This window comes from Lytechinus variegatus, chromosome 1 (assembly GCF_018143015.1).
Source record: "Lytechinus variegatus isolate NC3 chromosome 1, Lvar_3.0, whole genome shotgun sequence".
NCBI lineage: Eukaryota > Metazoa > Echinodermata > Echinoidea > Temnopleuroida > Toxopneustidae > Lytechinus > Lytechinus variegatus.
The window spans coordinates 44,784,268-44,856,356 of NC_054740.1; the positions used below are offsets into that span (position 1 = coordinate 44,784,268).

The following is a 72,089-nucleotide window of genomic DNA, read 5'->3' on the forward strand; positions in this document are numbered from 1 at the left end:
AAAACATTTTTATGTTTAAATATATGATAACCATGCATATTTTATAAAGGAGATGGACTGAACATCCAGAAAACGGGGGGGGGGGGGGGGGAATAGGTTGCTGTACGTGTATTATATGATGTAGATCAGGCTTGGTCTGAAGTTTCCCCTCCTTTCAGTTAATTTTGAGGAAATCAAAGTAGAAATCATATGGTGAATCACTGATAATCCCATTAAATATAATATTGGAGACTATGCGACGCGTTACAGCTACATTTAACACCACGGGTGTTAAATCTAGCAGCCCAATCAAGGACCACACCATCTGGTGTTGGAGTTACACTGCCACTGGTGTTAAGATTACCAACATTTAGGATGTTAAAATATATCAACACCAGTCTTGGTGTTCGATTTGAACACAAGTCGGAGAACGTTATGAAGTTGACACCATTTGGTGTTCATTTGACACACTCGAACACCTGCAGAAACGAAAGTTTAAATCATTGGTGTAAGAAAAAATACCAACACCAGCTTTGGTGTTGTTTCACGGTTCGGATTCACACCATTTGGTGTCCGATTTCAAGTTCTTCAACACCTGCAGCCTGACGGTGTAACTTAACACTAGGGTATTTTTTAAAATACCCCAACAACAGACAGTGTTGAGTTACTCCAGTGAAGTGTAACTTCAATAATTTTTGTTAAAATATTTCTATCCAACACCTGTCACGGTGTTGTTTCAACACTTCTGAGTATTTGGTGTTTATTTTACACTCTAAGTGTTGTTTCAACACAGTATATTGCTTGAACACTGCCGGAGTGTCAAATGAGCACCAAGTTGTTTCAACACTTCTGAGTATTTGGTGTTTATTTTACACTCTAAGTGTTATTTCAATACAGTATATTGCTTGAACACTGAGTGTCAAATGAGCACCAAATCAAGAGAACATATGAACACTCTAAAGTGTTAAGTTGACCTTATCTGACACCCTTGTCACGGTATATGCTATATGATGGCTTGAATAACTACTACTCAGTCGACCTCAATCGTCGCCTTTTCCCCCCGTTTTCTGGATATTCAGTCCATCTCCTTTATAAAATATGCATGGTTATCATATATTTTAACATAAAAATGTTTTGCCTTGTGATTTTAACGTTGCACGCAGCATTAAATTGAAAATATAATGTAAAAAAGTGAAATATGTGATATTCTCCCATAGAGCCGTGTGTTATAAATCCGCGCTCTTGCCCTCTTTAAGATGGCGGCTGCGCAATACATGGAATCACAGCCGCATTACGCGCGCGTCAATGCGAGCGATTACTCTAGTGTCAATATACATCTCTATGATGGAATCACAGCCGCATTACGCGCGCGTCAATGCGAGCGATTACTCTAGTGTCAATATACATCTCTATGGGGAAACTCCCCCTCCCTGCACCCACCCCCTAGGGAGAACGCTTCGCGCGCTCTCTAAGTGTTGGCACCAAACGCTTCGCGTGCATTTACCGCCCCCTCCAAAATGAAATCCTGGCTACGCGGTTGTCTTGAGCATGGCGGAGGAGAATCCCCCGACGTCCGCCGCCGGCGACACGCCGACAAAACTATCAAAATCAGAAAGAAAACTTGCGAGAAAGCAGGCAAAAGCATGCCATATGTTACTGAAGCATGATGGAATCCTTACAGTTACTAATCCAACTCCCGTAAGTTCTTAGATTTCATTCTATTTTAAATCAAATTTGGTTTGGGGTTCTCGTTTTGTATTTGTACCCACGTACTCATTTTCACGTCATGTTCTTAGAAAGAAAAAAAAAGAGAAGAGATTTGGCTTTTGGGTGTTTCCCACTCCTACATGTAGTACCAATGAGGTCCAAACATTACATGTATGGACCTCATAGGCGACATCAGTGCTATTTTTGGGTTAATTTTTTTGTGGACTTAAATTTATTGTAATTTTCACAAAAGTACTACTGTCTAGGTAGTGCTGTTGTCGGGAACAAAAATCCATGTCGACATGTCGCTTAAAAATTAATCCCGACATCGACAATGTCGACATGAAAAAGGGACCGTAATTTAGCCTAAGCTCCCTAACAAAAAAAATAATTCGATCATGGAACATAACACTCTCAATCAAACGTATTCACCTTGACACGAAGAATATCCCCACACTCAGTAGAGGCGCACGGCCAATATTGGAGACTGTCTCCAATGTGGGAGATTATCTCCTATATCAGAGACTTTTGTGAAGAATTTGGGTATCCAATTTCAGAGACAGTCTCCAGTTTTGGAGACCAATTTCCTTTGTTTACATTTGCGGCAAAAGGATTACCTTGGCGGCAAATAAAAATGTGATAAGCAGATTCCTCATGAAAAATTACCCCTTTTCACCGTCTACTTTAGAAATTCACCGTCTACTTTTGTTTTGATAAGGATTTTTGTTGTCAATCACACACAGAACAAATGGGCTTCTGCCCTCAGTGAGACAAAATTTTGGGTGGAAAAAATCATGCTTTTGTTGGTGTTTCTTTTGTCCTTTTGCAAAGCAAGTCTCCAATGTGGGAGATTGTCTCCCCTATTGGAGAGAGTCTCCCATATTGGCCGTGCGCCTCTACTGACACTAGATCTATATCTATATAATACAGGCTCAGTTCGGGAAAACATATTTTCACTAAGCTAGAGTGAATTCACTTTCAAAATCACCGATTTAATCCACATCTTTTTCTGGAGAATCAAGTTTTATACCACTCATTCAATGAACAAGGTTATAATATAACCTTGTTCTCAGTTATATCTCCATGTGTGACAAAATAAGGGTGGCAATGTTTGGCTTATTTTCTCTTTTTCTTTGGGGCAAATGCTTGATTTTTTACACAGACAATTTCCATTAGACCTTTTAATTCATACCACTTGGCTCTTATTTAAATTTGATTCCTTATATGGGCTATTCCACGGTTACTCACGTTACATTTGGAGACACCTTGACTCATACTTGGAGCTGTAACTCCATTATTATTGATAGGAACTAAACATCTCCTTATCACAACAAAGTACACAGTCTGACTATCCTTTGTATAAAAACAAAACTTTGGAAATTTTATTATGCTCCTGGCAAATCTTTGGAATGTGTCGGTTACTCACGTTACATGATTTGGACATGCATAAAATGAAAAGTCGACATAGGTGAAAAGTCTCCTCATACAAGGCTTTTATGAAAGTTGATTATATCCTTTTCAAAGAAGTATATTAGGGAGACAAACTTTGTATATAATTAAAAAATTAAAGAACACATGGTTTTTACTTGGGGTGCAGATAATATGGTTACTCACGTTACAGTTACTCACGTTACATTTTGTCCATGTATGGTTAACAACACACATGTCATTAAAAATTCAATAATGTGTGTAAAATTCATTGCTAGGAACATCAAAAAGAGATTTTATACCAAAAATTGGAACAATTGGAGCTTTATTAGGGATTAAGAGGGAAAAGTATGATTTCGCTTACTAATTATGCATAAATTAGCATAATCGCTGAATACCAATTTGCATGAAATAAATTACTGTATAGTATTGTAGATTATGTCCAAGACAACCTGCGCGCAAATTTTTGGCGTGATCGTGCGGCCAATGGCCTCGATCTCAAGGGGGGCCTGGGAGCCCCCCCCTCTCCCCCACCCCCCGGGCCATATCAACTCCCAAAATACCCCGGCCTAGATAGGGTTACAAGTGTAAAGGACATTCAATGTGTTGTTCGAACACTCTTTAAAGTTTGGCTTATCGAAACCAAGTCTTACTAATGCACTCTCGCATTGTGAATACTTCTACTAATATTCAATTTTTTTTGTGATTGTATGACCACTGATATTTTGATGAATAAAGAGTCACATCAAAGAGGTGTACCCTCATTTTGCTATTAATTAATCAAAAATAACTTCACAACTCACCATGAGACTTAAAACTTGACATCCCACAGAAAATGTTACCTAACTAAATAATTTTTACTGGTTACTCACATCACATGATGGTTACTCACGTTACAAAGTTACTCACGTTACAGTTTTTCTTCATCATTTTTATTAAAAATTTGTACTTTTTAATGATTTTGATAGTCATCACTGTGTCAAAGATTGTTTGAAGGAAGAGAATTTAAAATCCCACCAATTAACTGTGAAGATTTTTTTTCTCAGAAAACAAAGTCAGTTTTTTCGGTTACTCACGTTACATCACCTGAGCAGGTTGCAATATTAAATTTTGAATGAGTTCTACAAATTTACTTGAAAAGCTGTTGTGTATTTTAAGTAATTTGACTCTTCTAAAGTTCAGAAATATATAAATTGGTATGTTGTTGCAATAACAAAATGGTAATCAGGCATATTTCATTTTTCACCATTTTTCTTGTATTTTGGTACAGAATGGAAGACACAACTTTTGACCATTTTTTTCCAAAGTATACATATGAAAATAAACTTTTTATTTCTTGTTCCTGAAACTATCATGTATGAAGGACTTAAAGTATTAAAAAATTCAAGAAAATATTGAATTTGAATTTTTAAGCTCATGTCCACCAACCTGTGGAATTGCCCATATAATTTTTTTTTAATTAAAAATAGAGATCAAAAATGAAAATTTTCTTGCCATATTACTTTCCACCAATAGAGGGCGTACACAAAAATATGCCCAAAATTCAAGTTTTTGAGCGCTCTGGTGAATACAAAAATTATTACCACATTACTAATGATAAATAAATTAAAACTATATGGAAATTAGTAATTTTGGTCACAAAAGTGATATTTTAATGATTTTTTAAAGTGTGTGCTCTATACAGCATTGGCATACCATAGTCCTACCTGTAGATTCTCCACAGGCCAGATGGTAGCAGTGAACAAGTGTTTTATACCACGATCCGGTCTCAAAAGCATTGCGCAATAACACTCGGAGCCAATTTGAGAATCACCAATTATAATAGTGATCATTGCGTATTATACGCTGGTACACATGTGCTGCAAATGCAAGCTCCTCAAATTGACAGTAAAAAATAATGAAAATCGACCGATAATTTCAGTATCACTTCCGCGGCGATCCGTGCAACGATCTCCAAACGAAGGAAGGGAAGTTTTCTGTGACTTCGTGATTTGAATTAAGCGCTCAATTGCGGCGGTCACAACTTTGACAAAAACGTTTATGTGAAAAGTAATGCATTGAGGAGCAAAGTATTATCAAGCACGGTGAATAGCGATGGGTACATATGGATGGGTATGGTGAATGCTACTACGGCTACGCTACGCTCACGATCGTCGAGGGGCGCGGCAGCTTGATCGGGCAAGCCGGCCCACACTCGAATCAGGCACTGACGTATTTCTGCTGCCACGCAGCTCGCAGGTATTCTTTTTTCATTTAATGTGCTGCTTTATAGCTGAATAAACCTTTTAATCGCGCCACTTACTGTGGATAAAAGCTTCCAACTTTTCACTAAGCTTTATACTCGTGACTTTAGGCTAGACCCCTTTTTATTTTATGTTTGCATGTCGATGTGGGTGCGTGCATGTCGACATGTCGGAAACATTGAAAATCCTTCGTATGTCGACATCAATGTCGATATGAGGCCTACTAGGTCTAGCTAAATTTGAGTCTTGAATCTTGATTAAATTTTGATTTAATATTAGGTGATCTGTCAATCGACAGATCAACTATTAATTTCGTAAGAATTTTCTTTTTTATTCATTTATTTCTTAATTTTTATTGTTGTTTTATTTTTCCACCCTTTTCTTGTTGCCATAAAATCTCCAAATCTACATTATCAATTATCTTCAAAATATCACATATGGGGACTTACCATGTCATGTGAACGAAACAAGGTCAAAAGGTCATCATGACGTCATCTAGACGCCATTTTGTAAAATCACATTATCAATCGTATCTTCATTATCAATTATAAAAAATTAACCATATTTACATCACATTAACTTCAGGTCAAGGGTCAACTGTCCATGTCATCAAAGGTCATGTAAAGGTCACGGCGTGCGCGTACGTGCGCGTCAAAATTTTTAAATGCTCAAAATCGCTTTTTGACCAAAGTAGAGTATGTTTCAGGTGATTTTAAGCATTTCAAAAATTTGCGCGCGTGCACGGTTGCGCGCGTTCCTGCACTTAACGGCACTATAAAATATAGGATCGCCATTTTTTTCATATCAATGCACCGATAATATAATTCTGAACAATTTGATACCTTGATCAACCTTCTACGACAAGTAATAAAGGAATTAGCCTCCATCAAAGTTTACAGCCCGCGCGCGCACTAACCATAGACAATATCGTCGGCCTTATGCCAAAAGGGCCTTAACCCGATTTTAGGGGTTCTGAATATTTTATAATAAATTTAACACATTTCATGTAAAACTTAATAACTTAACACGTTTATCGAAATAGGCTTCAAAAGCAAAAAAACGACCACAAACTTTTGATTATTAGAGAGGCCAAAACCTTTAAACGCCATTATCTCGGAATGGCCAAAAGCAGTTAAGGCCCTTTTGGCATAAGGCCGACGATATATGTGCAAAAACATGCCTATACAAAATTCATTATAGCTCTTAAGGTAGTCCGTTGACCCCCTTTTTTTTCATATTTGAATAGAGTATGGATAGGAGATGTGATTTCATGTCCCATTTGACCTGAAATTTTATCATGACATCATCAAAATGGCGTCGGAACTAAAAATTCCCATTTTGCTACCTAAGACGTCATCATAATTATGCAAATTTGACTCTGTGTAAATATTTTCTAATTTTCGCTCAGCTTTCAATATGTTTTGCTTATGTGTTAAGTCTATGGGAAGCGTGTAGCTCAATGGGTAAGGCATCAGACTTGTGTCCTTAGGGTCCCTGGTTAGAACCCAAAAGTGGACACAAATTTTTTTCTTTTCAACATTTCGCAAATGTTCCTTAATCACCATTACAAGGTATATAAGTTCAGATATCGCACAATTAAGGAGATTAAAATCGTTTTTAATAAGCCTATAACATGTACAATGTGTATCACCTACACCTACATGTATTTCACATTTTCTCATTTCCCTCTTTTTCAAGAGTATTCAACATATTCTTTATAAATAAAGTTGCATGAATATTGAAATTACCAAAAATAGTAGGGGGACATTTCATAATGTGCCCCCTACTATTTTGGGTGAGGGGGACATGTCCCCCGGGCCTGGGATTTGCGCCCATGTGGGTGGGGGTGTTGCACCTCCTTATCGGGTCATATCACAGCGAGTATACACTCTTCCATATGGAAGAGTGTTTACTCGCTGTGATTTCGATCTCACACATATAAAAAAATAGAACATCTACGCCTTGAACATATGCCAAAATGCCTAACGATTTCTCCGCGGCATTAACAACTCTCGTAAGGGGCGCTCCATTTATAAATAAAGTTGCATGAACAGCTGTCTATGGCGACAAAATTTAACGCAGAATTGTAGCCATAAGCGTGGGAAATTGGCAGAAAATTCAAGAAAAGAACCGGTGAGTACCGATTTAAGAGTAATTATGTATTTAGTAACATTTATTGAATCATAGGAATATAGATTTTTTATGGAAAGAAAGCTTAGTTCCAGCCAGTGTTGTTATCTAGAAAAAAAATCCCGGTCCGAAACCGTCCCGGCAACTTCAAAATTTCCTTATCGGGATCCCGGCTCGTCCCGAATCCCGAAACGTATCTCCACGCACAAATGCAATCCAAAACTGTGTACCTACATTTCCAGCCTTAAATACCACACTGCGCACTGGCGGTGCACCAGACAGTCAAAGTGTGCATGCCACCACCGCATATTGTAAACATTCACTCAAAACGTGGGGAAAATAATGATGAGACAGTCAAAGCGTGCCACCACCGCAAACTGTAAACATTGATGACCACTGACATGACCCGAATTATGTTTGAGTCGATCCAGCTGCTGATCTGACAGTCCAATAACACACGTGTCGGTGCCACTGATCTGTGCGGCCGTGATCTGGCAAAACTATGTATCTCCTTTTTTGCCATTCCGAGATATTCGAGCTTGAATACTTTACATTGCTTCTTTTGCTTTTCTTGGAAAAGTGGAAAATGGTATATCGATTTTTTTTGTTTTCCTTTGATCTGCGGAACTTATATAAGCTATCGGCACCAAAAACTAGTTGATTTACTCATTTAATCTTCTAATTTTCCACTTTTTTTAAAACATACACACTTTTGCCTGATAAAATCGATGACACACTCCGAGCATTTTATCAGGCAAAACTATGTATGTTCTAACTTATCAGGCAAAACTATGTATGTCACAAGGTACGCGGCTGCGTGGCAATTGTTTATCAGGCCTACCCTTGGGCCTACCGTACGTATGTCCTCCGCATGGCAAAGTTAGAGATACGTGGTTTTGCCTGATAAAACTTTGCCATGTGGAGGACATACGTAGGCCTGATAAACATTTGCCACGCGGCCGCGTACCTTGTGACATACGTAGTTTTGCCTGATAAACATTTGCCACGCGGCCGCGTACCTTGTGACATACGTAGTTTTGCCTGATAAGTTAGAACATACATAGTTTTGCTTGATCAAAAGCTCGGAGTGTGTCATCGATTTTATCAGGCAAAAGTGCGTATGTTTTAAAAAAGCGACCGGTAAAATGCAGAATTTGGGAGATACGTAGTTTTGCCTGATAAATCACCTTCTTCTTTTGCGGTTATTGTTCTGGCAAAACTACGTAAGTAGACTTACGTGGTTTTCCCTTTTAATTCTCATCAAAGCTTGAAAAACTACTTTTGTAAGTCGACTTACATAGTTCTGCCTTTTAAATTTAGTGATTTTTTAGAGAATTTTACAAAAACTGGGTTTCGAATCTCCCAAAATAATTGGAGTTAGAATTTGAAATTTTGACAGATGAAAGAGCGTATTCAATATTATAAGAAACACTAAAAAACTGAAAAACGCCAAAAAATGACTTACGTAGTTTTGCCAGATCACGGCCGTGTGTTCGGTGCGCATGTGGTTGACAGTTATAAGCAAATTGCGTAAAGTCTTGTCAGTGCGCCTGTGGCCCTAGCTAGCCCGGAATATGGATTAACTTTCAGTTTCACTCTCTCTCTCTCCCTCTCGTAACTCTGCCCTGTTATGTCATCTCCTTGATGTTAATATCCTCTCTCTTGATTGATATGTTCTTATCTCACTTTTATTTTTATGACATGGCGAGATAACGAACAGTATGATATCACTTTACTGAGAAAAGTGAATACTATCTTATCAGAGAAGCTTATTTGGAAATTTACACAAGATTAGTCCTGGCGGCCGGCACTTCGCATCAAAGCAAAAAACTCATTTTTTCTTTAATCATGAATTACTTTCGATCGAGAAAACATTATTTGAATTGATACTCAAACTATTCACAGTAAAGAAAATATTTTGAACAACTATTTAAATATTAAGAAACAGTGTTTAAGCCAGTCAATATACAACTATTTTTTAAACTATTAAACCAATAGAAATTTTTTAAAACTTTAAACAGTTTGTTTTTAAATATTTTTTTGCAATTTCCAACGATAAAACTGTTAATATCATTGGAAATTTGTTCGATGCATTTAATTTTAACAACATATTTTTACAACATATAGGGTATGATATGACTTTCAAAACAATGTTGTTTCAAAGTTTAAACAACGCTACTTTAAACATCGCCAATTCTAACAGCGTTTTGGTACAATTTTATAATTCAAGTTGAAATATATCTAGGAGAAATGATTTGACCGACTGGTTTGCAATTGTAAACATCAAGTCAACACTATCAACCATTGACGGCTGTCGATGACAGATGTTCCCCAGTCGTGAACGACCAAGCACTTCCCGTAATCCCCCCTTCTCTCTCTCTCTCTCTCCCGGCTCTAACCAGCTGAAACATGTTGCGCATTCGTCTAGTTGTTATTTGCAAACCTTTTAGCAAAAAAATACCCCTACAAATACAATAATCACAAAATTAATGTCGACTTTTCTTAAATGAAAAAATTTGCAAATACTCATAGATCATCATCGTCAATTGTTAGTAAATTATTTCATGATGAATTCACTAGTCCATACATATCGTAGCAGATTCAACTCGAAAGTATGGGGTAAATGAATGACTCGGTAAAACGAACTGAGGCGAAAGAGGTCTGCACATGAGACTATACAGTAGACGATTGTTGTCTGCGTAGATCTCTCGGAGCCGTGTGCAAAGCTAGATTGCGTGCATGCAATGTAGCTTTGCACACGGGTTCGACGAGTAGCTATGTAATTGCGTAATATTTCGAGGTGCATATGCACACACCCAGTTGAAACTAAATTGTTCTCTCGTATTTCGTAAGTACAATTACTAATTAGGGAAATATTACAACATGAATTTGGCCATTATTGATTTTATTTTCCTGCCGGGATACGGTCTAAGTTGATTGATCCCGGAACCGTCTCGGAGCCTCAGACCGCCGGGAATTCATCCCGATCCCGGACCGACTGACAACACTACTTAGTTCTAAGCTAGGGCAGCCCAAATGAGTGGAGTCCCAGTTTCTTAACACGGGTAAGTATTGCGGTGTCGCCTAGAGTGCTGTTTCCATGAGGTTGGGTAAAAAAATGTGACAGAGAAGTGCAAAATTAAATTCTTCAAAACCAATTCATTAATGATCTACACGTTTTTCCAGCACTATTGAACTAGATCTAACTGATTTCACAAAAATTATGTGTAGGTATGTTGCAAAAAAATAAATCTCAGAAATAAGGTGTTTTCTTCATGGTATCATTTAGGGCTCATCAAGACCTTTAATTTAACATCTCATTTATCTCAATAGCCCCAGAAATAAGAAAGTTATTGTAGTTTTAAGGTCATATAAATCGCCTATTCAATTCTTATGTATTCCTTTGTTTTTTAAGCCAAAAGTTGTGATCTTAACTAGGACAAAGGTGCACTAATAGAAAACGGCAATGCGCATGCATTTATCAGGGCTCCACACTAACCCATTTTTTCTACTGATCCAACCTATTCATGTCGGACCAGTAGATACCCAGTTTTTGTCTCACATGCGAAGCAGAGTGAGACTATAGGCGCCGCTTTTCCGACGGCGACGGCGGCGTCAACATCAAATCTTAACCTGAGGTTAAGTTTTTGAAATGACGTCATAACTTAGAAAGTATATGGACCTAGTTAATAAAACTTGGCCATAAGGTTATTCAAGTATTACTGAACATCCTATTAGAGTTTCATGTCACATGACCAAGGTCAAAGGTCATTTAGGGTCAATGAACTTAGACCATGTTGGAGGGATCAACATCGAAATCTTAACCTGAGGTTAAGTTTTTGAAATGTCATCATAACTTAGAAAATATATGGACCTAGTTCATGAAACTTGGACATAAGGTTAATCAAGTATAGCTGAACATCCTGCATGAGTTTCACGTCACATGTCCAAGGTCAAAGGTCATTTAGGGTCAATGAACTTTGGCCGAATTGCGGATATCTGTTGAATTCCCATCATAACTTTGAAAGTTTATGGATCTGATTCATGAAACTTGGACATAATAGTAATCAAGCATCACTGAACATTTTGTGCAAGTTTCAGGTCTCATGATTAAGGTCAAAGGTCATTTAGGGTCAATGAACTTTGGCCGAATTGGGGTATCTGTTGAATTACCATCATAACTTTGAAAGTTTATTGGTCTAGTTCATTAAACTTGGATATTATAGTAATCAAGTATCTCTGAACATCCTGTGCGCATTTCAGGTCACATGACCAAGGTCAAAGGTCAATGAACTTTGGCCGAACTGGGTGTATCTGTTGAATTACCATCATAACTTTGAAAGTTTATGGATCTGATTCATGAAACTTGTACATAAGAGTAATCAAGTATCACTGAACATCCTGTGCGAGTTTCAGGTCACATGATCAAGGTCACAGGTCATGTAAGGTCAATGAACTTTGGCCATGTTGGGGTTTTTTGTTGAATAACCATCATATCTCTGTAAGTTTATTGGTCTAGTTCATAAAAAGTGGACATAAGAGTAACCATGTATCACTGAACATCTTGTGCGAGTTAGAGTAGTATTCAAAGTCAGCACTGCTGCTATATTGAACCGCGTGGTGCAGGTGAGACGGCCAGAGGCATTCCACTTGTTCAAATTTTTACTGGTCCGAACCTAAAATCTACTGGTCCCCAGAAATAAAGAAAACATTAAAAAAAGGCGCAAGTTTATTTGTCTAGCCTTTCGTTACCCCCCCATGAAATAAAGGAATGAAGGATAAAAAGAAAGCAAGACAGAAACGAAGAAGGAAAGAAAGAAAGAAAGGAAGGAAGGAAGGAAGGAAGGAAGGAAGGAAAGAACAAGAGAAAGGAATGAAGGAAGGAAAGGGAGGAAAAGAAAGAAAGAATAAAAAAGGAAGGAAGGAAGGAAAAAAGAAAGAACTAAAGAAGGAAAGGAAGGAAGGAATAAGAAGGAACAAAAATAAGAAAGAAAGAAAGAAAGAAAGGAAAAAAGAAATGAAGGCAAGAAATGAAGCAAGCAATACAGAAAGAAAAAACAAATCCGAAAAGTAGTAAAGGAAAGAAAGAAGAAGCAATAACAAAAGAAAGGGATAAAGGAGAGATGGAAAGGACAAAAGAAAGAAAGATGAAGGAAGGATTGAAAGAAGGAAGAAATAAAGGAAAGGTAAAATGATAGATAGAAGGAAATAAATAAATAAAGGAACGAAGGGAAAGAAGGAAAGACGCAAGCAATATAAAAAAAAGGTAAAAGAATGGATGAAAGGAAAAAAAAAGAAAGACTGAGAGACAAAGAAAAGAAGAAATAAAAAAGGTAAATCAATGATTGGTGGAAGGAAGAAAGAAACAAAGTAATGAAGAATGAAGAAAAGAAAAGGGTAAAAGGAAGGAAAGAAAGGAAGAAGAGAAGAGATGAATATAGGATGGATGGACTCAAGAATTAAAGAAAGAAAGGAAGGAAGAAGGAAAGAAAGAAAGAAAGAAAAGAGAAAAAAAAGAAAAAGAGAAAAATATTTTTTAAAAGGATAGAAAGAATGAAAGAATGAATTAAAGAAAAAAAGGAAAATAAAAAAGAAAGACAGGAACAAAAAAATTAGGGAAGAAACAAAGAAAGATTGAAAAGAAAGAAGGAAAGAAAGATAGGAAGAAAACAGAGGAAGAAAGCTAAAACTATCATCATAAATAATTTATCAATTTCTTTTTGGCTCAATCAAAATAGCTACGAAAGGAAGTCAGAAACCAAGTGTATCAACACACACATAAATGCATGTGGGGCTAACTTGTATTCAGACGATATCACCCGAAACCAGATCTGATTGAACCAAACAGAAGTGAAAATTTATCCTTTTACTGCTTACAAATGACAGGGTTACTCCAATTTTTAGGAAATATGGACATTATAAGAGCCTTTCATGAGTATGAACCGCGAATTTTGACAGTTCTGTGAGAGATTTCTGCCAGAGTTTAGCCAAGCTTCGTTCGCGCAGCCAGTAAAGAGTTTACCACGTGAGTTGTGTGGCTGGCTAGCTACATATGTACACTGTACTGTATCTGCTCTAGTAGCAATTACGTGCGATTCATTCTGTGTGTATTCTGTGTGTGAATGACAAAATTTATCGGTAGGAATGGTTTGCAGTGAATTTGACCATTTCTGGAAAAGTTATTGGCCCAACAATGGTTTCTATTACTGGTCATGTCGGACCCTTAAAATCTTGCTATTTTTGGAAAAATTACTGGCCCGACAATGATATTTTTACTGGTCATGTCGGACCAGTAAATCTTCCTATTTCTGAAAATCTACCAGCCCGACAGCGATTTTTACCGGTCCGGGACCGTCGGACCGCCGCTAGTGTCGAGCCCTGCATTTACATACAGCGTTTCGGTGGTGGCCGATTTTACACGTGATATTTTGATTTTCACATGCGCTTTGATCCTGGTAAAGTCAAGTTTACTTTCATTGCCAATCCGCGAAGTTCACTATAATATTGTTCTAATCGGCGGCGCACACCAAAACCTAAAGCTGATATCGGCAAAAATATTGAAATTTTAAGTTGCTGTTTATCTAAAAATTTAGGGGTCTTTTTGTCTGGAAATGTTTTAAAGTGTTTTGAGGTGTATTGTCTTAAAATATATTTGACATACCTTTCGTTATGAACTCCCGTTCTCCGAGAAGAAATATAAATCACGCATCTATCAGGATATGTTTTAACATTGTTTTAAAGTGTTAATGATTAAAAATATATTTGATATATACCTTTCGTTACGGACTCCGAGAGGAAATATAAATCAGGCATCTATCAGGACATGTTTTAACATTGTTTTGAGGTGTTTGAGTTGAAATATATTTGATATGCCTTTCGTTACAGACTCCCGTCTCTCAAGCATTTTTCTGACAACCGCGGAAATGAAAATAAAACAAAATAGAAGTCACAAACATCTCAGATTAATGAACGATCGATTAGGAATGTTTAAAAATTGTTTTGAGGTCCTAACGAGTTAAAAAATATTTTATATACCTTTCGCTTTGAACTCTCTAAGAAATAAAAATCACACATTTATTCTGACAACAGCAGAAATGAAAGTAAAAGAACAGAAGTCACAAACATCTAAGATTAATGAACGATCTATCAGGACTTGTTTTAACATTGTTTTGAGGTGTTGATGAATTAAAGTATATTTGATATACCTTTCGTTACGGACTTCCGTTCTCCGAGAGGAAATATATATCACGCATCTATCAGGACATGTTTTAACATTGTTTTGAGGTGTTTGAGTTGAAATATATTTGATATGCCTTTCGTTACGGACTCCCGTTCTCCAAAAATAAATATAAATCACACATTTTTCTGACAACCACTGAAAAGAAAATAAAACAAAATAGAAGTCACAAACATCTCGGATTAATAAACGATCGATTGGGAATGTTTTAAAATTGTTTTCAGGTCCTAACAAGTTAAAAAATATTTTATATACCTTTCGCTTTGAACTCTCTAAGAAATAAAAATCACACGTTTATTCTGACAACAGCAGAAATGAAAGTAAAAGAACAGAAGTCACAAACATCTAATATTAATGAACGATCTATCAGGACATGTTTTAACATTGTTTTGAGGTGTTGATGATTAAAAATATATTTGATATATACCTTTCGTTACGGACTCCGAGAGGAAATATAAATCAGGCATCTATCAGGACATGTTTTAACATTGTTTTGAGGTGTTTGAGTTGAAATATATTTGATATGCCTTTCGTTACGGACTCCCGTTCTCCAAAAATGAATGTAAATCACGCATTTTTTTACAACCACGGGAAAGGAAATAAAACAAAATAGAAGCCACAAACATCTCAGATTAATGAACGATCGATTAAGAATGCTTTAAAATTGTTAATTGAGGTCCTAACGAGTTAAAATATATTTTATCAGGGACTCAGTTTTATAATTATGAGGGGAGCAATAAATAGCTCTCCTAGATCTTTTAAGGAGAGCGGTAGAGGAGCACTGCAAAAAGCTCTTCTTCAACATACAAGGGGAGCTTTTTGTCCAATTAACAAAACAGATGGAGGAAATGTATGTACTTTAAAGTTACAATCAACAACCAAAGGAAGTATTTGTAATTGTTTTACAATGTTTTGTAATTAGATTGTGTGTTATCAAAACCTGTTTGAGTTAGGTTTGACTTTGGCTTAAAGTTGAGTAACTAACAATTTTTTTTTTCAGGGGCTCCATTTTAAATTTTTTTGGCAAATTTCGGGGGCTACTTTTGCATTTCGGGGGCTCTTTTTAAATGCTACTTTTTTGTATTTTGAGGAATACCTGTTCACTTATTAATGAATTATTACTTTTTGTTCAATATTGTATGATTTTTAAAGTTATTTTTCATTCTTAGAATCTTGGATGTGGGTGTGTGTGGGTGAGTGCGTGTGTGTGACTGTGAGTTGGACTTGGATATACCTGTTCAGTTATTAATGAATTATTACTTTTTGTTCAATATTGTATGATTTTTAAAGTTATTTTTCATGCTTAGAATCTTGGATGTGGGTGTGTGTGGGTGAGTGCGTGTTTGTGTGTGACTTGGATATACCTGTTCACTTGTCAATGAATTATTAATTTTTGTTCAATATTGTATGATTTTTAAAGTTATTTTTCATGCTTAGAATCTTGGATGTGGCCATGTGGGTGGATGTGGGTGTGTGTGGGTGAGTGCGTGTGTATGTGACTGTGAGTTGGACTTGGATATAAATGAATTCAATATCTAATTTCTACTCCATCTATTCCAGTACAATACCTTGTACTCAGCCATGTACATGTAATAAAGGCCCACATCCCCTAACTTTTGCTGAAGTTCTTTGAAAATGCAGATCTCCATGAAAATTTCATTTCTCTATTGGGGAGTCTAAATTCGGTGAGAATGTATTCATTAAGAACTTAAATATACATGACAATGAAGAAATCATCAAACTTTATTGGCAGTTTTGAATAATATTCATGAAATTTGTAAACTCTGTCTGAAACAGAAAATCACCATCATTGAGGCCTTTACTGAGTGAATTGTCCCCCAGAGCTCTGGCAGAGACAGAGCTCTAACTGGCTAGCTAGTAAAAGCGCCAATGCGTGAGCCTGCTGCCAGCCTTGTAAAATAGATGGAGCTTTGTTTGATGATTAATTGTCTGATATAATACCTCATCCCCTAGAAAAGAAAATAAATGATTTTTTAGTCATAATTAATAAATAAGGTAACTTATTTTGGAAGTTAATAGGCCTAAGCCGTTTTGAAAAGTACATTGTAAAGCCGAATGACAACTCACCAATGCTAGGTTACAAGTCTCAGGGATTTATTTCCTGTGTAATTCGAATTATTTAATCACAGAATCGTGATATCTGTATGGGAAATATGTGCATTCGAAATGGCACATGGTGGTAGTCATAATGGACCCCTATACATGCAACTGTTTCCCGACCGTTGCATTGATTTTTTTTTCCGTAGTTGGTACCATGTGTATGGAAATACGTGGTACAGAAAAAATAACGCAACGTCGGCATTTGAAACTGCGCTACTCGCGCTATTTTTAAGGATTATTCATGACTTTGAGTGTTGGTTTTTGGATTATTTTTAAATGGTAAGCGGAGCTCGAGCTTATTGAGTTGTTATTCACTCGGCAATAAGCATGATTTTGGGTGATTTCGAGGGCGACTTTAGGCATTTCCGCGCAGGTCAACGATCGCGAGGCGCGCTATTAATCGCGCTACCAAAAATGGATTAAGGCGCGCATGTAGCGCGCGATCGCTCTCGCGCGCCTTAAAATCGAATCCCTGATTTTATATACCTTTCGCTTTGAACTCTCTAAGAAATAAAAATCACACATTTATTCTGACAACAGCGGAATTGAAAATAAAAGAACAGAAGTCACTAAGCCTGAGTCATATCGATTATTTTGAAAACCTGTGTTCGACAGCTTTAATTCGATCGAACATCGATGCATCGAATATTGAAGGTGGGAAAAAATTTGCTCCGCGATCCGGCCATCGAGTCGATGCGCTATGCATGCACTACGCACTGACGGTATGCGCTGACGTTAGCCGGGTGAGCGTTGCACAAACAGATGACAGAGCAAAGTTCGTTTGTATTTTCCATGACCACAAAACACACAAAAAAAAAGGCCGGGGACCAATGCAGAATTCTTCCCAAAATATCTTCAACAATGATATTTGCAGATGACAACATATAAGTTTAAAGTGAAACAATAATAAAGACATGAATCACGCAGAGTCGATCCGAATGATTTTCGGTCAACTAGCATTCGCAGTCCAGACTCGCATTCACCAGCCCCGTCCGCAGCCCCGTACATTCACTCTCCCGAAACAACAGGCGTGCTTGTCAGCGCCAGCAAACAAGTGCAACCAACGGAGAGCGCTATAACTTGCCTGAGATTGTGTAGTTGGCTCCAAAATGAGTTCCAAATAAATTTATGCGAATAAATACGTAATTTTCTCTGGATGGTCATTTGAGTTGCTATTCAATGCTGATATAACGATTTGAGGAAAGATTGTGGAATATGAGTTATGACGATGTTCGAGAATTAATCCTGATGGTGACAATCCATTTTTTTTTGTTGACACAATAATATTGAGCAAGCGATCGAAATAAATACGAATGTTTCGAATCGAGCCCTAAATTCATTTGAATTATTACGATTTAACAAGATTTTATGGTCATAAGTAATATTGACGATGTCAGCAAAGTATGTTATGTTCATATGGAAGAATTAATACTGGCATTATTTCTTTTGTTATTCCATCTCTGGACGTCTTCTCCGAGCTCCAAGAAAAGAAGCACAATGCACATGCGTGTTCGATGACGTATGACATATTTTTCATTCATGAAATCAGAGCCCAAAGTTGGGCAAAAACTAGCTTCAAATTGATGGGAAAAAAATATCAAACGCAATTTTCTCTGTTTTGTCATGTAAAATGTTATCATATGGTTATATTACGATCTTGAAAAGAGTTTTTGAATGTAGGCAATGTTCGAGAATCAATCCTGATGTGATAATTATTTTTTTTAGACAAGTGCACTCTCTCGACTCAAGTCGATCGTCATGAGAAATTGAAACGAAATACAAACGTTTCACATCAAGTTTAAATTCATATTAATGATTATCATATGCAAATTATTGTTAAATATTACGATTAAATAATGTTCTGTGGTCATGATATTAATATTGTTCATGAAAGCAACATTTATTTTACGTTGATCGCGTCAATCTCAGGCCATTTTCTGGTTTGATTAAAGAACAGTACTGCGCATGCACGATCAATGGCCATGACTTCCATTCATGAATTAATCGTGCATAAATTATCTCAGCACGAGCAGACGAGTAAGACTAGAAGTATGATCGAAATAAACTTAAAATTAATGGTGAATAGGCATCATAATTACACAATCGGTTTCATTTGGGGGGCAATAGAAATCAAGTAAGTAGTAGTCAAGTTGGACATTACTGATATGTTGATGATTGATTGTGTGATCCAAACGAATCGGCCGGCCGACGTATTTTTTTTTTTTTCGATGCACCGATTTTGCAAAATCTGCACCGGTGTTCGATGACATCGATGGAACACCAATTTTAAAATCGATTCGACTCAGGCTTAGAAGTCACAAACATCTAAGATTAATGAACGATCTATCAGGACATGTTTTAACATTGTTTTGAGGTGTTGATGAATTAAAGTATATTTGATATACCTTTCGTTACGGACTTCCGTTCTCCGAGAGGAAATATATATCACGCATCTATCAGGACATGTTTTAACATTGTTTTGAGGTGTTTGAGTTGAAATATATTTGATATGCCTTTCGTTACGGACTAGGGCCTACCGTTCTCCAAAAATAAATATAAATCACGCATTTTTCTGACAACTGCGGGAAAGAAAATAAAACAAAATAGAAGTCACAAACATCTTAGATTAATGAATGATCGATTGGAAATGTTCTGTTTTAGTTCTAAGCTAGGGCGGCCCAAATGCGCGTGAGTGGAGTCCCAGTTTCTTAACACGGGTAAGTATTGCGGTGTCGCCTAGAGTGCTGTTTCCACGAGGTTGGGTCAAAAAATGCGACAGAGAAGTGCAAAATTAAATTCTTCCAAAACAATTCATTAATGATCTACACGTTTTTCCAGCACTATTGAACTAGATCTAACTGATTTCACGAAAATTATGTGTAGGTATGTTGCAAAAAAATAAATCTCTGAAATAAGGTGTTTTCTTCATGGTATCATTTAGGGCTCATCAAGACCTTTAATTAACATCTCATTTATCTCAATAGCCCCAGAAATAAGAAAGTTATTGTAGTTTTAAGGTCATATAAATCGCCTATTCAATTCTTATGTATTCCTTTGTTTTTTAAGCCAAAAGTTGTGATCTTAACTAGGACAAAGTTGCACTAATAGAAAACGGCAATGCGCATGCATTTACATACAGCGTTTCGGTGGTGGCTGATTTTACACGTGATATTTTGATTTTCACATGCGCTTTGATCCTGGTAAAGTCAAGTTTACTTTCATTGCCAATCCGCGAAGTTCACTGTAATATTGTTCTAATCGGCGGCGCACACCAAAACCTAAAGTTGATATCGGCAAAAATATTGAAATTTTAAGTTGCTGTTTATCTAAAAATTTAGGGGTCTTTTTGTCTGGAAATGTTTTAAAGTGTTTTGAGGTGTATTGTCTTAAAATATATTTGACATACCTTTCGTTTTGAACTCCCGTTCTCCAAGAATAAATATAAATCACGCATCTATCAGGATATGTTTTAACATTGTTTTAAAGTGTTAATGATTTAAAATATATTTGATATATACCTTTTGTTACGGACTCCGAGAGGAAATATAAATCGGGCATCTATCAGGACATGTTTTAACATTGTTTTGAGGTGTTTGAGTTGAAATATATTTGATAAGCCTTTCGTTACAGACTCCCGTCTCACGCATTTTTCTGACAACCGCGGAAATGAAAATAAGACAAAATAGAAGTCACAAACATCTCAGATTAATGAACGATTGATTGGAAATGTTTTGAAATTTTTTTGAGGCCCTAACGAGTTAAAATATATTTTACATACCTTTCGCTTTGAACTCTCTAAGATATAAAAATCACACATTTATTCTGACAACAGCGGAATGAAAATAAAAGAACAGAAGTAACAAACATCTAAGATTAATGAACGATCTATCTCAGGACATGTTTTAACATTGTTTTAAGGTGTTAATGATTTAAAATATATTTGATATACCTTTGACACTTTTATTCAAATATACTTACTAATTGATGGACTCGTATGATCTCTATGTTGTATTCCTTTCCCTTCCTTGCAACTCTTTTCTTCCTGTTGTCTTTCTCTATCCATATTTCTCCCTCTCTTTTTTTTATCCATCTCTCTTCCTCTCTTTCTTTGAAATGTTGAATTGTAAATACTACTGCTTTTTTCTTAATGTATAAGAACTATACACCGGTAAATGATAATCTGGACCACTATGCCAATATGTGTTAAGGATAATATTTTACTTACGAATTCTTCTAACTTCGTTTATTCTTACGTACAGCCTTACAACTTCATGTTTTTACCTCTTTCATATTTGTACCTTCTTTTCTTCTGACTTTCTGCTCCAATTCTTCCCTTCACCCCCCCTCTCTCTATCCCTATCCATCCCCCCTCTCTCTCTATCTGCCTCTATTCCTTCCCACCTCTCTCTTACCTTTCTAAAGTTCCACAACACAAGTAGTTTTCAATACCATACTTTATCCGTATTATTTATTTTGTAATTATCTGTGTTATAGTTTGAATATTTTTTGTGTTTTTATTACCTTGTGAATACATCGCAATTCGGCCTTAAGCCACGATGATGTCTTGATTTTTTTTAATAAACCATTTATCTATCTTCACCTTTCGTTACGGACTCCCGTTCTCCGAGAAGAAATATAAAGCACGCAATTTTCTGACAACACAGGAAAGAAAATAAAACAAAATATAAGTCACAAACATCTCAGATTAATGAGCGATCTATTAGGAATGTTTTAAAATTGTTTTGAGGTCCTAACGAGTTAAAATATGTTTTATATACCTTTCGCTAAGAACTCTCTAAAAAAAAAAAAAAAATGAAGCTACAGCCAAAGCAAGTGATACCTCCTTCGTCATAAGGTACATTGCGTAATACCTTGGGTGGAGCAGCTGAGCTAGATCTGTCATCAGGACACTCGACAACAAATTTAGATATAATCTGTCAAGATTTGCTGAACCATTAAATCAGGTAAACATGAGATAAAAATCGTTTCTCTTGGGTCTCATTTGGGCAACCACTACTGAGGTCATTTTAAAACAAGAGCCATGTGAGCAATTGCTTTGGGAGGTGACGGACATTTCATTGATTTCTTTTTTTTTTCAATCAGCGACTGTACAAATAAAAAAAAATATACAAATTCTAATAACTTTTAAAGTCTTTGATGGATTTCCGTCAAATTTTCATCAATGCTTATTATGTTTTTCTGCTATGTTTACAATAAACTTTTTGTCAGGGTGAACTCCCACTTTAATGTTTGGTCACTTGAAAATGACGGTTACACTTCGTAATTCCGAAGGTTCTTTATTCCGAAGGTTCGTAATTCCGAAACACGTAAATTGCCTATACCTCAATGTTCGTTAATCCGAAAACGAAAACGGGTTCGTTAATCCGAACATTTGTGGCGTAATTCCGACGATTCGTTATTCCGAAGGTTCGATAATCCGAAAACGAAATAAGGTTCGTTGTTCCGAAGGTTCGTTAATCCGAAAACGAAATAAGGTTCATTGTTCCGAAGGTTCGTTAATCCGAAAACGGAAAAAGGTTCGTTATTCCGAAGGTTCGTTGATCCGAAAACGAAATAAGGTTCGTTTTTCCGAAGGTTTGTTTATCCGAAAACGAAATAAGGTTCGTTTTTCCGAAGGTTCGTTAATCCGAAAACAAAATAAGGTTCGTTAATCAAAAAATGAAAACCGGGAAAGCAGAGGCAGAGGCAAGGGGAGGGGGGCGGGGGACACTTTTGCCGTTCAATTATCATATGAGGATGGGAAGGCAAGGGCGGCCGAACGAATTTTCGTTGGGGGTAAAGCCAAAAAATGAAACTCATACGTCAAAATGGGCACTTTGGTGATATTTTCACCTTAAGATTATCATCTGCTTGAAGTCATTGTGTGTTTGATAGTGATTAAGTAGAGAAAAACTTTTTTGAAGTGACTTCTTATTATGGCAAAATGTATATTTAGGCTTTATTTTTCGGGAGAGAATATAATGAGCGAGCGGCTTGGTAAAACAAATTCAAAGGTGAAGTTGTATAACGTTTTTTGTGGTCAATTATTCTTAAAATGGCATTATTGCGAGGTGTTGCGCGCGTGAATCACAAGCTAAAACTTTAGGTTATTTAAATAAAAAATGAAAATTAGTTTTTAAAAATCTGAGCAGATTTCTGCTGTCATTAAAAAGATGTGCATCTAACTAAAGAATTAACATGAGCGCAAATGGCAAGCTTAAACATACTGACCAGAAAAGGAACCTGTTAAAAAAAGCATTTAGTGACCTCTTTAGGATGCATATTTCACCAATCGAATGAGAGTGCGAAGTGCAAGCTGAAATTTTTCAATATTCCAGCCTGAAAACTTAACTTGTATACTTTAAAAAGAGTATTTTATTTCAAAAAAACATGAAAAACGGCATATTTATTTTTGAAAAAGGAACTTTCCCATTTTAGAAAATATTAATTCCCCTGTTTTTTATTTCATTTTTGATGCCCCCTGCCTCCCTCCCGGAGGATGCAACTTTCGTCAAATAGAGGGGGGGGGGGCAATTTGTTTTAGCCATATTTTCCTTGATCAGCAGTTTAAAGTTTATTTTTTTTTTGTTTCTTTGAAAGGGTAGTCCTAACAGTCAATAATTAGCTTTATCCTTATAAAATAAAGTAAATATGACTGTAATAACACGATAAACCCTTTTTAAATAATGCGAGCGCGAGCTATATAGTTTTGTTAATATGATGGGCAATATGTTTGTGATCTTCAAAGCGAGATGCCTATGTAACTAAATTTAGATAATAACTGCTAGCAAGAAGCACGAACAGAATTTTTAAATATATAAGCTCTGACCTGATCTAAAGGGGACATTTTAAGAACTTTTTGCAGTTAGCCATGAAGACGATGCGTGTTTTAACCAATGGCGGCGGAATGTTTTTTTTTGGGGGGGGGGCAAAGCAAAAAAGGGGGTCAATAGGGGCAATTTGGTGCAAACGGATATTTTCACCATTAGATTATCATCTGTGTAAAGAGGTTGTGTGTTTTGTAGTAACTAAATTGAGCACAATTTTTTAAGTGATCACTAAAGTTATATATTTTTATGTTTCATTTCTGTGAGCGTAGAGAGCAAGCGGTTTGGGGGAAAAAGTCAAATCTGAAGATGTCAATTCACCTTTTTGGTTGATTACTGTTAAAAGGGCATCCTTGTGAGATGTTGCGAGTGAATCACGTGCTCAAACTTTTGGAAATTTCATGTGGGCCTAGAATGATAATATTGATATAGATATCATTTACCCAGGGAAGCCACTTCAGTTCTGAAAACTATTCTCCCAGTTATTATTATTTTGTTTTACAAGAATGCTTAGAATACGTAGAATATCCAGTTTTCAGGTTGGAAAATCGGAAAAATTTGGCTCACGTTTCTCGCTCGCATCAATTATTTTTTATTGAGCAACTCATTCTATTCCTGGTTACAAAAAAGAAGTATGAAATGTCCAGTTTTCAGGTTGGAATATAACAAATTTTAAGCTTGCGGTTCGCACTCTCATTATTTAGTTCGTGAGATATATATTCTATTCATGAGTCACTAAATGCAGTCCTTAAAAGATTACTTTCTGAAGCCTGTTGCATAAAACTTTTTACCTGAGAAAACTCTGGTAAAAACTGAAAACTAAGGTTAGTCTGATTTCCGCCATTGACTTTAGCACAGGGCAAAAACTCCTGTTAAAACAACCTGAGTTTTCTCAGGTAAAAAGTTTCATGCAACGGGCCCCAGGTCAGTATATAAACAAATTACAGCTCGCCCTCGCATTAATTCTTTAGAAAGATACACATCTTTCTCACGATTACAAAAAATGCTCCGATTGCTCACTTCACGTCTTGTTACATGAAATGTCTACTAGTTTCAGCTTGCGATTCGCGCTTTCAACATCTCACAAGGATCATTATTAGGTGATCTGTCAATCGACAGATCAACTATTAATTTCGTACGAATTTTCTTTTTTATTTATTTTTATTTTTCCGCCCTTTTCTTGTTAGTACTAAATCTCAAAATCTACATTATCAATTATCTTCAAAATATCATCAGATATGGGGACTTATCATGTGATGTGTATAAAGCAAGTTCAAGGTCAAAAGGTCATCATGACGTCATCTAGACGCCATTTTGTAAAATCACATTATCAATCATATCTTCATTATCAATGATCGAAAATTAACAATATTTACATCACATTAACTTAAGGTCAAGGGTCAATCGCCCATGTCATCAAAGGTCATGTAAAGGTCACGACGTGCGCGTACCGACGTGCGCGTACGCGCACGTCAAAATTTTAAAATACCCAAAATCACTTTTTGACCAAAACAGAGTACGAATCAGGTCATTTTAAGCATTTCAAAAATTTGCGCGCGCGCACGGTTACGCGCGCGTTCCTGCGCGTAACGGCACTATAAAACATAGGATTGCCATTTTTTTCATATCAATGCACCGATAATATAATTCTGAACAATTTGATACCTGATCAACCTTCTACGACAAGTAATAAAGGAATTAGCCTCCATCAAAGTTTACAGCATGCGCGCACGCGCGCACTAACCATAGACAATATATGTGCAAAAACATGCCTATACAAACTTCATTATAGCTCTTAAAGTAGTCCGTTGACCCCCATTTTTTTGTTCATATTCGAACAGAGTATGGATGGGAGATGTGATCTCATGTAACATTTGACCCGAAATTTTATCATGACGTCATCAAAATGGCGTCGGAACTCAAAATTCCCATTTTGCTACTTATGACGTCATCATAATTATGCAAATTTGACTCTAACTCTGTTAATATCAGTCAATTTTCGCTCAGTTTTCAATATATTGTAGCTGAGGACATACTCTTTCTAATTTGATGGCTTAATTCACTTTTAAAGGAATGAATCATCCTGAAATATGGCAAGTTATAGAGGCATGACATTTTCGCTCATTTTGTGTGCAATCTCTATGGGAAATGACTTTTTATCAAAACTGGATTTTACATTCCTCTATTTCGCGAGCCATATCTCCATTTCTGTTTGTTGGTTTTCTCTGATCTTTGAGTATGTTGTAGCTGAGATTTTAAGCTATCGCATATGTGGTCTCCATTTTCCGATCAGATGCCGGGATCATGCCCGTATTTCACCTGCAAAATTGGATTTCAGATCCTCTCGTTTTGCTTATGTGTTATGTCTATGGGAAGTGTGTAGCTCAATGGGTAAGGCATCAGACTTCCGTCCTTATGGTCCCCGGTTCGAACCCATAAGTGGACATAAATTTTTGTTCTTTTTTTTCTTTTCAACATTTCGCAAATGTTCCTTTATCACCATTACAAGGTATATAAGTCCAAATATCGCACAATTAACTAGATTAAAATCGTTTTTAATGAGCCTATAGCATGTACAATGTGTATCGCCTACACCTACATGTATTTCACATATTCTCATTTCCCTCTTTTTCAAGAGTATTCAACATATTCTTTTCGTAAGAAAAGTTCAGTTTTCATCATGATGATCATATTTATCTCAATAAACACGCTGATTGTCTTCGTGATCATAAAATCAGAGACAGATCACCTAATTCGTCCTCATGACGAATTAAAATTCTAGTTAGTATTATTTTTATTACCAGCAGAAGCTGTTATTAAAAATGACATCCCCTCCAATACAAATCCTATTATCTAGAGGTTGCTCGCACGCTTCCAACACACTTGATCCCCTGCATCTTTAATGAAACCATTTGCTTATAGGAGCAATTGCTCAGATAAAATCGAAATTAGCCTATGCTTGATCAGGGCGCCATTCTTAATGAAATACATGCTTTGGCCCCAACACATGCACGTATCATCGATCGTTATTACTATCATTGCATAATATCGTGTAATCTTGTAATGACAACATCGTTTTTGTTACCAAAATGAATTATTTTCATTTTCAGAAATACGAACCTTATTTAATTTTCGGATTAACGAACCTTATTTCGTTTTCGGATTAACGAACCTTATTTCGTTTTCGGATTAACGAACCTTCGGAATTACGAACCTTATTTCATTTTCGGGTTAACGAACCTTCGGAATTACGAACCTTATTTCGTTTTCGGATTAACGAACCTTCGGAATTGCGAACCTTATTTTGTTTTCGAATTAACGAACCTTCGGAATTATGAACCTTATTTCGTTTTCGGATTAACGAACCTTCGGAATTACGAACCTTATTTCGTTTTCAGATTGACGAACCTTCGGAATTACGAACCTTCGGAAATACGAACCTTCGGAATAACCGAACCTTCGGAATTACGAAGCTTCGGAATTACGAATGTATGCGGAAAATGACACCTACGTATCACGAACGTGTGTTTTCAGTAAGTTAATGTTCAGTTGGGAAAATTTGGAAATATACAAAGTCACTTGTCATTCATTTTTACCATGCTTTATTTTTTTCAGGTTGAGACTTCGAAAATGTGTTGACCATTAAATCATTTTGCAATTCAAATTCCCTTTAGAAAGATGTTGCAAAGTCTTAGGCATATTTCTGATCTGTACGATGCAGGATGTAGGGGCGGGGGGGGGGGGGGGGGGAGTTGGTATGGGACATATTGATTAGAAATACCTAAACATGATTTTTCAAAGATATTTGTAATCGGTATGTCATGTGATCTCATGCCATCCCCCCAATCCCCAAGAACATCAATCAATAGAACTGTACACACATGTGAAAAACAATACAAGAAATTCTGTTTTAGATGAAACAATGAAAAATAAATGTTGAAAACCAGCAGTTAGCTGTCATATGAATACATTAACATCTCACTCGCGGGATCTCGATTTTTTCCTTCACAAAATCACCCACATATCGCACACCGTTTTAACATTTATTCACATTTTCTGATATCAAGAATGAGATTTCTTGATATTAAGAATTCATTTCTGATTTCGAGGGTCAATGTATTGCAAGAAATCATTCTGATTTTTAATCAGAAATTAATTCTTGATATCAAGAAATGAATTCTTGATATCAATTCTTGATATCAAGAATTCATTTTCATTTCTGATTTTGAGCGTCAATGTATTGCAAGAAATCATTGTGATTTTTGATAACAAATGAATTCCTGATATCAAAAAAATATTTATTTATATCAAGAAATGAATTCTTGATATCACAAGAAATTAATCTTTGATATCAAGAATTCATTTCTGAATTCAATCGTCAATTTATTGCACGAAATCATTCTGATTATTAATCAGTAATTAATTCTTGATATCAAGAAATTAATTCTTGATATAAAAAATGTTTTTTGGTATCAAGAACTAATTTCTTGATATCAAGAAATCGTTTTATGATATCAAGAAATGAATTCAAGAAATGAATTCTTGATATCAATACATCTAATAATTTTTTATATCAGAAAATGTTAAAATAGCTTGCCATACGCACGTCGCCCAAGTCAACACAGTACATCCAAGAATTCCAACTATTATTTCATTGTGACATGACAGCAGAAATTGAGAATGAACGTTAAGAATATACTTAGCAAGTAATAAGCAGGAAAATTATATGGAACAATTCATTTTAAAAATTAAAATTTCTTGAAAATTATCAGAATACGGTATCATGTAAAAATGAAAGGTTACATCGCATCGCGGACAGTTCAGTTCCAAACATAGCATGCAGGTCCGGCTCTGGCTCAGTTAGCTAGCGCTAGCTAGCCGCGCCAGCGCGCTGGCAAAGGTAGCGTGGCTGGTTAGCTGGCTGGAAGTTGAAATGTGCCAGAGTCTATGCATGGATATTATCCGGTCATCAAATGATAAGATAGTAGTTTGTCTCTTGCCACAATGATTCTGAAACATCCTATATTTTTGAGGATTGATGATGAATGATGCATTATAATTATTTCCGATGATTTTCCCTCACTTTTTATAATTTTTTTTTTGCTGCCCGTGCGTGTCGCTCGCTTTTTGCGCGTGACGCACCAAGAGCTTGTGGAATTTAGGTGTGTCGCATGCGACGCGTATGTACTACACTGGCGAGAACATGCCTTCATCCAGCTAAGTGCGTACCGGGGTAATTCATTTTTTCCCCTTATATTTGGGGTGCTATTGTGATCTCATTTTAGTACACTCTGCCTAATATTACACGGACGAGTCCTGGAGTGGTATTCTGAGGTCATTTTATCTTTCAAATATTTTATTTTATCTCTTAAAATGAAGTTGGTATTCTGAGATGACATTTAATCTCTCAGATAAAATTAACAATTTAATCTTGCGTATAAATTTTATCTTGCGTAACTTTTAATGATACGCAACAAAACAGTGCCTGCGTAGACAAAGGCATCGCGTATCTGGGTATTGCAACGCAGATGATTTGCGCCCAAGATAGTTTGAAAAAAAAAAAACTTAAAAGAGGGTAGGGGCTATTTTATCTCCGCGATGTTGATTTCACCAATATTTCTAGGTGAATTAACCCCAAATGTTGACATGAAAATGAAGAAAAATTATATATTTATTAAGAATAACACCTTAACGTTATTCCTGTACAATAAGAAAGTATTTCAGTAAGACTTGTCTTTACTAATATTGTCTTTGAAATGATGCTTGAAAAGATGCGATACAGACCTTGAAAAAAGATGAGAGCATTGTCCTTTTTGTTAAAAAGAAATCTCTGTAAAGACGCGCGAGCGTATAGTGCAAGCGTATTTGAAGTAAAAAATTAACGCAATCTCACTCCTTTGCCACACCTCGTGGAATGGATTTCCATTGGTTGACTGACACGAAAGAGCTATAAAAGCGCGTTTCTAATTGGATATTGATTAAAAAGTAGGTGTGTCTTACAGAAATAAAATGAAGATAAAATGGTTCTCAGAATACCAATTTGGAGAGATTTTAAGGCCATTTTATCTCACTGATTTTAACGGAGATAAAATATTTTATTTTATCTGAGATAAAATGGATCTCAGAATACCATTCCTGGGCTGCAACCCGCTTCGTGGCTCGGAGCTCCCTGGTTACTTAGATCTAAGTTAGATCCTGTCAAAACATTTCATTTAACACTCTCTCTCTGTTCTCACCCCTCCGCTTGGTTCGGAGATCGTCTGGTCCAACCCATATGTGAAGTATCAAGAAGACTGAATGTTAGTAACACATCAGGCCAGGAGATCACTGGAGCGGCTATTATGGATTTTTGTGATATAGTCTTAAGTCTAGATATCAAAGTTACTTATAGTAGCTGAGCATTGATTAGACAACTGGCAGTCGTCTGTTTCAAGGAGTTTTTTAACTTTTTTTAAAAAATTTCTCACGTGGGAAGCATCCTTGCTCGTTACATCAAACTGAAGAAGTGGACCAACTAGTCTGTATAAAAATGTCAATAGGTAGGCCTACCATCAGAACTTGTAATGGTGTAAACATGGTATGGTATGGTATATGGAATGGTATGGTATGGTATAGGGAATGTGGATTTTTCCTGGGATCCTCCTTTTTTCTTCTTCTCCTTTCCCTTCTTTTCATTTTTCCACTCCTCTTTTTTGTTCTGAGTTTTTTCTCCTTTTCCTCCTCTTCCTCCTTCCATTCCTACTCCCACTTCACCCTCTTCATCTTTTCCTTACCCCTATTATCATTCTTATTTTCCTTATATTTTTCTGTCCACTCCTCCTATTCTTTATGTACATTTACTTTCCCTCCCAACTCCGCTTCACTTTCTGTTTCTCTTTTTGTCCTTTTTTTGTCTCACCTGCATAGCAGAGGGATACTATAGGTGCCGCTTTTCAGACGTCGACGTCAACATCAAATCTTAACCTTAGGTTAAATTTTTGAAATGACATCATAACTTAAAAAGTATATGGACCTAGTTCATGAAACTTGGCCATAATGTTAATCAAGTATTACTGAACATCCTATTAGAGTTTCATGTCACATGACCAAGGTCAAAGGTCATTTAGGGTCAATGAACTTTGGCCGATTTGGGGGTATTTGTTGAATTATAATCAAAATTTTAAAATTTTTTGGATCTGATTCATGAAACTAAGACACAAGAGTAATCAAGTATCACTGAATATCCTGTACAAGTTTCAGGTCACATGATCACGGTCAAAGGTCATTTAGGGTCAATGAACTTTCGCCGATTTGGGGGTGTTTGTTGAATTATAATCAAAACTTTAAATTTTTTTTGATCTGATTCATGAAACTAAGACATAAGAGTAATCAAGTATCATTGAATATCCTGTACAAGTTTCAGGTCATATGATCATGGTCAAAGGTCATTTAGGGTCAATGAACTTTGGCCGAATTGGGGGTATTTGTTGAATTACCATCATAACTTTTAAAATGTATGTTGGTCTAGTTCATAAAATTTGGACATAAGAGTAATCAAGTATCACTGAACATCCTGTGCATATTTTAGGTCACATGACCAAGGTCAAAGGTCAATGAACTTGGGCCATAATGGGGGTATCTGTTGAATTACCATCATAACTTTGCAAGTTTATTGAGCTGACTTTTGAAACTTGGACATAAGAGTAATCAAGTATCACTGAATATCCTGTGCAAGTTTCAGGTCACATGATCAAGGTCAAAGGTCATGTGAGGTCAATAAATTTTGGCCACATTGGGGGTATTTGTTGAATTACCATCCTACATGTATCTCTGTAAGTGTATTGGTCTAGTTCATAAAACGTGGAAATAAGAGTAACCAAGTATCACTGAACATCTTGTGCAAGTTATAGTAGTTTTCAAATGCAGCACTGCTGCTATGTTGAATCACGTAATGCAGGTGAGACGGCCAGAGGCATTCCACTTGTTTTTTAATGAATCCTCTTTTTCTTCTAGTTCTAGTTGCACAATATATTTCATACTTTCTCAGTTTTTGATCTATTCCTATTTATGTGTTTACTTTATTTTGAGAACAATGAAAGTTGATGCTGGACCAACAAAAGTTTTTTTGAGGATTTTAATATCAGACATGTCAATACCTTAATATCATACATCTGTGATTACAGAATCTGCTGGTTGCCAATGGAGGTCTAGGTAATGGGATACAACGAGTTGAAATTCTCAGTATTTTCAGCAGTATAGGCCCTGTGGATGATGTTGTAATGCTGAGAGGAAAACCCTACTGCTTTGTGAAGTATAGTAGCTCATCTCATGCAATATCTGCCATTCAACGACTAAATGGATACTGTATTAGAGAAGGCCAGGGACCATCCAATGTTACACTCTATCTTTCTTATGTCCAAAGTGGTGAGTTTTTCTACAGATGATAAAGTGAAAATTACCTGAAATTAATGAACCTGTATGTCAAGCAGATTTTATTTGTTTTCAGGGTCAATTTTTAAAAAGAATTCATTCATAAACAGATGAATTTTGTGTAAAAAAATATTTTAAAGAAATGAGAGGTACATGTATCTCTTCATAACTAGTGTATCATCAAAATTAAGAAATAGAAATCATTAACTACTTAAAAATTGGGCCAAGTAGTAAAGGTTGTTCTACTCCTTGTGTGAAAGCACCAAACATCCCCTTGTAGGTATCAAATTTGCTTTTGCTTGAAATCTTCAGCCACAATTCAATTAAAATTGTTTATATTTTGTTTAATAAATATCAAATTCTGAGATTCAAATTCATTCAACAAAAACTAAAGTTGCATGAATGTATCTCTCTTTATATATACATGTTTGATTTATTGTATTTTATCATGTCTATAGTCCAGTAATGTAGAGAGGTACTCAATTTTCATCTTGATGGATGTAATTATATGGATGTTTGGTCTGGCATGTTCTATCTGATTGGTTTAAGCCATGAGGAAAATGGATTATCTTTCCAGCTCTGCCCCCCCCCCACTGTGGTTCTTCTGTTTTAGGCTGCACTCTTTGTTTTTTTTTTTAATTAAATTTTCTTGTTTGATTGTTTTGATTGACAGTACCAGTTGATAAGCCTCAGGCCTTGGTACCACCAATAGGTCTTGTGATTATACCTGACTTCATAGATGAAAGATTGGAACATAAATTAGTGAATAGCATTGATTGGCAAAGTTCTTCAGAGAAAGGTAACTGTATTCTTATTTGCTTATTAATTGATAATGATATTTTTTTATCTATTTCAATTGATTTGTTGAATTAAATCCACCCACCATAGAAAGCTGTGTATGTTTACATGTTTCTTCTTTTAATAATCCTATTGCTTCACACCATTAAAAAAAAATTCTTTGCCCAGTTTGATTGACTGTACAGTGGACTGCTAACTTTTAATCATTTTTCATTCACAATACACATAGATTGGATTAAGTCTGTTTGAAATACACCCAAGCTTAATAGTGATATGTGTATCGCTTATTTCAGTATACACAAAAAGCCTTTTGATGGGATAAACAAATCACAAGGTATTCATTAAAGTTGTATTCTGAAATTAATGTGGCACAGGAGGGATAATGGCCCAAAGAATTAAAAACAATAATTTTCATGAAGAATTGTTTGTGTTGTTACATATACAAAGGGCAATTCTTGATGATCAAAGAAATGGGATTATGAAAAGGGCTTGCAATTGTTTTCATCATGAACGTAGTCCTATGCTGGCTAAACGTTCATCTTTGAGTCCCCATTATCTCCATTAGCCTCATTAAAAAGAAAGTACATTTAGTATCTGAACTTGTGTTGCATTTGTGCAAAATGTTAATTTGGAAAGTACTAATCAAATTGTTTGAATTCCCTCACAGTAAACCAGAGTTTGAAGCATCGTAAGGTAAAACATCACGGCTATGAATTCAAATACACTACCAACAATATAGATAGAGATCAGCCTTTACCAGGAGGAATGCCAAAACTATATGATCATGTGATTAATAGGATCATGGAAACCGGCCATGTGCAGTTCAAACCGGATCAGCTCACTATCAACCAGTATCAACCAGGTCAAGGTAATTATGTGGTATATTGAAATTACCGTCTGTATTGTTCAAACTGCTAGTTATTGCTTTCTGAAGGCAAGAAAATGGTTTAAGCACAAGTTAAGCATACACAATAAAGCAATTGGTTTTAGCACAAGTTAAGCATACAAAATAAAGCATACAAAATAAAGCATTAAAGCAATTGCTAAAGTAGAGCTTCCAAGTCTCCTGCATCCTGCGGGAGAATACTGGATTTAGATCCAATCTCCTGTTCTCCCGACCCATGCCAAAATCTCCCGGATAATCATGATTTTTAGCTGTTAAAGGTAAATGCTAGTTTTGGTAACGATATCAAAATGAGTTCGTACAGAATCCAATGAAATGACCACCAAAGTGTCTGTTTGTATAAAACGCATGTGCCAAAGGATTCTGGAAGAAATTGTGTAATTGCTGAGAAATCAGCAAATAAGCACAGGATTCGGGTAGAGCAAGCAATAAATACATTGTCTCACGTGCTCTCATCTGTGTTTGGGATCTTCGGTGTGAACATTTTTCAACATAGATTTCAAGATTTCACAAAGTTCAGTTAATGTAACTGTACCAGATCTAGATCCTCATTGATATACTGACAATTAAGCCTTGTTTTACAGACTTTCTCATGAAATCAGTGTTTACTGCAACTACTGGAATTTCTCTTTAAATTGTAAAATTCATACAAACGACTGTTTTACGAGTCTAGCATGTTCAACTCCCTTTACACCCACGTGGAACCTCCTTATCACATTTTCATTTTACCCAGTAGCTTTTACCAGTTTTTGTATGATTGTACATTGATTTCCAATGTTAATGAAGATAATTTTACCGAACGACTGGTAAATTAGTCTAACAAGCTTTTTTTCTTTCTGGTTCTGCAATATGTGCGATGGAAACACTTCAGCGGCACTCCATGCACATGCCCCCCGACGCTCCCCGGCCCCGATGCGGCCCTGCCTGGTCTCCAGCAGACCGCGCCACGGCAGGAGGCTATGCGAGAAGGGAGGTCCACGAGCACTGCGATGAGCTCCCGGCTCCCAGGGTTAGCCTGGCACTGGCTGGCTGTACGTGCCTTGCAACAAAAAGGCAATTTTCTCAGGAATCCCTCGGCCCTCAGAGACTTTAAACAGGCCACATATACCCGGTTTGTCTTTACACTTACAGAGCCAGGCAAGCTCATCTACCACTACTGCAGCCCCTTCCCCCTTTGGACAATAAAGGTATTTTCATGTTGAATACCTTCTTTTATGAATCATGCTATGTTCTACTGTATTGCCTGAAGCTTGAAGTATATTTTTAGTCAATGACAATTCATGAAATCTCTCTATGTGCATTTAAATCTATGTGCCAAAAGTTTTGATGGTTTAGACAGCTGTCAGATACTGTCGAATGTTGTTTCATAGTGTTGTTTTGCTACCAAAACACCCGTCCGTGGGAAGCTTCGCCACGCGCTCCCTCACTAAATCATACCTCTGTGAAATCTTCTGGATTCTATCATCCTAATGCTGGCAGCTCTAGCTAAAGGCATGATCTTTTGCTTGGCTAGCAATTGGTTGTGCTTAATACATTTGACTGATAGTGTCTTCCTTCATATTGTTGTGGGATTTTCTCATTCCCTGCAACTAACAGGTGATCGATTGTTGCATACTTGTTTTCCACACCAAATACAATCTATTTATGATTTAAAAAAAGAAAAGAATAGGGAAGCATATTTTTTTGATAAACACCTCTATTGAAATCATATAGAGGTTGATTCAGATCAATGTCTGCCTGTCTTTAATGGGTGCTCCTGATTACTTTTAGTGCACGCATGCATTTGATTTAAATTTTGCAAGTGAGTCATGCAAGCTTTTTAAGTGCTCATATGCTACTAACCTTATCCACAGTGGTTAGACATGTTCATTTGGTACATACAAAAATGAAAACTGGGCTTTTTGTGGTATAATAAGGAAAAGGCTGTGGTTAGGATGGTGTCTGGAGAAGATGATTTTGGACAACAGCAACTCTTACTACTATAATATATATTTCATTTGTATCGTAGTTTATATCAATAGTATATTCAACTTTAATTATATGAGTACAATGTGTACATAATTCATGAATCTTAATTTCTTCAACAAGAAAAATATTTTGTATTTGAGCATTTAAAGCATACCAGACCCGACTAGCATTCATGCTATTTTCTGGTTCCTATTATCCTGTAAACCATTATATTTCATTATACATGTACTTCTTTGATGTATGGTTTTTATGCTCTAATTCTTTTTTGGACAGTCAGATTCAAGTTCATATTAAGTACAATAAACTATAGACAAGTATGATGCTGTAATTTTTCAAAATTCTTTTTATGTCCAGGTATTCCTCCTCATGTAGACACACACTCAGCCTTTGAAGATGCTATCATATCCCTCAGTCTGGAATCACAGGTAGAGTTTCTCTCATATTTTTCCAGCTCTTGGTGTGCTCCTTAGGGAGTGGAAAAAGGTCTTACAATGTATGCCAGCAAGTTAATCTGCTGACCAGGGCAATAGTTATATAATATTGACTGGCCTTGAGGGGAACATAAAAAATATTGCCTGCAACAGAATCATATTGGCATGAGTCTTCAGATGAGGGCAATGTGGTTCTTTTAAGGGTAATATATTTGATAATCCCCAAAAGAAGAGCCAATCAAAATATTTATTTTCATCCTAATCAGACATCTAGAGCAAAAATCATGAACATTTAGATATTTCTTTCAAGAATATGGTTCTACTGTGTCTATATCAGGGGCTGGGCTCTGCACTTTACCATTATGATGTACCTGTACTTGCAATTATAAGATCACATCAGTAGGGACGCATATCCATCAATGCATAAGGTCTATTTTTCTTATTGTGATTTTAATGAGTTTTGACCATGATAAGTTTTTTTTTTTTTTTTTTTTTTTGAGGGGGGTTGTCTTGTCATCATGTCATCCAAAATACATGATCAGGGTTTGAACCATGGACCACTGCATCAATTTGTAATATCCCATTTAGCTTGGATTAGAGGTGCAGGTTGCAATGCCCAATTTTCCATTTAACAATAAACCTATAAAGTATAATAAAAACCACGAAAGTTAGGGGGAATGCCCAGGTAGCCCAAGTCTTTTCAGGGTATTTTCAGCAATATTGACTTGCCTGGTGACTTGCCTTGGGGCGATACAACATATCACCCAAACCAGATTTATATCACTTGAGTCGTAGACAAGGATGATATCCATTTAGTGAGGGTGATTTTGCCCCCAGCTAGTCAATATTGCTGTTATTAACCAAATCAGACATCGAGAGCAAAAATCATGAAAATTTAGATACTTGAGAGTTGAAGAACAGGAATCTATTTTGCCATGTTGAGCAGACTGGGCCTCTGAACTGAACCATTTCGACATACTTGAAATGACGCGACCCTGGCCTGGGGACGCAGTGTCCAGCATTGTCTCAGCTTGATTAACATTATGACGTATAGCACTGTGCGGTTCAACACGTAGAATACCCAGATGTTAGCTTAGCCTTATTCTCTGCTACATGATCTATGAATTTCTCTTTCTTTTTTTCAGGTTGTAATGGAGTTTATTGATCCTGAAGGTCATCAAGTACCCATAGTCCTTCCAAGGCGTAGTCTTCTTATCATGACAGAAGAAGCAAGATATAAATGGACACATGGGTAAGAGATTAGCTGCACGTCTCTATCAACTCTTTAAGACCTATGTCACAACATGTGGATGCTCAGATACCCCATATTGGTGATTTACCACTATATCAATTCCCATTCACATATTGCACAGATGTCATACATACACCATAATTCAGAGGTAATGAAGTAAGAAATAACATAAGATAAGCATTTATTGTCTCCATAAAAGTGTGAGAAATTGATTTGACAAATAGGTTGATAAAAATGGTGTATGATCTCACACAAGTTTAGGGTAGATTTGTAATTTGTCCTATATGATTAGTTCAGGATACGAATCTGTTTGCTGTCAAGACTACGAAATTTGAATACTGTTCTGTTTATTATTTCAGGATAATTCCCAAGAAGACAGATATCATACCAGATCCTACATCACCTGAAAGTCTTACGTTGCATCCAAGAGCACAGCGGACATCGTTTACATTCAGAGCTGTCAGAAAAGGACCATGTAAATGCAGTAAGTTATCTTTTATAAAATTATTGTAAAGGTTGATCATCTCATACCTGCCAGCTAATTCTATTAGGGAGACTCCTTATTTTGGGTGGAACAAAGACCAGAGTGTCCCTATTTTTTGTGTATTAAAGAGAAAAACAAAGAAATACATACAAAATGATAGAAGAAAATATGAAGGATTATTACCTGAATGAGGCATTTTGGAGACATGATATAAACGAGTATTTTGTCTGTCTAACTGATTAACTAAACATAAACTACGTCACAATGGCTCGGTCAGCGATCAGCTGAATGACGAGTGACCATAATATTCGTACACCCCTCCTCCCCGAAAAGAGTAATTTTCTTACTGCACCTCCGTACAATAATTAGCGGTCCATAATATCCGTATTCCGAGCTCATCAATCCCCAGCGCATTTGCGGAGGCGTATAAAGAGATACGCTTCATAAGGATCCGCGCACCAACAATGTACGTCATAATAAAGACAACGCTGGATCCGAGCGCTTGTAAGTACGTCATAATGGTAAAGTGCAGAATTGACACTAGAGGCTTGACCAAGGTAAGCCCAACAATTTAGTTATATAATCTATCAATATGTTAATTTAATGTACCAGAAAGAGGTAACAGGTAATAATAATAATATTGACTGGCGTTACTTTCGGGAGATACCAAAAATATTTCCCTCACTAGACCCATATTGCCCTCGTCAATATGAGACTAGTTTGGGAAATATATTTGGTATCTCCCTCAAGGCCAGTCAATATTATATAAATATTAAGGAATAGTTTACTGCTTACTAAACTAAAAAAAACAAAACATTGAAAGCACACCAAAACGGCGACATGAAATCAGCCTATGTGAAATCACTAAGTTTGGGCCCAGGCCATGTGAATTACGGATGCAGTTTTAATTTGGTGAATTCACAATATAATGCGCCATGTATCGGTTGCAGCGGGCAGGCCAAAATTCGCAATGCCTCGTGGGAAAAAGTCTACATCTGTGTTGTGCGCTTTAGTACTATAGTGCATGCATGCATGCGATTATTTAGCTCTGGCTGACACAGTTTGGCCGGCTTGCATATATATATTCTCTTTACTAAGTTCCAGGAGGTGGAAGAAAAACTTGCTTGCTTTTTTTGGTGAAATTTACCGGTAGACTGTTTTTGGTAATTGTTTGCATATGGTTTAATTCTTGAAGCATCACAGTCACATTACAATACTGTGCGCTGCCTTCGCCTGCACGCGATGTCTTCCCCGAAGTTAGAAATTTGGCCTGTTTGCTGCAACCACTGATCTCTCCACTAACTGGATATAAGGGGAAGGTCCTTTGTTTAACCCTAAACAGACGGGGGGGGCTTATTCTGCCCCCCCTCCACATTTTTCGAGATAAATCTGCCGCGCAAAATTTTTTGACCGCGTCGCTCACTGACTTTTTACTTTCAAGTCTCGCGCAACTTTTGAGACCACAATTGTGACCCCCGGGTACCCGGTTCCAAAATTACGCAACATTTCGTAAGTGCATGCAGACCCAAAATTACTCAAAAACGTGAATTTGTGTACAAATCCAATGCAAATAGTGTTCTTAGCCAAAATTCATAAATGTATCATTATTTTTCCTTTTACTGCTTAAAATCAATTAATTTTATCTTGTTTACGGTCAAAATAAAGTCCTCGACAATTTCCATTGAAAAAACAATAAAAAACAAAAAGTTAAAAACAAAGAAATACTAAGAAATTTAGAAAACAATAGAATATATAAGAAAATAAATATGATTTTGATCTTTTTTAAAAATCAATTTGATCAGATGCCTATCTAGAGTATGTGAAACAAAAATTAGCATTTCAGGGGCATTATTTTATTAATTAGAGCAAACTTATAATTTTACGCATTAATTAGCATAATTCCTCGCATGCACCACGAACCGTCTTCTCTGTGCAGAAACAGTGCGCTATCGCGCCTTGTGATTTCACCACGAACCGTCCTCTCTGTTACGATGCCCACTGTGGCGTAAATAATTCACTTGAAGAAAATGTAAAGATACGGGATGAAACTTTGGAACCTGAACTTTTAACCCTATCTAGGCCGGGGGATTCGTTGAGGGGGGGCCTCCGAGGCCCCCCCCTCAACGAATCGCGTGATATTTTCGTTGTGCGAAATTTTTTGACCGCGCCGCTCACTGACTTTTTACTTTCAAGTCTTGCGCAACTTTTGAGACCAATTTTGCTTCACCCGGGTACGTGGTTCCGAAATTACGCAACATTATGTAAGTGCATGTCAGACCGTAAATTGCTCAAAAACATGATTTCATGTACAAAGTCAATGCAAATTGTGTTTTCAACCAAAATTCATAAATGTATGATTATTTTAGGTTTTTTTAGTCTAAATGTATTAATTTTATGCTTTTTATGATCACAGAAAAATCCCCAACAATTTTCATTGAAAAAACATTGAAAAACAAAAGGTCAAAAAAACAAAGAAATACATAAGAAATTGCAGAAATTTGATATCACAATTTTTTTCATGTACACTTGCTAAGGACACCCCAAAGAGTTTCTATACCAAAAATTAGTACATTTGGAGCTTTATTTAGGGAGTTAAGGGGAAAATTATGATTTCGCAAACTAATTACGCATAAATTAGCATAATCACTTAATAGCGAATCGCATGAAATAAATTACTATACAATCTTGTAGATTATGCTCCAGGCAACCCGCGTGCCAATTTTCGGCGCGATTGCGCGGTCGACAGCCGAGATCTTAGGGGGGGGGGCCTGGGAGGCCCCCCCCCGGCCAAAGGAACTCCCAAAATACCCCGGCCTAGATAGGGTTAAAGGAAGACACCGGTAAACAATTTGCTCTCCTTGTATGTGCACTTATTGCTGGTTTTAAAAAAGCTTTTCGTTAAATGCATTTTCTGCAAAACTAACTTTCGCATTGAAGTGCGCAGAGAGGACGGTTCGTGGTGCGTGCGACGAATTAATGAGACATGAGATTTTTTGCAGAATTTGATGTTATAGTTTTGTAGATAATGCCATGGGTAATGCATGTGCCAATTTTCGTCGCGATCGCGCGATCGACGGCCGAGATCATAAGGGGGGGCTGAATCAGCCCCCTCCAGTCTTCTTAGGCGTCGAAATAGCCCAGTCTTTTTAGGGTTAAAGCCCACTAGTTATATTGTCTGCCATACCAGTTCCCCCAAAAGAAACACGATTGCTCCACTGCATGTGCATTGGAGTGGTGCGCTAGCTGTCTGCACACTGAAGCTCTCATTGCTTTTCATACAAACTTCATATATTTAAGGTACTAGAATCCTCAATTTTCTTGAAACCCTGGTACTTTCCCAGTACATTTCGGAAACATAATTTTGAAGGGGTTGGTGTTTTTCTCACCAGAGGAAGAATGGATGAAATATTTCCTTGATTTATCTAGGGGTATTTTGGAGGCATTGCCAAATAACATCTTACAGATAGGGCAAGGACTTTCTAGGTTATGCAGGCTTATATGACACTGGGATTGAAACCCCCTTTTATTTAAAGAACAAGTCCACCCAAAAAGAAACTTGATTTGAATAGAGAAAAATCAAACAAGCATAACACTAAAAATTTCATCACTTAAGTGAAACTTTAAATTGTCATAACTTTCATATTTTACTTCTCATTTTGATTAGATTTTCATCATTATTGTGTGGTTTTTCTCTCTTATTTCAAATCATCTTTTCCATGAGGTTGACTCGCCCTTTAAGAGTGTCTCTCTCTCCCTTTGTCACACCCAACCTCTTAAATTATCCTGTCCAGTTCGTTCATAGCATAGGCGGCGGAAGCGGGGATGGGGGGGGGGGGTTGGTCCTGTCCCCCTAAAATTTAAGTGGGGAGATGGAAACCCCCTAAAATTTATGTTGATAACCTTTTTTGTTTTTTTTTTGCTTCTCAATTTGTGTTTCCGGTGCCCCCCCCCTGAAATTCTGGTTGATGATCTTTTTTTTTTTTTTGCTTGTTAGATTATTTTTCTTGCGTCCCCCCTAAATTTCAGGTGGACCCCCCCTTCCCTAAATTTTTAGGCTTCCGCCGCCAATGGTTCATGGTTAAAGGTCAAGTCCACCTCAGAAAAATGTTAGTTTGAATCAATAGAGAAAAATCAGACAAGCACAATGCTGAAAATTTCATCAAAATCGGATGTAAAATAAGAAAGTTATGACATTTCAAAGTTTTGCTTATTTTTGAAAAAATAGTTATGTGAACGAGCCAGCTACATCCAAAGAGAGAGTCGATGATGGCACTCACTATTTCTTTTGTTTTTTATTGTTTGAATTATACAATATTTCAATTTTTACGAATTTGATGATTAGGACCTCCTTGCCTGAAGCACGAAATGTTAAAATGATGGAATTCCACGTGTTCAGGGAGGAATGAAACTTCATTTCACATGACAATGACGAGAAAATCAAAATATTTCATATTTCAAACAATAAAAAACAAAAGAAATAGTGAGTGACATCATCGACTCTCTCATTTTGATGTAACTGGCTCGTTCATATAACTTTTTTGTGAAATGAAGCGAAACTTTAAAATGTCATAACTTTCTTATTTTACATCCGATTTTGATGAAATTTTCAGTGTTATGCTTGTTGAATTTTTCTCTTTTTATTCAAATCGAGTTTTTGTTGGGGTGGACTTGTCCTTTAAATCAGCCATTCCATTCTTGCACAATATCACTTCTGCTGTAAACTCTGTCTCTCCAACTCTCCCCAACCCTTTCACAAATATACACACCCATGCACACCTCCACACACCCCCCAAACACACCCTCACACAGAAACACACTTCTCAATTTTGCTTCAAGCATCAGTTCGAACGTAGATCCCAATCTTAAATTAAAAATTCTAATGCAGTAATTGAGAAAAGTAGACATTTCAATTTTCATTTATAATCGACAAGGCCATTTTTTTTAAAAATAACAATCAATACTGACACTTGCAAATTGCATTGACAACACTCCAATGGTTGAAAGAAAAAATATAGATGGATAAAAGTATTGCTCAATTGTAGTTCATAGCAAGAAATATTAACTCTATATGATTGATCGCATTTGCCTTGTCATCCCCCAGTTCGCTACATGTAGGAATTTAAAAAAATAAATCTTACAACATGATTTGTAAGTATACAAACATGTCTTATAAAATGGAAAATCTCAATTGAAAACATGCTTATAAATTAACATCTGCACTCCACATGGAAAATGCCAGAACCACCACCCCCTCCAAAAAAATAGATAAATATCACCATTGAAATGAAATAATGAAAACATTATGGAATAAAATTACATTCCTTTCTTGTCAGTTCATCTTAAATACTGGCAAGATTCATACACCACTTAAAAGATTAAATAGTATGTTTGAAATGAAAAAAAAATGATACAGAACTACCCAAAAAAATGTAATGCATCGAAATCAATATACCAAACAATAAAAAACGGTCGTCCTGATTAGTGCAATCATACGCAACACAGGTCGGCATCTTTAATTTTGTATCACGTTTAAATTTACATTGAAAAGTGCTGTGATAAGAATTGATCTGGTAAGTTTAATTATCAATTGACACTATTGCCGTGAATGCTGTCTAGACTCTACTTCGATATTGTTTTTTTTGGTGGAACTTGGCGTGCGGAGGTACAACTTCCGGTGCTTCAACACAGAATAGGCCAATCAGCGTTATTGTTCCATCCAGTTAGCTGAGAGATCAGTGGCTGAAATGGCGCACCATATCGTGAATCCACTGAAATCTGACACATGTAACTTGGGTCAAAATCAAACAGGTCTTCCCTTTGATAGCCTTCATTATTTCTACAAATCTTTTGTATATGTAGACAATAGACATAAAATGTTTATAAAAATGTCATCATAGCAACCTAAAATTTATAGGTCAAGGGGAAAAGTCAAAAGTTAAATATATATATATATATATATATATATATGTATAAAAGTTTTGACTTTATAAACCCCTCAAAAAAGTTTGCAACTCAGTTTTGGGGAATGATATCTTTTTGGTTAATGAAGTATAAAAGATAAAACTGGTATCATTGGAAAGCTGAATTATTCCTCTTTATAATGACATGCCATTTGCTTTGATAATGTAATCATGGAATATGCAACCACCCTGAACATTGAGAAAAGTCAGAAGTGAAATGTTGCAAAATGCATTGATTTCTAACAAGAGTCTCCATTTCTATAGAATTTCCACCATACAGGTGACAGTGAATGCACTCGGTCCATCCTCGAAACAATTGGAAATTCGCTATTGGAAACGACGCATTTTGCAACATTTCATTTCTAACGTTGCTGCGTATTATCATGTCTGTGTATTTCATGATAACACTAGCATTACAAATGGCACATGATTGTAAAGAGGAATAATCATACTTTCCAATCATACCACTTTTACATATGATGATGGCACACTAAGAAATTTATTAGCACTCAAACTTGAGTTGCAGAACTTTTTTTGAGCGGTTTTTATATATATATATATATATATAAAGTCAAAACCATCCTACCTCAGATTATATATATATGTATATATATATATATATATATAAAATAAATAAAGTTACACAGATAACGTGTGGTTCATCAGTACTTTATTGATTTGCTACTCGGAGTTTCACGCAGATGCGATCTTCAGGCAACAATAAAGGCTAGTGGCAATACCATTTGAACATTAACAATTCACTGAAAAAGCGCGCAGAGCGCGCAACCCCATGGGATCTAAAACGGCATGATACACCCTACACCATCAAGTGGTCAATTGCCCGCCGTGCGCATCCTTACACCAACGAGTCTAAGAGGTGTGACCTGTGCTTATCTGAGAAGCTGCTCATAATGAACGCTGACAAGCAATCACTCTTAAATAAGAGACCGGAACTCATTTCTAAATGCCGTCATCAGAATAAGTTCTACTTGTGCAACTTCAAGAAAGAATTTTCGTAATCGCTTTGCATCTTCTTGACAAACCCAATTTCACGGTATTACTGGTGCATTGTCGCTTCATGCCCCCCCCGCGCTCTACCTCTTCCTCTCTTCTCTCCCCCTCTCTCTCTTTCTTTTTCTTTCTCTCTTTAATTCTCTTTCTTTCTCTCTCTCTCTCTCTCTTTCTTCTCAGTGGAACCATCCCAGCGCGCTAAATTACCATGGTAGCTTGCGCTCCATATGCGTGAAATGGGGTTGCGCGCTCTGCGCGCTTTTTCAGTGAATTGTTAATGTTCAAATGGTATTGCCACTAGCCTTTATTGTTGCCTGAAGATCGCATCTGCGTGAAACTCCGAGTAGCAAATCAATAAAGTACTGATGAACCACACGTTATCTGTGTAACTTTATTTATTTTATTTCATGCTCTGCCTCATCACAGACATCGAGCACTCTTAACTACAAGGATAGCATTCACCAAGTGTATATATATATATATATATATATGATGCACCACGTCGTACACCGGGGTACCGTAGTACCCCGGGGTATGGCGTTGTGCAGCGCCATCTCGTGTTGTAATAGTGTACAGTTACATTGTTGTCATGGTGATCACGGTCGTACGATCGGTGCGACAATCACGACAATGAATGGGGACAATGATCACAACGCCTATTTTCTTTCTTTGATACAATCTAATGCCAATAATAGTAAACAAATTATGTTATACTTAAGAATTTAAGTATACTTTTCGACAGCTAACTTACACAAAAGATTAGCTTATAGTCCCAAAACTTGCCCTGGTACACGCGGTGGGGGTGGTGTAGGCTTATTACTCGTCCATCGCAGGCACAGCACAGTGCATGTGCAGCGCATCTGCAATGGTATTGCATGAATTTCCAAAAGTGAAGATAGCCATTAGTTTTTGTATTATGATCGAGCAATGTGGGGGAGAGCTAAAATTAAATTTATGGACTTTGATTCTTGTGATTAACATCAATAATTATTTACGTAATAAATAATATTAATGTCATTAAAATGATTTTATAATTTTATTTTCATTCACTCACACAGTGCTGGAAAATTAATGAAAGAAACTGACACTGAAATGTTTGATAATGAACAAACTTTAATTTCCAATTTCATTCAAATATTCAACTAAATAATTGAATTGATTTCAAAGACATAAGATCAATAATGACAACTACAGGTATCATTATTGAACAGTGAAGAAAAGAACATGAAAATTAGAATAAAGTTATCATTTGCATGCATCGTTACATATGATCACTAAAAAGAAAAAGAAAATATGTACAAAACATTAAAATATACTTGTACACATTTTTTGGTAACCCATGGTACAGCGCAAAAAATAAAATAAATCAATAAAATGGCGGATTATTATTTGGTACCCCAGGGTACCAAATACTGCATATATATATATATATATATATATATGTATATATATATATATAGTGTGATGATAGTGTGATGAAGTTTACTATTACCAATCTCTGTTGAGTTGTGAATATTAAACACAATGAATGCCCACAAATGTACATTTTGCCCAAAATACATAAATGGGGCAATCCAGGAAGACCAATTGTTTACGGATGTTCTTGCCCTACTGTTCGAATATCTTGCTTTCTCGACACAGGATTGCGTCCATAGGTACAACATACTAAGTCTTAATCGCTAGAGGGTATTCATTTGTCTCGCAATCTAGTATGGTCAACAAGGAAATTCATGATCACTCTCGCAAAAAGTGTTCATTGGCTTTCTAGGAAATTCGTGATCACTCTCGCAAAAAGTGTTCACTAGCTTACAAGTTCACGAGCTTTCGAGTGCCGCTGCAACTCTTTATCAAGTGACGAAAATTGTCCGATATCGTACTCTATTTATACTAATCTCCAAGACCGTACGCACGAACGCGAGAACAATAGGTGGGCACTGATCCGTTGTGTGATTGGTCAGGAGTTATGCAAATAAGCCGCGGGTATATGCAAATATGCCGTGGGTCAGCAATATGCAAATGAGACCAAAATTGGCGGGCTCGCTAGTTTCCCAGGGGCGGGGGTTGACTAGCTGAGCGGTCCCTTGATCGGGGCCGGGAACGATCGGGTCGGCGTGCATTGCCAGGTAAGGGGGTATTGTGCTGTCGGATGGTTCGCATCCAGAAATCGGGGATGTCGATCCCGCTGTCTCTGTTGAAGTTGTTAGGACAAAGACGTTTACTAATAGCCTCCTTAATCCTGCGTTTATACCAATGTCTTTCTTTGGCAATGCAATGTACACCCTCCCAATCTGGGTGGTGTTGCTTCTCCCAAGCATGTTCTGCCACAGCGGATGTGTCGGTTCGCTGTAACCGAATATCGCGCTTGTGTTCAGAAATGCGTTCATCTATCGGTCGGGCTGTCTCTCCGATGTAAGACCCGCCACATCCCTGGCAAGGAATGTTGTATACTACGCCATCACGTCTGTGATCAGGGATAGGGTCTTTGGGGCGTACAAGCTGTTTGTGTAAGGTGGTGTCCGAGCGGAAAACCGTTCGGATACCGTGACCTTTTAATCGGCGTTTAAGTTGTTGTGAAAGGCCATCTATGTATGGCAAGACTGTACAAGTCTTGAAAACCTTCTGATCCCTTGGTGGTTGTTTTTTTCTTGAAAGTGTTCTTGATAAAACGGCGTGGGTAGCCGTTGCTCCTATAAGATGCCACATATGTGTGCTCTTTCTTTCGGGAGTTCAGGTGGGTGAGTAATAATACGTGCTGCTCTGTCGAACAGGCATTTAACAAGACCCTTCTTGACCGATTTGTCGTGATGAGAATCATATGGTATGTACATGTATTTGTCTGTATGAGTGGGCTTGCGGTAGAGAGAGGTGGAAAGTTTCCCGCCTCGTGTCTTTGGACTAGCGTGTCAAGGAATGCTAATTTCCCTCCTTGTTCAGTCTCCAGAGTGAACTGGATGGACGGTTGCTGGCTGTTCATGTGTGCGAATATGCTGTCTTCGGAATTATTTACAATTATGAAAGTGTCATTGACGTATCTCTTCCACACCCGTGGGCGGCATGTGGAAGGACACTTGGGCAAAGCGTTCTGTTCAAAACCTTATATAGGTTAGCCACAACCGCTGAGACTTGGCTACCCATTGCTGCTCCTTCTGTTTGCTCATAGAAAGAGCCTCTGTACAGAAAATATGTGGATCTGAGGACGAACTGGAGGAGTTCGGCTATTTGTTCAGGCATAAGTGTGGTACGTTCTGATAATGTGGGGTCCGATTGCATGCGTTGCAGGGCCGTACTGCATGCGCCCTCTATCGGTACGTTAGTGAAGAGGGAGACTACATCAAAAGAGATCATGGATTCTTGTTCGTTAATTGTCTGCTCCGATGCGAATTCACTGGAGTTGGAAACCGTGTGATCTGAGCAGTTAGTGAGAGGGGACAGGATGTCCGCCAGGTATTTGATAGGTTATAGGCAAATGAACCTATGCATGAAACTATTGGTGTGAGAGGTATCCTGGGTTTGTGTATTTTGGGCAACCCGTATATTCTAGGTGGCTGTTTCTGTGTGGGCTTTATCTTTTTGTATGTAGCCTCATCTAGAACTTTGTCTTTCTTTAGTGCCAGTAACGTACTGGTCACATTCGATCTGTGGGGTCTTTCTTTAGCATTTTATACGGACCAGAGCTCAGAAGATGAGTATAAATAGAGTACGATATCGGACAATTTTCGTCACTTGATAAAGAGTTGCAGCGGTACTCGAAAGCTCGTGAACTTGTAAGCTAGTGAACACTTTTTGCGAGAGTGATCACAAATTTCCTAGAAAGCCAGTGAACGCTTTTTGCGAGAGTGATCATGAATTTCCTTGTTGACCATAGTAGATTGCGAGACAAATGAATTCCCTCTAGCGATTATTTCAATCCGCAATAATGAACCTATTTAGTAATACTAAGTCTTTCATACAAGACACAACACACTTTTTGAAACATATCTCCAAAATAAACTCAGAGGGCCCAATTCCTAATGGGATATTCTTGGTCTCAGCCGACTTCAAATCCCTGTATACCAAGTTTCCCCATGCAGATGGTATCCGAGCCTGTATGAAAGTTTTTGAAAAACGGAGATCGAAAGATCCCCCTACTTTTGATATGGTTTGATTACTTGAACTAATTCTGAAGTTGAACAACTTTCAGTTTGCAGGGGAATTCAACATTCAGAACCAAGGAACGGACATGGGCACTCCAGTTGCACCCTCTTATGCCAATATCTTTATGGCAGACTTAGAAGAGAAACTCCTCTCCTCAGTCCCACAACAGCCTTACAGATCATCCTGGTGTAGATACATTGACAATATTAATTTTCTGTGGTCTGGAAACAGGGAATCTGTTGACCAATTTATCCAAGCTGCCAATTCATTTCATCCAACAAACAGATTCACGTTTGAAACGTCTAACTCTCAAGTTTCCTTCCTTGATGTTCTACTTTACATGAAAGAGAATGTTCTACAAACTTCTCTCTACTCCAAACCGACGGACACCCATGCTTTAATTTCTTCTTCCCGATTCATCTCACCCACACAATGTTTTCAATAGCATTCCTTAAAGCCAGGCAATCCGAATAAAGCGCATTTGTTCAGAAGAAACCAACTGTGAATCTAGCATTGCAGATCTGCAAGAACATCTCCAGAAACGTAATTACAATCCTCATTCAGTGAGCAAAGCCATCAACAAGGCTAAAGAAATCCCTCGGGAAAACCTCTTACATAATAAGAAGAAAGGCAAAACAATGAAGAGAACACCTCTTGTGCTCACCTATCACCCCAACCTGCGTAAAGTTGCCCAAATTGCTCGCAAACACATGGACATTCTTCACCAATCTGAAGTGACAAAGGAAATATTCCAGAACCACCCCTTATTGCATTTAGACGATGCCGCTCTCTTCAAGACTCATTAGTATCGTCCCGTGTTTCAGTCAACTCTGAAAACAATCAGAGTGAACACATGGGCTCATCCAAATGCGAAGCTAAGAAATGTTGTATCTGTCCATTCATGTTGAACACTACGTATTTCGTAAGCACAGTAACAGGAGAGAAAATTCCCAATTACTCAGCAATTCAATTGCAAATCTTCATGGGTATTATATCTCATTACTTGCAAATGCTGCAACAAACAATATGTCGGGAAGACTACTAATACACTGTACACAAGAATGTGCAACACAAGATCCCAAATAAAGAAATATCACACGAGTAGACGCAAGGAAATCCCAATTGCTGCCTACTTCAGTTCTGATAATCATTCCACAGATGATATTCAAATTGTAGGAAAAGAACTTTTAGAAAACAGCATGAATCAATCATACTCAAACATGAGTCATATTGGATTCTGAAACTTAAGACACTTGTACCAAACGGCATCAATGTAGAAGAATAGATATTTTCTAATTAACCTCTATCGTGTGTCACATTTGTTACATCAGTCATCAGTGTCACTTATTAAATGATTAAATGTTTTTATATACTTGTTGTTATGTATTTGTTAGGTGCTTTTTAGATGACCCAAGCTTGAGAAGTGAGCACTTTTGGTCATTACGCGAATTATCAACAATTTTATTTATAATTTTTACTTCAATTTGATTTCAAAATTTATATTGTTTCATAGAGATTTAATTACTATGCTTGTAAGAAACAATGTTTTCGTCATCATCCTCTAGCCTACGATATCTATTTCATGAATATTCATATTCATTGTGGCATAAATTATATGCACATTAGCAAAGCGCTTTGCGCTTTCACCACCTAGCAACCAATGTTTTCATTTTGCAATTTTCGCCACTTTTCTAAAGAACGAGATAGGATACGGTCATACTATCACAGTCTGTAATTACAGGCATGTCTTCTTCATTTATATCATTATTGTTTTAATCGAATTAATTATTCATTATTAATTAATTAATTTGTCATTATGGAATATTTTCAACTTGGTGATAATTCATTGATGTGCAAAACAAACTTGGATGTTGTATCTCCTTATATTTTTCAGATGCTTCTGAAGAAGTCTCAATTAAAAGACGAAAGCTAAAGAAAATAAATGGTGTCCTGCGTCATCTGTTTAGTTGGCCTCGCCTCATCTCATTTTATATATATATATATTCAGGAGAATTTGCTATGACCCATGTCAGCAAATAAAAACTGAAGAAGGCCAGGGCCAAAAGCTTTACAACACAGTGTTTACTTTACTTCATCCTTGATTCTTCTCTACTCTTCACACACACACACACACACCCTCACACACACACATATATATATACCGGTACATATATATAAACCAAAGAATGTGTATGATTATCTTTTTGTAGAGTATCCAGAACAATGTGACAGTCAGAAGTCTAAATCAGACGTGAAAGCACCACCACAGGTAAAATGATAGTGGATAAAACTTGGTACATCTACGAGTATTTATAGGAGAATGAAATCCTTGAAACCAGCCAGATTCAAGGAACGGGCCAATCAAAGTTTGAGGGAAGATTGAATAAATAGTAAGATAGTTATGATCATTTTCAATATATCTGTCACTAATGCTATGTAAATCCTCCCATTAGTAATGTCACACATACTGTACATGTACATTTATGTGTATAACTTCCCCATTATATTAGTACATATTTCACTTGAATTTTTATAAGCATACTTTCTTTTGATATCTATGTGACCCAAAGCAAGTGATAAATATCCACAATATGCATTGCTAATTTATTTCATTTACAAAAAAATATGAATGATCACAAAATCACGACTGTCAGTTAATTTTGTAACGAACTTATTGCTGTTGCTTGATTTTATTTAAAGAATTGCATGGTATTTCTGTTACGCAATCTGATTACGTGCCCCATACATGTGGTTTGCCCGGTGTAGAAGCATGCAATACATGGAGACTTTGCCTCCCAGAAGAATTATAAATAGTACCCTGATCACAAAATCATCTTGATTAACCCTTTGAACCCGAAAAAGCTGGAATACTGGCTTCAAGTCATGAATCGAAAAGCAAGGGTTGTAGGCATCAGGTGACATTAAAAAAATGATGTGACTTTAGAGATATTCAGTCGATAACTTCAGTTTATAATTTCTTTGACGATTGACTTCATTAACATTATAGCATAAAAAGGACCAGAATATCCTACCCTTTCAAGGAGGCTTTTGTGATAATACACTGTGAGTCGTATACGGACTACATGTATGTGTAAGCTATTGTTGAATTTCTTCTGTCAAATTAGTGATTTTGATCCAAAATTTGAGATTATCGTTATTACGGGAAGCTAAACAACATCAGCCGGGCAAGGCTTGGTACAGCGGAGTAAAGTGCTGCTGACATTGCTGGGCTGGAATCATGACAATATTAGATCATTTATTTCAAATGTCTCATTTTGGGTTCATGTCCCTGAATTATTTGAGGCTCATGACCGTTTCAATTAATTTAGGGTTCAAGAGCAGTTACATGTAAGTGACCACTTGGCTTTGATAGAAGATGTTTGGTTTTATTTTGAATCCTTCATATGTCTGTAAATAGCCATCATGCCCCTTAAAGGTCTTCTGAGAGGACTAGTCACACAGTAGGTGGTTTATATGCATAGTCCGGTATTAGTCTTTATGCATGCACCTTGCCATAAGAAATCAGGAAATAATGGAGAACACTCAGAATTCTTTTTTTCCTTGAGAACACATTTTTTGTGTAAATGTTGTAACATGTAGCAAAATATAGGTCAAGCATGCCGACATATCCAACAAAATGATAAAAATATTGCATTGTGGGATAGATACAGAATTGAGAAGTCAAATTTGTGAGACTTTCGGTGGTAATAAAGCTGGTTCATAACGTTTTTTTTTTAACAGTGTCTGCTTGTGATTTTTAAGTGAAGACTGATAGACAGGTGAAATAAAGAAATTCAGTGCCCCTAAAAAATCTGAAAGTTAGCTACTTTAAGACCCTAACTTCCTAATGTGCTGTAGTTATACAGTATATGTGAATTAGTAGTACTGGAGCATCTCAATTGTGAGCATCAGAATTGTAGTGATGCATAAAAAAAGGCATGGCTTGAGTGGTGCACAGAATTAAATAATTGTCGGCCTCATGCCAAAAGGGTCAAAACCCAATTTTAAGTGATTTGAGTTTACTATACCATTGTGTACATCTTGACATACTTTTTTAAAATGATGTCCGTAATTTTTCAAAATTCATTATAACTATGAAGATAATTATGAATTCCATAAAGCCCTAAACGAGTATCCCAGCTTTTCCGTCTGCGAAAATGGCCTTAAATAGGGGGATATTGAACCCAAGGGTATTACCATTCATAATGCATTACAAAGGACCGTTTGGCATGATGATATTCATCATGCCTACTTTATATTTCTTTATGCCAATTAGTCACTATTTTGTGCTCACAATGTTTTATAAGGGCCTTTTTGATGAAAACACGTGCCAGTTGATGTCTCATGCCAAAAGGGGGCAACCATAAATACGCTTCGATTACGGCCCTTCTGGCATGTCTGGCGTAAATATGCTTCGGTTACAGCCCTTTTGGCATAAATACACTTCACTCAATGCATATGCCAAAACATTTAAGCACGATTTTCTCAGAATGACAAAAAAAGTTAAGGCCCTTTTGGTATGTGGCCGACAAAAAATCAACAAATGACTTGCATTTGCATTATGATTGGATACATGTATATCCTTGAACCAGTTTGTAAATCGTCCTGTGATCGGATGATTAGAATAACTCAAAGATGCTTTCTCTTATAATTATTCTTGTTAACAGGTTTCCTACCCTAAATCAGAGCAAGAGGCAGCAAAGCTTGAGGCTGAACAGGTTCATGTAGTGTATAATAACATTGCTCAACATTTCAGTGGTACCCGTTACAAACCCTGGCCTAGAGTTGTAGACTTTCTGAATCGATTGGAACCAGGATCTATAGTTCTAGATGTTGGTAGGTACAATCAAACTTATTATTGGGAAGCGGTGTCTTCTTTCAGAGATAATATCTCATTACACCAAAGTCCCGGGACAAAGTAGGAATGGAATATAGTAAGAAAGAAAATAATGTATCAAAAACTTGATAGAGTACCATTCTCTGTAGACATTCCTGGATGAAATCTGTTTTAACTCATTGCACACTCAAAATTGACAATGTGATGAAGTAAAAATATGAACTGTTAAAAAATCCAAATTGGCTCCTTTTCAGTAAATGCAATCATCAGTAAACTTAACCCTATCTAGGCCGGGGGGGGGGGGCCTCGGAGGCCCCCCTTAACGAGTCGCGCGACATTTTTGCTGCGCAAAATATTTTGACCGCGCTACTCACTGACTGTTTACTTTCAAGTCTTGCGCAACTTTTTAGACCAATTTTGCGTCGCCTGGGTACGCGGTTCCGAAGTTAAGCAACGATATGTAAGTGCATGTCAGACCCAAAATTACTCAAAAACGTGATTTCGTGTACAAAATCAATGTAAATTGTGTTTTCAACCAAAAATCATGAATGTATGATTATTTTTAGTTTTGCTGCCCTAAATGTATGTATTTTATGCTGTTTATGATATTAGAAGAGTCCTCAATGAATTTCATTGAAAAAACAATGAAAAATGAAAGGTCTAAAAAACAAAGAAATACATAAGAAATTGCAGAAAACAATATAATACATAAGAAATTGATCTGATATCACAATTCTTTTCATGTACACTTGCTAAGAACATCACAAAGAGTTTCTAGACCAAAAATTAGAACATTTGGAGCTTTATTTATGGAGTTAGAGGAAAAAGTATGATTTTGAATACTAATTACGCATAAATTAGCATAATTACATAATAATGATTCGCATGGAAAATAAATTACTATACAATTTTGTAGATTATATCCCAGACAACCTGCATGCCAATTTTCGGCGTGATCGCGCGGTCGACAGCCGAGATCTCAATGGGGGGGGCCTGGGAGGCCCCTCCCCCCGGCCATATGAACTCCCAAAATACCCTGGCCATATGAACTCCCAAAATACCCCGGCCTAGATAGGGTTAAATAAACTCATGTTATATTTTTTAAATAAGGAAAGGAGATGATTGTTGTGACTTTGTGGAGGAAACAGGGATTACTTCAGAATGCTCTTTATCTTTATGAGGTAATAGAAGCATGCAAATCCATAAACACTTCTTCATAAATGATGCTACATGTCATTCAATATTTGATTTGATTCATGATGTCATTATGACATCGTTATGATTTACATGAATAATATGAATCATGGTATCGGCCTCCAATTCAATGACCCGTATTATCAAAAGAGCTTTCAATTGTACCATGGTACAAAACCATTTGCAAATTTATGTACCTAATTATGCTTATATCATTGCTTATGTGGAAGCGATGTCACTCCCCCCCCCCTCCCCATTTTCTTTTTCAGTATTTGTTTGATATTTCTGTATTGATTCAAATCAAATTTTTTCTCAGGTGGACTTAGCCTTTAAAATACTAATTTACTAGTCTTCCACAGAGTATCTATAATGATGTGATGCAAAAAGGTTCCACTCATCACTTGGCTTGTAGTATGCAGGCCTGTGAAATCTCTGCTATTTAGCGGAAATCCGCTATTTTCATTTTTAAGACCGATTTCAATTTCCGCTTTTTTCCTGTGTTCCATTTCCGATTTTTCTAAGTCAAAATTCCGCTATTTTATCCAAAACGGCTGGAAAACAAGTCTAAGTAAATGGATGCGAGCGGAATGTGTGTGTTGTGAAACCGCATACAACACAGGGAAATCATTGCGTGTGCACGTTGTTGGTTACGTACATGTACATGTACATACGATCAAGACTCGCGAGTGAATTAACCAGCTCCTGATGTTCGGGATATTTACAAAGTTAGTGTTTTGAACTTTCTGACTTTGGAGTTTCGACTTTGTTGTTTATATTCTTGAATCATTGGAAATATTTTTATGACTTTCAAAATGTCTGTTGAACATAAATGTGATCGTTCAGAGAGGGTTGCCTTTGGATACCGATGAAGATAAAAAGTGCAGCGACATTTCTAATCTGTGGAAATGGTCCTGGATGGAATACACCGTGAATCGTGATGGGCATATGCAGCGGCTTGGCGATAGTAAATAGTAAGGTAAATTTTTAGATTTTTCCGCTATTTTTTTGAAACCCCACTCACAGGCCTGTACATGTAATAAATGTAAATTTGATCTGTTTTTCATGAAATTCGTATGATACTTTCATTTGTTTGTATTAGGGTTTAAAGGAACAGATAATCATCTAAAATATATTGATCAATTAAACAAACCATTTTTTTTTTATTTTCTTGTATGTCAGGTTGTGGTAATGGCAAATACCTCAGAGTGAATAAGAAGTTACATATGGTGAGTACCAAGAAATTGCTCGATATTTTCCCAAAATTTCATTTTAAGTTTTTCTTTCAAATGGGCAGCATTTACAAATGTAAAATCACTTGAATTTTTGAAATAATTGTTTCAATACATGTATACATGTACTCCATTTCAAAATATTTTCTTCTCTTCCCATTGAAAACATAAATGTTACAGCAATATGTTACATCTTATTATACATTTGATGCAATTTTATGCTTTTACTAAATGCAACTGTAAATGAATTATTTTATGTAGTTTCTATATGTTGTTGGTTATTGACAGTATGACTGTGCTGAGAAACAGTGTTATTTGAAAATGTAATCCTGTATAAAGATGTATTAATAGATGAATAAATAAATACATGAATAAATGAGTGAATGTATGAATGAATGAATAAATAACAAAAAAAACTCATTAGAATTTTTTTAAAGTTTGTCATCTTTCATCTCTGCAGGCTGATTTTTTTTCAGCAATCTCTATTTCCAGAATTTCTCTGCTGGAGACATCTATTTCTCAAATTTAAAGAAATCTAAAGCTTTCTTGAAACCTGCATACATTACAATGGCTTGAATTCACAAAAGAGGTTTATTCAACCATAATTTAACTGGACTCTTTCATACCAAGATATATGGGGGGGGGGGTTCACTCTGACCCCCTTCAGATCTCAGCCGCTGATTGCACAATCGCCGCAAAAATTTTCATGGATGTAGACAGATGTAACCTACAAGACTATGCAGTCAAATTTCCACAAATTAATAGCTTACATTTTTGTATTAATTAAAGGTCAAGTCCACCTCAGACAAATGTTGATTTGAATAAAATAGAGAAAAATCAAACTAGCATAACGTTGAAAATTTCCTTAAAATCGGATGTCTAATAAGAAAATTATGACATTTTAAAATTTTGCTAATTTTTCCCAAAACAGTGATATACACAATTCAGTGACATGCAAATGTGACAGTCGATGATATTCTTCACTTACTATTTCTTTAGTTTTCATTGTTTGAATTATACAAAATTTCATTTTTTTTACAAATTTGACAATAAGGACCAACTTGCAGTGATGTAACTTTTCCGGAAATTGCCGGATTTCCGGTATTTTCATGAAATCTCAACTTTTCCGGTTTTCCCTCCCTCGAAAGTTGCCGGAAAACCCGGCCCCTTCGAAATTTCACGATCGGCACGTTCTAAAAAAAGACGATCGATCGCCAATGTGTTTTGGACATGTGCTTTGCTTGCCACGTGAATCGCGACATCTCGGCTACTGAGAAATTCGCTCTGATTACGTTACAGTCAGTATACAGTGTATACTGACCGTAATTACAGTATTCAATGCACAGAACGCTCGCTGTCTGAAATTCTGATGGTCGAGCCAATAGCTCTATGGTCGAGCTGTCGCGAGTTGGCTTGAATGCGGAAGTGAACCCTGGATCGCATTTTCCACACACAAACACATGCACATGTGCCGCACATATTTTGTTTGCCAACCTCTCGTTCGGACTGTGATTTAACTCGGAATTAACAGCTTAAACATTGCTTGGATAATTTTGTTATTGAAGTGATCGGATCAGCATTACATTTTTTTACGGTGCTTAATATTTTTTGTGCAAGAATTCGCGAATTTGTTTGAATTGTAACTTGCAATTTGACAGTACTTTTAAATTCGTTCTCGCTTGAAAATGGATGGTACCGTACATCGTGTAAATCAAGCTTGTCATCTGCAAGAAAGAGTCTATAGAAACCTACACAAAAGGTAATTTTTTTTACAATTTAAACCCTCAAACGGCCTCTCCTGTGGCCCCAAATGTGCAATAATGCTCTGGCTTCGGGGGGCTTCGCTCCCCCACCCCCACCGGGGCGTTGCCCCTGGACCCACGGCCGTAAGGCGCGAGAGCTTCGCTCGCTCCGCTTCGCATTTTCAGGTTTTTATACAAAACTCCAGTTACATCCCTGAACTTGACTAAATCATAGAGTAAACAATGTTAACTTCATGTGTTCAGGGAGGAATTAATCATTGTGTAACTTGAGAATGAGGAGAAAATGAGAATATTTCGTGTAACAAAATACAGAATAAAAAGTGAGTGGGTGATGTCATCAGTCTTCTTATTTGCATACTGACCAGGATTTATATAACTGTGTAGTGAAATGAAGCAAAACTTTAGAATGTCAAAACTCTTTTATTTTACATCCGATTTTGATGAACTTTTAGTGTTCTGCTTGTTGGATTTTTCTTTTTTTATTCAAATCAAATTTTTGTTGGGGTGGACTTTGAATAAGCGTATGAAATTTGCCTAAATTTTGTTTTTATACGCCCGTCTCGACGGGACGTATTATGGTATCACGCTTGATATCCGTCCGTCCGTCCGTTAACTTCAGTTTAACTTAACCTAGGCTCATATAATTAGGTATGTATAATACTAGCATGGATCCAAGGAAGCCTATTGATTTTTAGGTCAAAAGGTTAGAGGTCAAGGACACAGTGACCTATTTTCATTGTACCCTTCTGCAGTCCTTGTAAACGCGATGACTTCACTTTAACTTAACCTAGGCTCATATAATTTGGTATGTATAATACTAGCATGGATCCAAGGAAGCCTATTGATTTTGAGGTCAAAAGGCAAAGGTTAAGGTCACAAAGACCTATTTTCATTGTACCCTTCTGCAGTCCTTGTAAACGCGATAACTTCAGTTGAACTTAACCTAGGCTCATATAATTTGGGGTGTGTATGATACTAGCATGGATCTCAGGAAATCTCTCGGTTTTGAAGTCAAAAGGTCAAAGGTCGAGGTCACAGTGACCTATTTTCATTGTACTTTCTGCAGTCCTTATAATCACGATAACTTAAGTTGAACTTTACCTAGGCTCATATAATTTGGTGTGTATGATACTAGCATGGATCGCAGGAAGCCTATTGATTTTGAGGTCACTGCTGCAAATTGAATTGCGTAATGCAGGCGAGACTGCTAGAGGGGTTCCACTTGATCTTCTATATTCCCCATCAGATCAAGTAGTATCTTTTTTTTATATTCTCTATAAAGTAGCATGCTATGTTTGTCATTGAAGTCATGGTTGGTAACTTTGATAATTGTAATTTGTATAATTAATGATCATTTCATGAGAAGTTTAATTGAAAAGAAAAAAGGTGGAGGTTGAGTGCACAATTTTGAGTTATGTTAGCTATGACCTTCTCTTGAAAGCAGATAGAAATTCTTGATCTGAAACCGATTGAATTTAGTGCCAAATTATCAGCCTTGAATGCAGACCATACATTTTATGTCTCTGTTCCCTTCGTTTAGTTGCGATCTCACGACCTCCTTCATGCATTCTGCCACCAACTACATGTAGTGTGAAATGGTTCTCATGATAATGATGATTGTGATGATGATGATTGTGATGATGATGAGGATGATGATAATGATGGTGATGATGATGATGATGGTGATGATGATGATGATGATTGTGATGATGATTGTGTTGATGATGATAATGGTGGTGGTGATGATGATGATGATGATGATAATGATGATAATGATTGTGATGATGATTGTGTTGATGATGATAATGGTGGTGGTGATGATGATGATGATGATGAAAATAAGGATTGTGATTACAATGATGATGGTGATTGTGAAGATGATGATGATTATAGAATGGTGGTGATGTTGATGATGATGGTGATAATGATGATAATGATTATGATGATGATGATGATGAATGATGGTGATGATGATGATGATAATGATGATGATGATTGTGGTGATGATGATAATGATTGTGATGATGATTTTGATGATGATGATGGTGGTGGTGGTGATGATGATGATGATGAAGATAATTATTGTGATTACGATGATGATGGTGAGTGTGAAGATGATGATTGTGATGATGATGATTGTGGTGATGATGATGGTGATGATGATGATGATAATGATTGTGATGATGATTGTGATGATGATGATGATGATGGTGGTTGTGGTGATGATGATGATGATGAAGATAATGATTGTGATTACGATGATGATGGTGAGTGTGAAGATGATGATGATGATTATAGAATGGTGGTGATGATGGTGATTGTGAAGATGATGATGATGATTATAGAATGGTGGTGATGATGATGGTGATGATGATGATAATGATTATGATGATGATAATGAATGATGGTGATGATGATGATGATAATGGCTGTGATGATAGAATGGTGATGATGATGTTTGTGATGATGGTGATGATGATTGTGATGGTGATGATGATTGTGATAATGATGGTGATGATGATGATAGTCCAGGATAGGCCCCATAGAAAATTGACCAAACCTTGTTTTTTTAGATATACAATATTTTTTGATGGTTTCTTGTCAATTCGAGGGTGCTGATTACGAATCTGGATGATGCCACTCGTGTGAGCATTTTCCGCAAATTGGCAAAATCCAATATGGCCGCCAAAATATGCAAATTATCCATGAAAATCATAAAATTGTCCACACATTGGCTGTGAAATGCATGAAATTGCATGGCAGGAGTGAAATACAATCTTAAGAAATAATTTTTGAAGAAATATTTATTTTCCTGATATTCAAAATGGCCGCCATAGGCCATTGTATACACTATCATGTACAATACGAATAGGGAAAACTAATTTTCACAAAAATTAGCACTAAACTGCAAAAATCGCGATGTATGAACGAAGAAATATATGCAAATCATCACTACTAATGAGATATATTATTTATTATGTCAAATATGAGAACATTGCTTTATTTTGATATCTAAAATAGCCTCCACAGACCCAAAGAGTATTATGTACAATGGCAATGACCGAGGCCAAAAAGTGACAAGATTGAGCATTAAAATGCATATTATTAAGATAAACGAGTGGAATACTGACTAAAAACATAATTGTAAATATGCCATTTATGTGATAAATGGTGTATTTTGAAATTCAAAATGGCCGCCATAGCCCCTATATTCATCATGTACAATGCGAATTGAGTGCTAATTTTCTCACGAGTAAGATTTCTTTAGTCATACATGAGATAAATACTGCATTATGAAATTCAAAATGGCCCATATATGCCCTAACAGTATTATTTACAATGTGAATTGGGACATATAATTTGGATTATGCTAGACTATGACATCTATGTAATCCTGTTGTATGAGTAACACGTTATTCGAAAACCTTTTTTTTTAATCATCGCATTGCTTCTTCCATATAGATGATAAATACTTTTTTTTGACATTCAAAATAACCTCTACTAGCCCTAACTAAATTACGTAACATGCGAACAGGGAAACTAATTTTCACAAGAGTGAGAATCATTAAATGCATATAACTGTGATGTACGAGTAAAGATATTGTCTTAGACATTATTTCTAACTAAAAACATCACATATGGGTCGTGGACATGGTGGAGGTATGATAAATGCTGTACTTTGAAATCCAAAATGGCTGCCATAGGTCCTAAAAGTATTGTGTACATTGTAACATGGGACATATAATTTTGACAGAATTTGGCTTTGCCCGACTCTAAATATTGCATATAATTGTTAATTGTGATGTAAGGGTGAATTATTATCTAAAACCATGGTTTCTAACGAGATATATCATAATGTTGTGTAATTAAGGTGATAAATGCTGCATTTTTTAAATTGAAAATGGCCACCATAGGCACTTATCGTATAATATACAATTTGGTTGGAGACAAAATGTTCACAAAATGCATACTTGCCAACTGTCCCGTTTTTATCGGAACTGTCCCGTTTTTAAAATTTTTTAGAGCAGAAAATTTTTCAAGATCATGGATACTGAACTACAGAACTGGGGCATGTGTGTAGAGTGTCTATTAATATATGTATTATGTGATTCTGGTATCATTTTAAGCATCTAATGGCCCTCCATAGTGCTATTTTTCTTTCAGCTTCAAGGGGGCAACGCCCCCTTGAGACCCCAATTGGGGCGCTGCCCCTGAACCAAGTCGGGAGCCTAAGCGGCCCCCTGGACCCCCGGCCAAATTTGTCCCTCTTTTTAGATTTCAAATGTTGGCAAGTATGAAAATGGGCATATGGCAGCCATTTTGAATGTTGAAATACAGTATTTATCACCTAAATTACATAAGATATGATATATTTTGTTATAAATCATGTTTTCAGACAACATTCCACTCATACATCACCATTTGACCAAGCAAAGCTAAATTCTGTTGAAATGATTTGTTCCCATTCATATTGTGCATAATACCGTAAGGGACTGTAGCGGCCATTTTGACTTTAAAATAACCGTATTTATCAGCTAACTGGCAGAATAAATGATATATCTTAATAGAAATTATGCTTCCAGACAATATTTTGCTCATAGATCACTGTTACGTGCATTATGGTGCTCATTACTGTGAATATTGGTTTCCCACTTTGCATTGTACATAATACAGTTAATGTCGATGGCGGCCATTTTGAAAGTCGAAATACAGTATTTTACACAAACTTGAAACCTGAATAATATATTTCGTTAGAAAATACGCTTTTAGACAGTATCCAATTAATCGATCACATATATATGCATTTTAGCGCTCACTCTTGTGATTTCCTTTCTACAATTTCTCATTGTGCATTATACTTTTAGGGCCTTTGGCAGCCATTTTGAATATCAAAATACAACATTCTATACATACATGGCATATACATGTAAATAATATATTTCGTTAATAATTATGTTTATAGTCAGTATTCCATCTGTTTAATCTTTATAATAAGCATTTCAGTGATCACTCTTGTGATTTTTTGGCCCCCATTGCCATTGTGCGCAATACTGTTTGGGCCAGTGGCGGCTATTTTAGACATCAAAATGCAGCAATGTTCTCATATATGACATTATAAATGATATATCTCGTTAGTAATGATGATTTGCATATATTACTTTGTTCATACATTGCGATTTTTTGCAGTTTAGTGCTCATTTTTGTGAAAATTAGTATTCCCTATTTATATTGTACATAATAAGGTATACAATGACCTTCGGCGGCCATTTTGAATATCAGAAAAATAAATACTTTGTTAAAAATTATTTTTTCAGAGAGTATTTCACTCCTGCCACACAATTGCATGCATTTTACAGCCAATGTGCGGACAATTTTATGATTTTCATGGGTAATTTGCATATTTTGGCGGCCATATTGGATTTTGCCAATTTGCGGAAAATGCTCAAGGTTACACGAGTGGCATCATCCAGATTCGTAATCAGCACCCTCGAATTGACAAGAAACCATCAAAAAATATTGTATATATAAAAAAACAAGGTTATGCCTCTTCTATCCTGGACTATGATGATGGTGATGATGGTGGTTGTGGTGATGATGATGATGATTGTGATGATGATGATTGTGGTGATGATGATGGTGATGATGATGATGATAATGATTGTGATGATGATTGTGATAATGATGATGATGATGATGATGGTGGTTGTGGTGATGATGATGATGAAGATAATGATTGTGATTACAATGATGATGGTGATTGTGAAGATGATGATGATGATGATTATAGAATTGTGGTGATGATGATGATGGTGATGATGGTGATTATGAAGATGATGATGATGATTATAGAATGGTGGTGATGATGGTGATGGTGATGATGATAATGATTATGATGATGATGATGAATGATGGTGATGATGATGATAATGGCTGTGATGATGATTGTGATGATGATGATGATGATAATGATGATTGTGATGTTGATGATGATAATGATGATGATGATGATGAAGATGATGATGATGATGAAGATGATGATGATGATTTTGATGATGATTGTGATGATGATGATGATAATGATTTTGATAATGATTGTGATAATGATTTGATGATGATTGTGGTGATGATGATGATGGTGGTGGTGATGATTGTGAAGATGATGATGATTGTGATTGTGAAGATGATGATGATCATAGAATGGTGGTGATGATGATGTATGTGATGATGGTGATTGTAATGGTGATGATGATGTTGGTGATTGTGATGATCATAATAAAGATGGTGATGATGATGAATATTATGATGATGGTGATAGAGTGATGGTGATGATGAGGAGGAGGATAACGATGATGTTGATGAGGATTGTGATGATGATGATAATGATGGTGGTGATAAAGTGATGGTGATGATGAGGAGGAGGGGAGGAGGATAAAGATGATAAAATGACCGTAATGATGATAGTGATGATGATGATGATTGTGATGATGATGATGATGATGGTGATGATGATGATGATGATGATAATGATTATGATGATGATGAATAATGGTATTGATGATGGTGATAATGGTTGTGATGACGACAATGATGATGGTGATTGTGATGATGATGATAATAATGATGATAGAATGGTGATGATGATGTTTGTGATTATGATTATTGAGATGATGATAATGATGGTGATGATAATGAATATTATGATGATGATGGTGATAGAGCTATGTTGATGATGATGAGGAGGAGGATGACATTGATGGTGATGATAGTAGAATGATGATGATGACGAGGATTGTGATGATGATGCTGGTGATAAAATGATGGTTATGATGAGGAGGATGATGATAAAGTGATCACAATGATGATGATGACAAGGATGATACTAAAAATGAAGGTGATGATTCAGCAGTAAATTGAATTTCTAATGAGTTCTTATAATTGTGAAAAAAACACACCAAGAATAGTCCAATATTTTTTTTGAAGTGGATATTTTCAAGTGAATGTTTATCATCTTACAATCCTTTATTTGGAATACTGTCTAAAATTCAACAGCATAAAATTCTGATGGAGGGAATCAACCACGTTTTGAAAATCAAAGGTTAACAAAATTTGGGGGATATTTTTAAAAAGAATAGAACATCTTTTTCTTTAACCATGGTAATGGTATTCAAACGTTGACTCGCTTGACTAGTCCTTTTCAGGATCAACATTTGCCCCAAAACAATAAATGGTGTACTGTGGAACCAAGTAGTCCGGGGGCTGGGGGAGTTTATTCAGCTGATCAGGTACAAAAGGATTGATGGTCCCAACATGTTGGCATGATATCAGTGGTCAAGAAAATGTGCTGCTGTCGGGTCATATCCTGTACGGAAGGCCCAGAGGACCCCATTTTAGTCAGCCATCTTGGATTTTTCATGAAAATCAATTACTTTCATATTTTCGCACAAACAAATGAAAAATATTAAATAAATATGCATTTCACAATGATTTATACTGTATAAATTGATTGCAATCGTTTTCTGGACAGTCCGGTTAATATTTTTTGATAAATATAAGAATTTATGCCAATATTTCCATGTTCTTAGGCAAAAATTTGCATGTGCATTAATATCTTTATGTTTTGTCATTAATATCAACAATTGATGCTAAATATCAGGATTCTACACAAAAGAGGATATATTAACAAGAACATCGATATGCTTCATGACAGTGTTAATGTCTTAACTTGCTTAGATATAGGGAAAATACCCCCAAATATATTCCCCGATATTGCGATAAAATGACACCAAAAAGCAACCTCCGTCACTAGTCACACTAGTGATACCGACTACAATGCGCTCGCTGGCTTGCCTTTCAATAGACTCAATCGGTCTTGCTTTGACTTTTTGGTGTGACTGACACGCATAAATGCATGAGCCTGTCGAAGGTACCCCATCCTTCTCCGAAGCTTAAATGTCTTGCCTTTTGGAGCCCTCAATGTGGCAAAATGATGCTTCGGATAGTAAAAAAACAGCATTTATTTTCTTCAAATCACTCAGAGACGGAAAAGTAGGCTTTTCTCTATCAGCTACATTTAAAGAAGTGAGGGCACAGCAAAGCCTACCCTCTCAGACCGCTGGAAAATTTCTTTGAACATTCGACATTTTGGAGCAACATTGATGAAAAAAGTGATTGTACTATGTAGTGGAGCCATTTTTATTCTTTTAAACCACTTGGAGACAAAAGAGTAGACATTCCTCTATCTGATACATATAAAGAATTGCTTAAAAATCGAAGCCACCCCCGTCAGTTGGTTGCCGAAGACACCATCCCCTTTTCCCGTATTTTGCAAATTTATGGAAAAATCTGCAAATTTTGAGCCCTCAATGAGGCTAAAGGGTGTTTCTGCTAAAAAGCAATCCATTTTCGTTATCTTAAAGCCACATGGAAACGAAAGAGTTGCCTTTCCTCTATCAGTTGCATATAAAGAAGTGCTGGTACAGCAACGCCTACCCCCGTCAGGGGCTCCTGAAATTACCCACCCCTTTTCTCTTATATTACCTTTTTACGAGAAAATTGAGGCAAAAAGATGTTTCTCCTATTATAGTAAACCACTTTCATTGCCTTAATCCACTTGCAGACAAAGGAGTAGCATTTATTCTATCAGTTACATATAAGGAAGTGCTGATACAGCAAAGCCCACCCCTGTCAGGGCTCCCGAAATTATCCAACCCGTTTCCGTTTTTATTAGAAAATCTGCAAATTTGGAGCCCACATTTAGGCACAAAGATGTTTCTCTTAATAGCAAACCACTTTCATTGTCTTAAAACCCCTTGGATGCAAAAAGTAGTTATTTTCTCTATCTGCTACATTATAACGAAGTGCTGGCACATCAAAGCCTTAACCCCTCAGGGCCCTGCTAAACTGACCCAACCCCTATTTCATATATATTCGCCATTTTGGAGCATCATTGAGACAAACAATTTGCAAATTTGAGCCCCCAATGAGGCTAAAGGGTGTTTCTGCTAAAAAGCAATTCATTTTTATTGTCTCAAAACCATATGGAGACAAAAGAGTTGCCTTTCCTGTATCGGTTACATATAAAGAAGTGCTGGTACAGCAAAGCCTACCCCCGTCAGGGGCTCCTGAAGTTATCAACCCCTTTTCTCTTAGATTCCCTTTTTATGAGAAAATCTGCAAATTTGGAGCCCACATTGAGGCAAAAAGATGTTTCTCCTGTATAGCAAACCACTTTCATTGTAGTAACGCCACTTGGATAAAAAATATTTTTTTTATCTGCTTCATATAACGAAGTGCTGGCACATCGAATCCCTACCCCATCAGGGGTCGGCTGAAGTCACCCAACCCCTATTTCGCATTTTTACAATTTATATGAAAATCTGTCAATTTGGAGCCCCCATTGAGGCAAAAAGGTGTTTCTACTATATATCAATCCATTCCATTGCCTTGATCTACTTGGAGACAAAAGAGTAGCATTTGTTCTATCAGTTTAATAATAAAGAAGTACTGGTACAGTCAAGGGCTCCCAAAATTACCCAACCCTTTTCCGTATTTTACCTTTTTATGAGAAAATCTGCAAATTTGAAGCCCACATTGAGGCACAAAGATGTTTCTCCTAAATAGCAAACCACTTTCATTGTCTTAAAACCACTTGGATGCAAATAAGTAGTATTTTCTATAGCTGTTACATTATAATGAAGTGCTGGCACATTGAAGACTACCCCCTCGGGGGGCAGCTGAAGTCACCCAACTCCTATTTCATATTTTGCCCATTTCTCAGAAAATTCGCCATTTTGGAGCCCCATTGATACAAACATGACAAACGACGTTTCTGCTTTGCAGAAAAGTCACTATTATTGCTTTGTAACTCCTAGGAGACAAAAGGTAGGATTTTCTCTATCAGCTTCATTTGAAGACGTGCTCGCACACCTAAGCCTTCCCCGTCAGGGGCTCCCAAAATCACCCACCCCTTTTCCGAATTTTACTTTTTTATTAGAAAAACTGGAAACTTTGAGCCTCCACTGAGGCTAAAGGGTGTTTCTGCTAAAAAAGCAATTCATTTTCATTGTCTTTAAACCACATGGAGACGAAAGAGTTGCTTTTCCTCTATCAGTTACATATAAAGAAGTGCTGGAAGAGCAAAGCCTACCCCCGTTGGGGGCTCCCGAAATCACCCACCTCTTTTCCGTATTTTACCTGTTTATTATAAAATCTGCAAATTTGGAGCCCATACTGAGGCAAAAAAATGTTTCTCCTATATAGGGAACCGCTTTCCTTGTCTTAAAACCACTGACACGAAAAAGTATTTTCTCTATCTGCTACATATAAAGAAGTGCTGGCACATCGAAGCCTATCCCCTCAGGGGGCTGTTGAAGTCTCCCGCCCCCTTTCCGTATTTGGCCAATTTATGGAAAAATCTGCCAATTTGAAGCCACTGAAGAGGATAGGCGTCGATGTGCCAGCACCTTTATATAAATGTATATATACATATATATATTGTAAAGAAATGGATGGTAGGCGTAGCTTAAATCAAGGTTCCCCAGAGCTATCTACCCTTTGGAAAAATTGGTGATGCCCAAAGACGGGTTAGTGGCTAGGCCGAACCCAATCCGATTGACCGTCAGACAGATTTTTCGACACTATACCAATTATAATTTCCTTTGTCAGGTGAAGGTGGGTTTAGAACAATGACAAGCCGCCATGCCTCAGCTGGATCAAAGGTATTGCTTCAATACAGTACATGCATGCGAGAAGAAATACAAATGTGTAAAGTTATACATGTACACCCGACAAAGGAAATTATAATTGGTATAGTGTCGAAAATCTGTCTGACGGTCAATCGGATTGGGTTCGGCCTAGCCACTAACCCATCTCTGTGGTCTAGTGGTTAAGGCACCGGTGTTCAAAGCTGGGGGCCCGGGTTCGATTCAGAGACATTTTTTCGGCATCACCAATTTTTCCAAAGGGTAGATAGCTCTGGGAACCTTGATTTAAGCTACGCCTACCATTGTTCTCTTCATCCATTTCTTTACAATATTTAAATAAAAAAAGAGTTGCCAAAAGCTGTTGTACATGTATAACTTTGCACATATATATATACATATATATATATATATATATGTATATATATATGTATATATATATATATATATATAATAGAAATAGTCTGTTTCGGCATATGGAATAAAATAATCACAAAATGGTTTAGAAAATGCCCTTGAGATAAAATCATAGCTCTCATAGTGAAAGGTAAAGTCACACTCTTCGTCAGTGCACTGACGAAGAGTGTGACTTTTGAAATGACATCATAACTTAGAAAGTCTATGGACCTAGTTAATGAAACTTGGCCATAAGGTTAATCAAGTATTACTGAACATCCTATTAGAGTTTCATGTCACATGACCAAGGTCAAAGGTCATTTAAGGTCAATGAACTTAGACCATGTTGGGGAAATCAACATCAAAATCTTAACCTGAGGTTAAGTTTTTGAAATATCATCATAACTAAGAAAATGTATGGACCTAGTTCATTAAACTTGGACATAAGGTTAATCAAGTATCACCAAACATCCTGCATGAGTTTCACGACATATGACCAAGGTCAAAGGTCATTTAGAGTCAATGAACTTTGGTCGATTTGGGGGTATCTGTTGAATTACAATCAAAACTTTGAAAAGTATGTTGGTCTAGTTCATAAAACTTGGACATAAGAGTAATCAAGTATCACTTAACATCCTGTGCGCATTTTAGGTCACATGACCAAGGTCAAAGGTCAATGAACTTAAACCATAATGGGGGCATCTGTTGAATTACGATCATAAATTTGCAAGTTTTTGGATCTGATTCATGAAACTTGGACATAATAGTAATCAAGTATCACTAAACATCCTGTGCGCATTTTAGGTCACATGACCAAGGTCAAAGGTCAATGAACTTTGGCCATAATGGCGGTATCTGTTAAAATTACCATCATAAATTTGCAAGTTTATTGATCTGACTTTTGAAACTTGGACATAAGAGTAATCAAGTATCACTGTATATCCTGTGCAAGTTTCTGGTCACATGATCAAGGTCAAAGGTCATGTGAGGTCAATAAACTTTGGCCACATTGGGGGTATTTGTTGAATTACCATCCTATCTCTGTAAGTGTATTGGTCTAGTTCATAAAACGTGGAAATAAGAGTAACCAAGTATCACTGAACATCTTGTGCGAGTTATAGTAGTTTTCAAAGTCAGCACTGCTGCTATGTTGAATCGCGTGATGCAGGTGAGACGGCAAGAGGCATTCCACTTGTTTATTTAAAAAGCCTCCTCTTTCATCCCTAAGCCCGGGGAAGTTAAAATACTAAAAGTGGTTTTACTTCATAGCAGAAATACCTTTTTGGCATCAATGGGGCTAAACACTGCGAATTTTCCTATAAAGAGGGATATAGGCAAAAAGGTGGGGTGACTTCAGCGGCCCCTGAATTGAGTAGCTTCGATGCGCCAGCACGTTTTGTGCATTGTAGCTGATAGAAGAAAGCATGATTCTTTCATCTTTAAGTTGCTTAAAAAATCAAATTGGTTTCATTATATAGCAGGAATGCTATTTCGCCTGAACAAGGGGGTCAAAAACTGAATTATTCAATAAACTGGTAAAGTGGGAAAATAGGCAAAAGGGCCGGGGGGGGGGGGATTCGGCAGCCTCTGACAGGGATGGGCTTCTGTGTGTGAGCACGTCTTCAAATGAAGTTGATGGAGAAAATCCTACCTTTTTGTCTCCCATGAGTTACAAAACAAAAGTGACTCAATGAGGCTCCAAAATGGCGAATTTTCCGAGAAATGGGCAATATACGAAATAGGGGTTGGGTGACTTTAGCCATGCCCTGAGGGGTTAAGGCTTCGATGTGCCAGCAGTTCGTTATAATGTAGCCGATAGAGAAAATAACTACTTTTTTGCATCCAAGGGGTTTTAAGACAATGAAAGTGGTTTACTATAACAGGAGAAACATCTTTTTGCCTCTAGTAAAAAGGTAATCTAAGAGAAAAGGGGTGGGTAATTTCAGGAGCCCCTGACGGGGGGTAGGCTTTGCTGTACCAGCACTTCTTTATAAGTAACTGATAGAGGAAAGGCAACTCTTTCGTTTCCATGTGGCTTTAAGATAACGAAAATGGATTGCTTTTTAGCAGAAACACCCTTTAGCCTCATTGGGGGCTCAAACTTTGCAGATTTTTCCATAAATTTGCAAAATACGGAAAAAGGGGATGGTGTCTTGAGCAACCCACTGACGGGGTTGGCTTCAATTTTCCAGCAATTCTTTATATGTAGTAGGTAGAAGACTGTCTACTCTTTTGTCTCCAAGTGGTCTAAAACAATAAAAATGGCTTCACTACATAGTAGAATCACTTTTTTCATCAATGTGGCTCCAAAAATGTCGAATTTTCCAAGAAATGGGCAAAATACGAAAAGGGGCTGGGTGACTTGGGCAGCGCCCTGAGAGGGTAGGCTTTGCTCTGCCCTCACTTCTTTAAATGTAGCTGATAGAGAAATGCCTACTTTTCCATCTCTGAGTGATTTCAAGAAAATAAATGTTGTTTTTTACCTATCCGAATCATCATTTTGCCATGTTGAGGGACCCAAAAGGCAAGACATTTTAATAGTCAAGCTTCGGATAAGGATGGGGTACCTTTGACAGGCTCTTGCGGGACTATGTTTTAAGGTGCCCGAATGTAATTGCTTGCGACATGCTTGCGACATGCAGAGCAATGCCTCCCCTTACTTTTCCAAGTGGTTTCATTTACATAAAAGTTGCTTTAATAAGTAAAAAACGCCTTTTGCCCTCATACCCATATATGTAATATACACTTTTCTAACGCGATGCTAATCACATGCATTTATGCGTGTCAGTCACACCAACAAAGTCGAGACAAGACTGATTGAATCTATTGTACTCTTTTAAAAGGCAAGCCAGCGAGCGCGTTGTAGTCGGTATCACTTGTGTGACTAGTGACGGAGGTTGCTTTTTTGGTGTCATTTTATCGCAATATCGGGGAATACATTTGGGGG

At 36.7% G+C, this 72,089-nt stretch overlaps 1 protein-coding gene across 1 annotated transcript; it reads left to right on the forward strand.

The window, feature by feature from the left end:
• Window positions 1-1,450: 1,450 nt before the first annotated feature.
• On the forward strand, window positions 1,451-56,651 carry LOC121415029 (alkylated DNA repair protein alkB homolog 8-like). The gene is made up of 10 exons (XM_041608089.1): window positions 1,451-1,677; window positions 31,835-32,075; window positions 32,755-32,880; window positions 33,547-33,747; window positions 36,106-36,176; window positions 37,328-37,434; window positions 37,794-37,918; window positions 51,234-51,292; window positions 53,691-53,859; window positions 56,234-56,651. Exons 1-10 carry the CDS (start codon window positions 1,528-1,530, stop codon window positions 56,371-56,373), a joined length of 1,389 nt encoding a protein of 462 aa, XP_041464023.1. The 5' UTR covers window positions 1,451-1,527; the 3' UTR covers window positions 56,374-56,651.
• Window positions 56,652-72,089: the final 15,438 nt, after the last annotated feature.

Bases quoted from the DNA above. Each gene is read 5' to 3' on its own strand.
- LOC121415029 (XM_041608089.1), top strand. From the start codon at position 1,528: ATGGCGGAGGAGAATCCCCCGACGTCCGCCGCCGGCGACACGCCGACA. The intron at 51,293-53,690 runs GTAAAATGATAG...TCTTGTTAACAG, and splicing joins ACGTGAAAGCACCACCACAG to GTTTCCTACCCTAAATCAGA. The intron at 53,860-56,233 runs GTAGGTACAATC...CTTGTATGTCAG, and splicing joins ATCTATAGTTCTAGATGTTG to GTTGTGGTAATGGCAAATAC.